Source organism: Elephas maximus, chromosome 18 (genome assembly GCF_024166365.1).
Source record: "Elephas maximus indicus isolate mEleMax1 chromosome 18, mEleMax1 primary haplotype, whole genome shotgun sequence".
In the NCBI taxonomy this organism is placed as follows: Eukaryota; Metazoa; Chordata; class Mammalia; order Proboscidea; family Elephantidae; genus Elephas; species Elephas maximus.
In genome coordinates, this window is record NC_064836.1 from 41,532,865 (window position 1) to 41,604,953 (window position 72,089).

At 35.1% G+C, this 72,089-nt stretch overlaps 1 pseudogene; it reads right to left on the minus strand.

The window, feature by feature from the left end:
- Positions 1-51,427: 51,427 nt before the first annotated feature.
- Positions 51,428-53,165, minus strand: LOC126061306 (tigger transposable element-derived protein 1-like; annotated as a pseudogene).
- Positions 53,166-72,089: the final 18,924 nt, after the last annotated feature.

The window sequence follows — 72,089 nt, forward strand, 5'->3', positions numbered from 1 at the left end:
GAAACTCTACGGGGCACTATGAATCAGAATTGACTTGAAGGCATACAGCAGCAACAATGTGGCAGAGTATGTGTGTTGTGTGTGTGTGTGTGTATGTGTGTGATTGCAACTTATTGCAATGTGCTTCTGAGGGAATATTTGTCCACTTGTGTAGGCTTTTAGTGGAATTAGCTCTCAAGTTGTTTTAGAAATTATGAGTGAAATAACTGCGCGGCTGTGTTTGTGGATGTGTGTATGTTTAAGAAGTCATGGAGTAATTATTATGCTTCTGAGAAATCAGCCTAGATCTTATTCCGTTAACCACATTGCCCAAGAGTTGCTGTTTGTCAGCTGCTGCTGAGTCAGCCGCAGGCTCATGGTGACCCCATGCATTTTCTAGTCTGTCTTAGCATGAGAGCTCTGCTGAAGCTTATTCAGAATCATTGCAACACACAAACCTCCACTGACTGAGGGATGGGTGGTGGACGGGCATGAAGTGCATTGGTCAACCTTTCACTAATGGGGAATTAGAAATTGGGATCTGAACCCAAAAATAAAGGACATCTTGTACATGTTGGTGAATAGAAGACTGTGGTGGCTTATTCTCATCATTTCCTTCTGTTATCTTCAGAAATAACATGGGTAATGTGCTCGATACTTCGTGGACTCGAATAAAGTAACAAATAGTACAGTTACTTGATTTCATATTGAACAATTAATTTTCATGTTTATAACTCCCGAGTGTAGCAATTACTCTTGTTAACTGAGACCTAAAAGGGTTACAGAGCTAACAGAACTACTCAAAAATTATTTAACAAATTAAAAATAAACCTAGAAATATGACACTGGAACCTATCAGCAATATATTCCAGCCATGTGTCAGACAACATCTTTGAGGGAATATTGTTACATAGCATAACTTGCCAAGTTTGTCCAAGATCTGAAGTCTAGAAGTGCTGCCCTGAATAAAAGGAAAGACTACAGTAGAATTATTCCACGCAGAATCTGCTATGTGACTTTTCCCACACTTGGAAGTATATTTTGGTGAGGAACTTAAGTATGTAGAATAACCTTAATCAATGCAGTAATGAAAGTTAAAAAAAAAAAAAAAAGGAAATAACTTCAAAGTGAATGTAATGGGAAATATAGCATATTTTGAGAAATGCTCAAGGAAGTAATCTATACTAAGACAACGAACGCTGAGAGGTCGAGTCCTTGGCTATCTCTGTCTTTCCAGAGCCTAACAGAACAGAAAAAAGAGAGAGACTGAGTGAGAGAAAGAGGTGTTCAAACGCAGAGCACTTTCAGGAAATGGAGAGAAGCACTTAACAGTCCTGCCCTTTGACATTTATGGCTAAAAACTCGCTAAATACTCTTTCGGGACCGATTTCCATCACCTCTCCAGACACTTCAGTTGTATTTGCCTTTCCGTGAGATTAGAGGGTTGGTCAGTACACTCTGGAGAATACACTGAGAAATGCTTCCCAGTGTCTTGACTCTCACAAAGTGTGTTATGTAACAGCTGCAGTGTAAGCAATCCACTGGGATTTTAAAAATGCAACTCTTTTCTCTTTATTACTGTCATGATTAGGTATCTCGGAAAATATTTTTCAAATGAAAACTCGTTGAAATCTTGAAACGTAATGAGGAAAGTATTAATGCCAACAAAAATGACATTTTGCTGTCTTAAAATGTGTGATTCCTTTTATTTCATCTGAAAGAGCTAGTACCTCAGTGATAAACATGATTTTGTTTTGCTACTCTGTTTTGTAGGTGGGTGGGAGGGATTTAAAAATTGGCTGTAACGTAGTCAAGATCAGTAATTCCCTTGGATATATGAGGATGTACAGAAAACCAAACAAATTGGGAATTGTTCAAATCCTATTGGTAGCCCAAAGTGGTCACAGAAGTTCTTTACTGATACATTTTGGAGGTAGTTAAAACAATAATTTTATTTCAGTATTGCATGCAATAAATACTGACCCAGAATTAATGGTCACTTGATGATTTGGGCTTAAAAACTTCTACGCAATTAGTTTTCCAACAAAAGTTTAGCTGTAGGTGTTTTGGTGTGTATTGGGAGAACGGTGTTGGACTGTGAAGATTATATTGTTAAATGTATAACTATTTAAGTTTGATCCTTCTATTCTAGAGACTGGATTTTTGAACATTTTAACACGAATTACATTAATGGAATTATGAAAATGCCTCTCCCATTATGGGAGATTTATCAGAGAGATACATGGTATGTCATTGTAATAAAGAAGCCCCCAAATCAGTGGATTAAAAAAGACATATGTTCACTGTTGTCTTGTTTGCCAGACCTGTGGTACATGATCCAGAACTGAGAGAGCAGCTTCCATTAACCCTAGCTCCAGCTCCACAGGCTGCTGTAGTTCTCCATGTAACCCAGGTAGCAGGAAGGAAAAAAGGGCCTTGACTTTTAAGAACATGTACCAAAATGATACACATCAGTACTATTACAATCTTGTTGATTAGAACTTGGTTACATGACCATAAGTAACAATAATGGCTAGGAAATTGGATGTCTATTTAAGAAGCCATATGCCCATTTGAAACTTGAGAATTATGTTATAGAGAGTTGCATTATTCCAATGACTGTGATCTTTTGGGAATACATCCCCAGGCCTTTCTTCCAAGGCTCCTATGAGTGGATTCAAATCACCAACCTTTCAGTCAGTGGCTGAGCACTTAAACATTTGTGTTACTCAGGGACTACTAAAGTAAAATAAGTACTTTTAAAAAAAAATTTGTTAATATTTTCATTCAGTGGGGAATAAGTGAGGTAAGGTAAAAAAAAAAAGGATGTTTCCAAACAAATTTGGAATCCCAGAACATTAAAAACTATCCAATCCTTATTCCTTGCTTTGTGAGATTGGTAAGACATCTGTAAATATTTAAATCTTCTTCATTTTTCAAGCTATTTTCATTTCAAGGTAGTATCAAGCATATATGTAGATGACTGTGTTGGACTAGGCACAGGGAGTGGTTCTCTGAAATCTATTTCTTTATAAAGTTGTTTGATTATTTTATAAATTCAGTAATGATAGCTCGATAGATAGATGAGAGAGAGATAGTAGATGATAGATAGATAGATAGATAGATAGATAGATAGATAGATAGATAGATAGATAGATAGATAGATAGATGATAGACAGACAGACAGATAGATGATAGATAGATAGATAGATAGATAGATAGATAGATAGATAGATAGATAGATAGATAGATAGATAGATAGATAGATAGATAGGTGATAGACAGATAGATCACCCCGCCCCCACCATTGCCATCATGTTGATTCCGACTCATAGCGACCCTATAGGAGAGAGTAAAACCACCAACAGGGTTTCCAAGGCTATAAACCTTTATGGAAGCAGATTGCCACATCTTTCTCTTGCGGAGTGGCTGGTGTGTTCGATCTGCTGACCTTTTTTTAGCATCCGAACACTTAACCACTGTACCACCAGGGCTCCTAGATCGATAGATAGGTAAGTAATAATGTTATCAACATTAAGAACTTTTCTCACAGAACAGTAATAAGTTTACACTGTAATGAACCTCTTCGACATTAATGAACTTAATTTAGCTTGACATTGGTGCACTCTAATGCTGTAAATTTGTGAAAAAAAAGTTTTTTTTGAGTAGTTGGTTTTTGAAGTAATGAACACTTTCCATGTTATAGCACCAATGACAGTGATCCCAATTCTTGTTTCATATTTGATAATATGAATAAGAACACACTCAGTTCTGGATAGTTGATTCAATAACACAAATTAGTTTAGGGGAAATGTGTTTATTCTTTTTTTTATTACTATTTTAAATATTTCATTTTTGCTGTTGTTGAGAATGTACACAGCAGAACATACACCAATTTGACAATTTCTACATGTACAATTCAGTGACGTTGATTACATTCTTCTAGTCATGCAACCATTCTCACCCTCCTTTTCAGAGTTGTTTTCCCCCATTAACATAAGCTTACTGCCCCCTAAGTTCCTGTCTAATTTTTTGAGTTGCTATTGTCAGTTTGATCCCATATACATAGTTCTTAAAAGAGCACAATACTCAAGGCAGACATTCTTAACTAGTTAAGCTTAACCATTGTTTGGTTTTAAGAAGATTTCAGGGGATAGTTTTATTTAAGGTTTATGGTTTAAAGATTATCTCCAGGTAATATTTTCAGGGGTTCTTCTAGCCTCCATGGTCTAGAATCCATGATGTTTGAAATTCTGTTCTACATTTTCCCCTTTTGGTCATGATTCTTCTATAGAATCTTTGATCAAAATGTTCAGTAATTATATCCAGGCATCATCCAGTTTTTCTGGTCTCATGGCAAAGGAGGCAGTTACTCATGGAAGTCATTAGCCTGCTTCCATTCCTGAATCTCTTACTTCCTCTATTGCTCCAGCAATTAGAGATCAAATGTTATACCTTCATGGCTGCTTGCAAGATTTTAAGACACTACACAACAAACTAGGAGGTAGAACAGAAGCACTAAATATGTTGTTAGGCTAATTAACAGGAATGCCTCATGAAACCATGACCCTAAACCTCCAAACCAAGGACCAAAGTCCCGTAAGGTATTTGGATATATATAAGTAGTTGTAGCAGCTATTTTTTTTTTCTTTTCTTATTGTTGTTTTAAATATATTTGTTATGGATTTAATTGTGTCCCCCGAAAATATGTGTCAACTTGGGTAGACCATGATTCCCAATATTGTGTGATTGTCCTCCACTTTCTGATCTGATTATCCTCTGTTTTGTGATGTGTTGTAAATCCTAGCCTCTATGCCTGTGGTTAATGGGTCCATTTGGTAGTAAGCTGTCCCTTATGTTAATGAGAAAGGAATAAGTCATGTTAGTGAGGATTAAGTTATGTTTGTTATGTTAACGTGGTAAGATTAGGGTGGGATGTATCTTAAGTCACCTCCCTTCACTTGGGATATATCCTAAGTCACCTCCCTTCCCTGCCCTACAAGAGATAAAAGCAGAGGGAAGCTGGCAGAGAGACAGGGACCTCCTACTACCAAGAAACTAAAGCCAGGAGCTGAGCACATTCTCTGGACCTATGGCCCCTGTGCTGAGAAATTCCTTGACCCAGGGAAGCTTGATGACAAGGACCTTCTCCCAGAGCCAACAGAGACAGAAAGCCTTCTCCTGGAGTTTGAATTCAGATATCTAGCCTCCGTAACTGTGAGAGAATAAATTATTTCTCTTTGTTAAAGCCATCCACTTGTGGTATTCCTGTTATAGCAGCACTAGATAACTAAGACAATACCTATCACACAACTTTTGCCCGTTAAACTTTTTACAGGCGTACAACATATTGTCAGCAATTACTTTAATCTATTGTGCAACCCTACCCTTAATCAATGAAATTTTCCAACACCATAAACTGAAACAGTATTTTGTAAGCAATAATCCCTCCTTCTCCACTTCCTCTCAACCTTGGTAACCATTAATAAACTTTGGTCTCTATACATTTACCAGTTCTTGTCTTTTTACATAAATGAGGTCATACAATATTTGTCCTTTTGTGACTGACTGATTTCACTAAGTATAATGTCGTCAAGCTCTCCATGTTGCAGCGTGTATCGAGACATCATTTATCTTTCTGGTTGAGTAGTATTCCATATGTGCCACATTCTGTTTCTCAATTCATCCAACGATGGGCATTTAAGTTGTTTCCACCTTCTGGTTATTGTAAAGAATGCTACAATAAAACATTGGTTTACATATGTCTGTCATGTTGCTGCTTCTAAGTTCCTTAGACATATTCTTTGCAGTGGGTTTGCTGGGTAGTATGGTAGTTCTATTTTTAGTTTTTTGAAGACCTGACACACTGTTTGCTACAACAGCTATATCATTTTGCATTCCCACCAGCAATGGATAAGGGTTCCGATTTCCCACACTCTCACCAATGTTTGTTATTTATTTATTTTTTAAAATTTATCTTAGCAATCATAGTGAGAATGAAATGATGTCTAATTGTGGTATCTCTCTGATGGCTAATCCCATTAAGCATCCTTTCATTTGTTTAGTAACTTTCTGAATGTCTATTAAAGCTTTTTGCCCATTTTATGATTAGGCTATTTGTCTTTTTGTTGTTAAGTTGTCAAAATTATTTATATATATTGGCTATTAGATTCTTATATGATATGTGGTTTCCAAAAATATTCTTCCAGTTGTGAGCTTACCTTTTGAATTTTTTTAGTAAAGTCTTTTGATGAATAAATGTTTTTAATTTTTTATTTGGTCTCAGTTATTTATATTCTTCTTTCCTGTTTGTGCTTCTATTATTATATTAGATAATCCATTGTTAAAATCTAGGTTCGACAGCTTTGCTTCTGTATTTTCTCCTAAGAGTTTTATAGTTTTAGTTTGCACATTTAGGACCTTAATCCATTCTGAATGTGTGCGTGTGTATTCCGTGAGGGATGGATCCGGTTTCATTTTTCTGCATGTGGAAATCCAATTTTCCCAACACCATTTATTGAAGAAACTCTTCTTTCCCCAAGCCTGCAAATAAACCCACACATCTGTAGTGAACTGATTTTGACAAGAGTACTAAGTGTATTATTTTTATTTTAATGATATTTTTGTATTCCCAGTAACTCAAGGCACCTGTTCAATATTTATACCAAAAACACTTTGGCAGAAACTTACCGTAAGACAAATTTAATCAAATGTCTAAAATTTGATGTAGGATATTCATTATTGCAGCTCACATGAACTTGAATTTGAAATGGGCAATCATCTGCCAACTTGTCTCATTTAAGTGAGGATTTATATCAAGAACATTCCAAGTAAATAGATGAGTAAAAATGATGTATTTCCTTAAATAATATTCCATTAATTTGGGAATAATATTGAAATGGTAATGAGAATGCAATAGCTCTTATAATACAACCACATGAATGTGTCAACCTGACCTAAACTTACCACATTTCATTATATGGTATGAGTAAAAGCAGCTATATCTTAGAGAAGTACAAAATGTATATGATAAACCACAATAGTAACCATCACTTAGAAAGAACACATGGCCTCTAGAGAACAAAAACAGAGTCAAATTTTGAAAAAAAAAATTTTTTTTAATGTAATAAATTTTGTGAATTTCTGAAATGATGGAACATGCATTATTTTGGAAGGTGTATTTTGGGGGCACAGTGGTTAAGAGCTTGGCTGCTAACCAAAAGGTCGGCAGTTTGAATCCACCAGCCTCATCTTGGAAACCCTACTGGGCAATTCTACTCTGTCCCATACGGTCACTAAGATTCGGAATCAACTTGACAGCAACGAGTTTTTAAACTAAGATATTGATGTGTAAGTAAGTGAAATCACAGCTAAATCAGTGTGAATTGTTAATGCTACAATAACTAAAATTAGCTCTTTTTCCTAATGAGCTAATTCATGTGTTGTTGTTAGCTGTCATCTAGTCAGTCCCCCCAGACTTGTCACAATCCATTCACAGTGGAATGAAATGCTGCCTGGTCCTGGGCCATCCCATGACAGGTTGCAGATCAGACCGTTGTGTTCCATACAGAGTTCTTAGTGACTGATTTATGAAAGCAGATCACCAGGCCTTTCTTCCCAGTCCATCTTAGTGTGGAAACTCTGATAAAACCTGTTCAGCTGTTGTTCATTAACAACACACAAGCCTCTACCGATGGCCTGGTAGTGGCTGGCCATGAGGTGCACTGGCTGGAAATTGAACCCAGATCTCTTACGTGTATGTGGAGAACTCTACCACTGAACCACCACAGCAGGGACTTTCGAAAACATTCTTATGTTAATTCACATATTACATTAAATTTGTTAAAGATATAAGCATATCTGAGGCAGAAGAAATATACATCAGCCAGTATCTGTATCTAGCATGAATTAACCCATTCATTTTACCATATAACAAGTTTGAAAATATCTCTTCTCAAAAGAGTGAAAAGATTTTATTTTCCTTGAAGCCATAAATAACATTTAAAATCTATATTTTTTTTTTTACTTTTTAGAGTATTTTTCCAGTAATATGTATTTTCCAACAACATAAGCAATATTAAAAATGTGTTTATCTTAAATATATTGTTCCATTAAATGACTTCTAATGCTCATACTTACTGAGAAATTGTAGGAGAAAAAACGATTTCCTGAAAGCTATCCCAGTGAAAGTAATGTTTACTAGTGAGCTAGTTTCAGAAACTGTGAATTATCTTGCTATAATGTTTTCAGTAGATTCATTACTAACTTTGCTAAAAGTTTGTATTGAACATATGATTGTCAGTCTAGACTCTAGTTTCTAGAGGAAACAAATATACTAAAGGATTCCATGGGTGGGCTTTTTTCCATACCGTTTTTTAGAATTAGTTACAGCATCAGGTATTCAAAAGCTAATCATATCAACTACAAATTGTATAAGTGGTTACAAATATGTTGCAGTATTTTTATTTGGCTTTTAATCTTGTTTTTATATACGAATTTAGAAATAAAAGATACCAGATTTGCTGTACTGGGAAGCAATATCATTTTGGGTTTTGCTATCCAGAAGTTTACTAAAAGAAAGACAGCAGACTAGTTCAGTATTTTTTGTCGTAAAACCCATGATCTTTCACTCATCCTGAACACACATTCCCCTAACTTACAATTTATAATAGAGTTCACAGATAAATATACAATATGATAAGTTTCAAGTGCTGACTTAAATAAATTTTACAAAGTTATTGGAAGTGGCCTAATAAACTGAACACAGGATGGAAAAACGCCATGCAATTAATATTGTATTTATTTTATAACTTTATTTTCATTAAGTTTTAATATCCAGTGATATTGTGAATAATTACTATTCATAGTTTAAAATTTTAAAGTTGTTTTCATTTCAATTCAACACTTTTAAATCCACTGTGAAATTGTGCTTTCTCTGAATCTATCCTCTTTTTCCAAAACTGCTGTCTTAGTTATCTAGTGATACCGTAACAGAAATTTCACAAGTGGGTGGCTTTAAAACACAGAAATTTATTTTATCACAGCTTAGAAAGCTAGAAGTCCAAATTCAGGGTGTGGTTTGAGGGGGAGGTGCTTCTTTGTCTCCTTCACCTTCTAGTTAAAAAAAAAAAAAAAAAAAAAACACGTGTTGCCATCAATTCCAACTCATAGTGACCCTATAGGACAGAGTAGAACTGCCCCACAGGGTTTCCAAGGCGCAGCGGGTAGATTTGAACTGCCAGCCTTTGCTTAGCAGCTGATCTCTTAACCACTGCACCACCAGGGCTCCCACCTTCCAGTGGCTGTTATAATCCCATGTATCTCTCAGCTGCTAACCAAAAAGTTGGCAGTTCAATTCCACCAGCACACCTTGGAAACCCCAGAGGGCAGTTCTACTCTGTCTTATAGGGTGGCTATGAGTCAGAATTGAATCTAGGACAACGGACTTTATTTCTGTATCTATTTTTATCTTTTTATAACTCAGAAGTCATTAGGTTTAGGACACGCCCCCACACTGATTCAGTCCTCATTAACATAACAAAGAAAATCTTATTTTTTAGCAGGATTACATCTATAAATCTAGTGGTTAGGATTTCAACACATTTTTGTGGGGAGGGACCACAATTCTATAAGTAACAACTGTTGTAACACTTTCGTTGATAAAATGTGTGTACATGTGAAGGGAGGGAGAACAGAAAAAAAGTGGATATTTTTAAAATGTTTCATAGAGAAAGAAATAAATAAAACAAACAGACCTTCATTCAATTTGGATTACTTTTTTTTTTTTTTTTTTGTAGTTTCATTTATTTTCCTAGAAACAGTTTTAACACTACTCAAGAAATCTTGGTAATTCAAGTCTGAGAAACAGAGATGTGCCAAATTAAAAAAAAAAAAAAAAAGCACACAATATTTTTGCTACTTACTCAAAATGCATTAGTTGAAAATTTAACTAAAATGAACTTATTTATTTATTTTTCAATGAGAAATTCCCTTAAGTGAAGGCTTTTTCTAATTCCAAAAAAGTAGTATACAAACTGCCAAGGTTTTATACTACTTATAAAAAAAAATAGGGACGATTATATTTGAGAAGCAACACTAGTAATTGATAACAATTCAGGAGACCTGGATTTGGTCTTGGTACAACCAATTATTTAGTTATGGAGATTTAGGCCAATTACCTATCCAGTTGCTACCCCAGTGTCTAATCGGCAAAATAAGAATAGTATTCATTTGTTTATTTCAATTCAATATAATTCCAAAATTAATTTTAAATGTTATGTATGTGCTAGGAAAGTGGGAATCTTCTTAAAAATAAGATATGGTCCCTACCATCCAGGTTATAATAATAAATGCTGCAATTATGGGATAGAAACTGATACGGGTTTCAACTGGTGTGTAAACAAAGCAATAAACATGTTGCCTTGGAGTCCATTCTGACGAATAACGATTCCATAGGACATGGTAGAAATGCCCCATAGGGTTTCCAAGGCTGTGATCTTTATGGAAGCTGACTGCCACATCTTTCTCCCAAGGAACAGCTGGTGGGTTTGAACTGCTGATCTTTTGGTTAGCAGCTGAGCACTTAAACCACTGCACCACTAGGGCTTCTTAACCAAAATAAGGGAATATAAATGATAGATTGGATTATCTCTGTTTAAGGGATACCATTGACCTGTTGCTGCCGAGTCAATTCCGACACATAGTGACCCTATAGGGCAGAGTAGAACCGCCCCATAGAGTTTCCAACGAGTGCCTGGTGGATTCAAACTGCCAACCTTTTGGTTAGCAGCCGCAGCTGTTAACCACTACACTACCAGAGTTTCCATTCAAGGACTAGGAGATGGCTATTTGTCAGAAATTGTATTTGAGCCTTAGAGAATGGATTGGTTTCAATAAACATGGAGAATATTTTGGTGAGAAGGTCTTGAAGTCCAAGAAAGCTGGTCTACTTGGGGAATGGCAAGTAAACAAATGCGAGTGAATTTTAGGGTCAGCTGTTTGGAATACGCAATTATAGTCTTTCATCAGATTGAAAAATGATGGTGATGATCAGATTTTTCAAAAGCACAAGTTGAAAGAGTTTTGCTTGTTCATTTGTTTGCTCGCTTGCTCGCAAAAAACCTATGGTTTTGAGATAAAGCAACACTATAATCCAATTTATAGTTTAGAAAGTTGGCAGTTCAGATAACAGGTTAAACTGACTGCAGAATGGTCAGACATAAGAGATTCTCAGCTAAAATATGGATAACCAAAATTGAAGGGCCTGAGGAATATTAAGTTTCTGTATTACATATGGTTAAAAAAAAAAAAAAGCAACTATTTAAACTGCAAGAGAAAAAGAACTTACTTCATTTTGTATTACTGAAGAAGTAAGCTACAGTGAGCATAAATTTACAAGTACTTCTTACTTGAAAAATAAATGAAAATAAAAAGACAGCCAAAAGCCAAACCCTTGTCATCAAGTCAATTCCAACTCATAGCGACTCTATAGGACAGAGTAGAACTGCTGCATAGGGTTTCCAAAGAAATGCTGGTGGATTCGAACTGCCGACATTTTGGTTAGCAGCCAAACTCTTATGAGTATATTATATCACCATGTTGAAAATTACAACCTTTTAAAATATCTATGTCTAACATTTTAGTTTAAAATGCGTTAATAGAGCATTTAGTACTTTTTTGTAATGCCACATAAAAGTAATCAAATAAGCTACAGGATTTCTAATTTGGAGGGCACATACTGTTGTCTGTCCCCCCGTTTCTGACAGAGTAGTGCCGTTTTCTAAAAGAAGAAATAATGCATAGACACACATTGATATTCAATTAAGTGCTAAATACATTAAATCAGACACCATTTTTAGGTAGATACCATGCTGACCAGGATGAAATATGGGAGAAAGTAAATTTCAAGATAGAAAAAATAGATCATAACTTGCATTTGAGTATGAATTTCCAACTCCAGAGAAAGAGCCATTTATTTTCAAAACACTTTAAAAATTGAATCTCAAAACTTTTATGTCCTCCGATCTCTCTTCTGTATACATGTCAAATATCGAATACAGTTTCCCTATTTTGGAAGCTCAGGTTACCAGAGAAAATGCATCACAGTCTGTATTTTGGAGTCCTGAACCCTGCAAATTCTGTGATAAACCGGACATAACAAGACCAAAACACCCATTAATCAAAAACCACAATATAGAATGTCCTCCATATGGATGCTTACAGATGAAATAAAACTCTAGATTTAAGGCTATGGGTCTTCACAAGTCATGAACTACTGTAATAGGTTAGTATAATATTCTTACTACATTGAACTAAGCTTAACTGTGCTGTTTTACATCCTGAGAGATTTTGCTCTTAATTTTAATTTTCCACGATTTTCAATTATGTAGTTTTATGAAGAATAACTTATGCTCTGATAATGTTTACATTTTTTCTTCCACCAAACACAGAAGTACACATATACATATATATGGTAATCATGTAATGATTTTTTTAGTTGTGGTGTTGCTTATATAAATGCTCAGATATTACAAGTACAATTGTTTTGAAGAATGCAAATCATACCAAAAAAAATATTTTCATCACCCCAGAAAATTCCGAAGTAAAATTTTCCCAGCCAGCCCCAACCCCTTCTGCACAGGAACAATTATTTTCTCACTTCTATCACCACAGAGAGTTGACATCACAGAATTTCAGTCATTTAAAATCAGATAGTATTTACATTTTTTGTTTCCAACTGATTCTGCTCAGCATAATATTTTTAACATTTATTGATATTGGTTAATATCAGCAGTTTGATTCTCTTTATTGTTGAATGGTGTCCCATGGTACGAATATAACACATTTAGTTGACTCATTCTCTTGTTGATATTGGGTTGGCTGTTTCTAGTTTGGGGCTAATATGAGTAAAACACATGGGAAGTCTTCTACAAGAATCTTTGTGGAGATATATTTTTATTACTCTCAAATAAATAACTAGTAATGGGATTGCTGGGCCATTGGGTGGAATTATATGTATCTTTTTAAAGAAACACCCAAAGAGTTTTCCAAAGCTGTTGTACCTAACAACACCGACAACATCTGAGGTTTTGGTTGCTGCATACCTTCACCAACATTTTGTCAAATTTATGTATGATAGCAGTTCTTATGGGTGTATAGTGGTATGCCATTAAGGTTATAATTGGATTCCTTAGTACTGGGTTTTAGCAGCTAATGGTGTTGGGTGCTTTTTCCTGTGCTTATTGGCAGTTTGTAAAATTTCTTTGAGCTTATTGGCTATTTGTTTTTATACTGTTCAAGAATTTGCCTCTTTTTTTATTGCATTGGAAACCCTGGTGGCCTAGTGGTTAAGTGCTATGGCTGCTAACCAAGAGGTTGGCAGTTCAAATCCACCAGGCACTCCTTGGAAACTCTATGGGGCAGTTCTACTCTGTCCTATAGGGTCGCTATGAGTCGGAATTGACTCGACGGCAGTGGGTTTGTTTTGTTTTTTTTAATTGCATTGTATTTTGTCAGCTATGTTGTTGTTGTTAGCTGTCATCAAGCTGGTTTCCATTCATAGCAACCCTATGTACAACAAAAGAAAACACTACCCAACCCTGCACCATCCTCACAATTTGTGTTATACGTGAGCTCATTGTGGCAGCCACTGTGTCAATCCATCTCGCTGAGGATCTTCCTCTTTTTCACTGACCCTCTTTTTACCAAGCACGATGCCTTTTTCTCCAAGGAGTAGTCCCTTCTGATAACATATCCAAAGTACATGAGACAAAGTCTCACCATCCTTCCTTCTAAGGAGCACTCTGGCTGTACTTCTTCCAAGGCAGATTTGTTAGTTCTTCTGGAAGTCCACGGTATGTCCAACATTCTTCGCCAACACCATGATTCAAAGGCGTCAATTCTTCTTCAGGCTTCCTCTCTCACTGTCCAGCTTTTGCATGCATATGAGCCAACTGAACATACCATGGTGTCTTAGTCATCTAGTGCTGCCATAACAGTAATACCACAAGCGGATGGCTTTAACAAAGAGAAATTTATTTTCTCATGGTCTGCTAGGTTACATACAAGTACAAATTCAGGGCATCTGCCAGGGGAAGGCTTTCTCTATCTGGTGACTCTGGAGGAAGGTCCTTGTACTCAATCTTCCAGTGGTCAAGGAGATTCTCAGGCACAGAGACCCTTTGTCCGAAGGACATGCTCTGATCCTGGTGCTGCTTTCTTGGTGGTATGAGGTCCCCAACTCTCTGCTTGCTTCCCTTTCCTTTTTATCTCTTGAGAGATAAAAGGTGGTGCAGGCCACATCCCAGGGAAACTCCCTTTACATTGGGTCAGGGATGTGACCTGGGTAAAAAAAAAAAAGGGGGGTGGTGTTAAAATCCTACCCTAATCCTTTTAACATAAAATTACAATCACAAAATGGAGGACAACCACACAATGCTGGAAATCATGGCCCAGCCAAACTGATACACACATTTTTGGGGGGACATAATTCAATCCATGAGACATGGCTTGGGTCTGGCATACCTTATCATCAAAGTGACATTTTTGCTTTTTAACACTTTAAAGAGGTCTTTTGCAGCAAATTTGCCCAATGCAATACTTCATTTGATTTCTTGACTGCTACTTGCATGGGAGTTGATTGTGGATCCAAGTAAAATGTAATCCTTGACAACTTCAACATTTTCTCCATTTATCACGATGTTGCTTATTGGTCCAGTTTTTTGGATTTTTGTTTTCTTTATGCTGAGGTGCAATCCATACTGAAGGCTGTTTGGCTTTGATCTTCATCAATAAGTGCTTCAAGTCCTCTTCACCTTCAGCAAGCAAGTTGTCAGATACAGGTGTTTTGAATACATTCTCCAAGAGTATGGCTTGTCTTTATTTTCTTAATGGTGTTTTCTGGTGAAGAGGTAGTTTTTAATTTGATAAAGTTCTATTTATCAATTTATCCCTTTTTCCCTTTTATGGTTTTTGCTGCTTGTGTTTTCTTTTAAAAATGTCTATCTCATATTCACTGTTTCTTGAACAGATTATTTTTCTTTCTCTATTTTATTCCTCTCGTACATGCCCAAAAATAATTTGACCAAGCATGGGTTGGTCTATTTCTGAATTCAATATTCTTTTCCATTTATCTATTTGTCCTCTTCCCAGTAGTATCATACTGTTTTCACACTACCCTATGTATAACTTTTTACATATGTATAACATTGCCCAGTCTTGTGCCAACATCACAATCATTGCCCATTTTTGCAGGCACTGTGTCAACTCATCTCATGAGGATTTTCCTCTTTTTCACTGACCTTTTACTTTACCAATTTTTAAATTAAACCCATTGCCATCAAGTTGATTCTGACTCATAGTGGCCCTATAGGATAGAGTTGAACTGCCTCATAGGATTTCCAAGGAGAGGCTGGTGGATTCAAACTGCTGACCTTTTGGTTAGCAACCAATGTCTTAACCGTTTTGCCACCAGGGCTCCAGGTTTTTAAATAAGGCATGTTTAATCTATTAATATCTTCTTTTTCAAAATGAGCTTTGGTTTTACTGGCTTTCCACCTTCCTAAACGAATTTCAAATCGTGTTATCCATTTTTAGAAAAAAAAGGCTTCTGGAATTTTGTTGGAGATTGTATTAAATCTATAGATCAATGAGGAGAATGATACCTGAAAATTATTGAGTCTTGCGATCCACAGATATCATATGTGTTTCAATTTATTTAGGATTTCTTTAATTTTCTTGGGAAAATTTTAGAGATTTCAGTGAGCAAATTTTGTAAGGAATTTTGTTAAACCTATTCTTAAGTATTTGATGGGTTTGATGCTATTGCAAATGTCAATTTTTTTATAACTGTTCACCGCTTCTATACAGAAATAGACCTGACTTTTCTATCTCAATTTCACATCATACCATATTGTCAACTCTACATGTAAATTCTATTGTTTCCTTACATATTTCTTTTAATTAAACTTTTAAAAATTTGCTATCTTTCTAGATTCACCTGCAGTTGTAAAAAATAAATGCAGAAATATCTTGTGTATCCTTTACCTAGCCTTGAAGGCACAATGGTTAAGAGCTTGTTTGCTAACTGGAAGGTCGGCTATTGGAACACACCAGTGGCTCCTTGGGAGAAAAGACCTGATAATCTGCTTCCCTAAAGACTGTAGCCTAGGAAACCCTATGGGGCAATTCTACTCTGTCCTATAGGGTCATGATGAATCAAAATCAACCTTACTGTACACAATAACAACAAAACAATTTACCCAGATTCCCTTTATATTAATATCTTGCAAAACACTAATACAATGTCAAAAAGAGGATACTGACATTGACTCAGCCAGCATACCAAACAATTCCACAAAGGGACTCTTGTGTTGTTCTTTTATATCTACCTCTTTACCCTCTTCCTCCACTGATGATGTTTGGCAACTATTAATCTGTTCTCCATTTTGTAACTTTGTCATTTCAACTGTTATGTAAATACAATACTACAATATGTAACAATTTGGAATTGAGTTTTCCCACTTAGCATAATCCCCTGGAGATTGATTTGAGTGGTGGTGTGTATGAAGAGTTCATTTTCATAAACCCGTTTCTTGAACCTTTTGCCAATTGAAGGCCACCTAGTTTTTTTTCTAGTTTTAGGCTATTAGGAATAAATCTGCTGTGAACATTTCTATACAATTTTTTGTGTGGACATACATTTTCATTCCTCTGGGCCAGATGCCCAAGAGTGCAATTACTGAATCATATGGTAATTGCACTCTATGTGTTATAAGAACCTGCCAAGATGTTTTCTCTTGTAGATTTTTACAATTTTCTATTTACCTAATTAAGATGGCTGCCAATAAAGATAATTTTGCTTCTCAGTTCCAATTAATATGATTTTTCTTTTGTTCTTGTCTTATTGCACTGCCTAGGATTTCCAGTAAATTATTGTGTGAGAAAAAATTTCTTGTCTTTTTTTTTTTCTAATTGAAATGTTTAATTGTGTTTTGGGTGAAAGTTTACACAGCAAATTAGGTTCCCATTTAACAATTTCTACACAGTTTGTTCAGTGACATTGGTTATATTTTTCACAATGTGTTAACTCTCTCATTATTCTGTTCTGGTTGTTTCTTTTGCAGTAATGCAGTTTCCCAAACATCCTTGTCTTACCCCCAGTATTAAAGGAAAAGTATTTAATGTTAAAGGATTATATCAACTGTAGTTTTTTTTTTTTTTCCTGTTGTTGTTTTGTTTTTCTTTTTTCGTATGTGCTTATTAAAAAGCAGAGGAAGTTTTTTTTTTTTTTCTTTTTCCCTATTCTTCGATTTCTTGGCGTTTTTAATAATAAATGGACAATGTATTTATTAAAAGCTGTTCCTGCGTCTTTTTAAATGACCATGTGATTTTACAGCCTTAATCCGTTAATGTGACAAATGACATCAGTTATCATATGGTAAACCAACCATGCATTATTGGAATATTTCTAACTTGATCATGAGTACCATGTTTTTAAATATTGTTGGCTTATATTTCCTAATGTGTTGAGGGTTTCTGCCTATATGTACATGAGTGATATTGTTTTGTAGCTTATTGCTTGTTAGTTTCTTTTTCCTGATACTTCCTGCAAGGCTAATAGATTTCTCGATTCTCCGGTTCCAGCCTTACTCTTAGGCAGGCCTTGTGTGCTAAGCCTCAGGTGTGGGGCTTTCTCAATATCCCTGCCCCTCCTCTGTGGCAGTCAGCATTTTCTTTTTTTTTTTTAATGCAGGACTTGAGGCCAGATGGGCTTCCTGCTTCTCCTACAGCAGCAAAGATATTCTTCTTCAAGTCAGTGTAGAGCCCTAACTGTGAGCAGATTTCCTGTCCTTCCCAGCAACAGATGGTTCTTGTGTAGTAACAGAATGGTGTCTGGTGTCCAGACAGGTTTCTTGTTTGCCTCCCGGTGTAAGTCCGGCACTACCTTATACTCATGCAGAGCACTGTGCACACGGTTTTTTCTAAGTTATGCAACATCTCCCTTGGAAGACCGTGAACGTCTGCATCACAGAGGGACATTTCTATCAGGTCTTAATGTTCCTTGTGAGCATTTGGCAGAAAACCGTAGAAATGAGTTTTTGAGTGGTAGCAGATTTTTCTTATTTGGGGGCCATCTAGGGACTTAAAATACCATGTTAGGCCACATTTAACCTTCAAGACTATTAACATTTTAGCTGCTTTCTAACCTGCTTCCATGGCGGGCACCTCTTCACACTGTGACTCTTTCTAAAGTATAACCCTTCATTTGTCCAGTCTCTCCTCAGAAGGAATTGTCATGCTTTGAAAGTCATTTTGCTAGATTATCTTGCAACCTTATTCATCTAATGGGCTTAAAAAAATGATTTTATAGACTACTTAGCATACTATTTTGTTAAAGGGGATACAACCTTCTCTTGCCATTTTTCATATTTTAATAGGCAGTAGAAGGCCCAGTATGCATGCCATCATTTTTATTATAAGCATTTCCAGAGTAAAATAACCAATTTTCTCATAGGAAATAACATCATAAATCATTAACACAGGATAGTAAAATATATTATTGTCTTAAAAATTAAACATATTTGTTTTTATTTTGTATTTTTAGCACACTTTAAAAGCAAGACTCCTTCATGGTTACTGAACACCAAGTTCAACATCACACTAAATGCAGTAGGGAAATGGTTTTATTGAGGAAAGGAAAACTCACAAGAATAGGATCAACAAGAGGATTCACTGGGCCTTCATTCACCCAACATCTCCCCCAAATTAGATCTGTGGCTCAGGTGCTCCAATGGGTGTGTGACATGAGTTTGTAATCCTGGAGAGAAGGAGTAGCCCCTCCAGTTCTCTTTCTTTTATAGACAAATGATGAGAAAGCAGCAATTCATTGGAAGAAGAGGCAGGCAGTTTAGCTCCAGATAAATCTGAATCAGTGTGCTGCCTGAGTTCACCAACCTCATGCAATAAATGTCTGTAAGTTAACCTTGACAACTGTTCTTCTCCCAATGTTATAATTACTCCCTCCTGAGCAATAATGCCTAGTAAGTAATAAGCATGGAATTCTATATGAAGTTAACTTCTAACAAACATCTGCACAAATGGTTGTGTAAATGTTGCAAGTTGAACTGATGTTACTGAAATATAGTACAGTAAACACATACACCAGCGCACATATCTAGAAGATAAGTAGATCAGAGACTTACGCAGACACTATAAAAACGTGAAAGATTTAGGAAACTATTAACATTTAATAAGATAATTATCTATATTATAAAGCTATAACTGGATGCTTCATGTAAAGAAACCCAGTAAATTGTATCGAGATAACCCTAGTGGTTATTTAAATGCTTCAATGTAACTGGGAGAATTTCTTGGTTTTTATGATGTACCTTGTGCTTTATTTCTCCATTAGGATGATTTTATACTGAACATGCCTGCTTGTAAAGTAATTTTAGCAAATGTTTAAAAGTATCTTCTGGGCCGAGTGTATTAAGTTTTATATAAGCTGTGTTTTCGATGTTCTGTTTTATTGCAACTATGTTCATGGACCCTATAGTGTTTATTTAAGCTGCAGGCTACTGCTATCATCTTTAGAACATCTACCCAACTGCTTTTATGTCTTTAAGACACTCTATAACAGCTAAAATAACATTGGCAATAAGCACATCAAGAAATAAAGATGCATTTCGGGAATGGACTTCCCTAAAATTCTGCCTGTATGCTGGTTAAACAGGCCCATAAGTGCTTTTGTAGCTTTTGCAGATAATCAAGAACAGGATTTCTGTTCAGATTTTTATTCTCAGAAGGAGGTTATTGTCACTTAGGAAAAAGAGTATGTTCTGACAAAACCATATGTGTGATGGTTTCACTATATCAATCTTTGTGGCACTGTTCAGACTTTTTTTTTATCCTTTGGAAGTACAAAAAAATGCTTGGTTCATTTGAACAATCTAATGTGGCTAAATATTTGGATTGGTTTTATGAATTTTTTTCTCCCAGAAGTAACATGAAATCAAAAGCAGTATGCATGCTCCATACTTTCCTTTCCCCCTACCGTGAACCTTCAAAGTGTGATAGTATTTATTCAACAGGCAAAATTAAAAATAACAAAAATGTTCTGATTTATGAAATAAATGTTTTTGGAAAATTAAGAGGAATGAACACAGTAGAATTACACTTAGTTAGTTTGGATATCCAGTTAAAATTTAGAAGACCATAGTAGGACAGTGTGATTTTTATACTTTTTAACCCCCTGCATTGTCAATGAATTTATTGTGCATCTTATTTACATTTATATTCATTAAATTATGTAATTGGAACACTGTTATTATTGCTAATTGCCCTTGACTATGTTCAAATTCATGAGACTTTAAAAGAACAAAATATTGTCTGGTCCTGTGCCATCTTCGTGACCATTGGTACATTGATATTGGAATAGACATAGGTGCTAAGAAGTGGAAATGCTTTACATTTCCATTATTTGCCGTTTAGATTTTATCTAAAGCAACAAAAATTTAGAAAAGCACTTTTAGATCTGAGAAATATTCCAGGTACAAAATACAAATTATTACTCTTTTGACTCGATGGTCAATGAAGTAAATGTGTAATTAGCTTGAGAAAAGAGGTGTCCATGAAGGGACTTGGTGTTATGTTGTTCACAATTATATAGCAGCGTTTAGATGAAAATATGCTTTAAAATACGTGGAGAGGAGGGGCCAAGATGGCGGACTAGGTGGACGCTACCGCGGATCCCTCTTGCAACAAAGACTCAGAAAAACAAGTGAATCAATCACATACATAACAATCTACGAACTCTGAACAACAAACACAGACTTAGAGACGGAGAATGAACAAATACGGGCAGACGGCGATCGTTTTCAGAACCAGGAGCCAGCGTACCAGGCAGGTGACCTTCGGAGCCCGATCTGGGGCAGAACCCGGGGGGGCAGACGGCACAGACAAGGGGCCCAGCCCTACCCCCCCGAACTCATCCCGGGAGGGAGCCTAGCCGGTTGGCGCCAGCAGCGTAGCAGCGCAGCCGGTGGGAGAAGCACCCGGGAGGCAGTGACTCATCTTGGAGTGGGGAGAGCAGGTGGCTCCATTAACATCCGAATACCCTGAGCCAGAGGGAGAATTCAGATAGGGATCTGACTGCATTTTTTTTAGCTGATTACCTGGAAAAACTAGTTTCCCAGTGATGGCTCGGAGACAGCAGTCCATATCAAACCACATAAAGAAACAGACCATGACAGCTTCTTCAACCCCCCAAACAAAAGAATCAAAATCTTTACCAAATGAAGATACAATCCTGGAATTATCAGATACAGAATATAAAAAACTAATTTACAGAATGCTTAAAGATATCACAAATGAAATTAGGATAAATGCAGAAAAAGCCAAGGAACACACCGATAAAACTGTTGAAGAACTCAAAAAGGTTATTCAAGAACATAGTGGAAAAATTAATAAGTTGCAAGAATCCATAGAGAGACAGCATGTAGAAATCCAAAAGATTAACAATAAAATTACAGAATTAGACAACGCAATAGAAAGTCAGAGGAACAGACTCGAGCAATTAGAATGTAGACTGGGACTTCTGCAGGACCAGGGAATCAACTACAACATAGCTGAAAAAAAATCAGGTAAAAGAATTAAAAAAAATGAAGAAACCCTAAGAATCATGTGGGACTCTATCAAGAAGGATAACTTGCGAGTGATTGGAGTCCCAGGACAGGGAGGGGGGACAGAAAACACAGAGAAAATAGTTGAAGAACTCCTGACACAAAACTTCCCTGACATCATGAAAGACGAAAGGATATCTATCCAAGATGCTCATCGAACCCCATTTAAGATTGATCCAAAAAGAAAAACACCAAGACATATTATCATCAAACTTGCCAAAACCAAAGACAAACAGAAAATTTTAAAAGCAGCCAGGGAGAAAAGAAAGGTTTCCTTCAAGGGAGAATCAATAAGAATAAGTTCAGACTACTCAGCAGAAACCATGCAAACAAGAAGGGAATGGGACGACGTATACAGAGCACTGAATGAGAAAAACTGCCAACCAAGGATCATATATCCAGCAAAACTTTCTCTGAAATATGAAGGAGAAATTAAGATATTTACAGATAAACACAAGTTTAGAGAATTTGCAAAAACTAAACCAAGACTGCAAGAAATGCTTAAGGAGATTGTTTGGCCTGATGACCAATAATATCAGGTACCAGCACAATACAAGGTCACAAAACAGACCGTCCTGATATCAACGCAACTCAAATAGGGAAAGCACAAAAACAAACAAAGTAAGATTAATTCTAAAAAATAAAAAAATAAACAAAATAATACACATAACAGGAAATCATGGAAATCAATAGATTAAACGATCACAATAATCAAAAAGAGGGCCTAAATATAGGAGGCACTGAACTGCCAGATGGAGAGTGATACAAGGCGATATAGAACAATACAAGTTAGGTTTTTACTTAGAAAAATAGGGGTAAACAATAAGGTAACCACAAAGAGGAATATCAATTCCATAATTCAAGAAAAACGTAACGACTCAACAAACATAAAGTTAAACATTATGAAAATGAGGATCTCACAATCTACTAAGAAAAACGTCTCAGCACAAAAAAGTATGTGGAAAAATGAAAAGGCCAACAACACACATGAAAAGGCATCAAAATGACAGCACTACAAACTTATTTATCTATAATTACGCTGAATGTAAATGGACTAAATGCACCAATAAAGAGACAGAGAGTCACGGACTGAATAAAGAAACACGATCCATCTATATGCTGCCTACAAGAGACACACCTTAGACTTAGAGACACAAACAAACTAAAACTCAAAGGATGGAAAAAAATATATCAAGCAAATAATAAGCAAAAAAGAAGAGGAGTAGCAATATTAATTTCTGACAAAATAGACTTTAGACTTAAATCTGCCACAAAGGATAAAGAAGGACACTATATAATGATAAAAGGGACAATTGATCAGGAAGATATAACCATATTAAATATTTACACACCCAATGACAGGGCTGCAAGATACATAAATCAAATTTTAACAGAATTGAAAAGCGAGATAGACACCTCCACATTTATAGTAGGGGACTTCAACACACCACTTTCGGAGAAGGACAGGACATCCAGTAAGAAGCTCAATAGAGACAAGGAAGATGTAATTACAACAATCAACCAACTTGACCTCATTGATTTATACAGAACTCTCCACCCAACTGCTGCAAAATATACTTTTTTTTCTAGTGCACATGGAACATTCTCTAGAATAGACCACATATTAGGTCACAAAACAAATCTTGGTAGAATCCAAAACATCGAAATATTACAAAGCATCTTCTCAGACCACAAGGCAATGAAGCTAGAAATCAATAACAGAAAAACTAGGGAAAAGAAATCAAATACTTGGAAAATGAACAATACCCTCCTGAAAAAAGACTGGGTTATAGAAGACATCAAGGAGGGAATAAGGAAATTCATAGAAAGCAACGAGAATGAAAATACTTCCTATCAAAACCTCTGGGACACAGCAAAAGCAGTGCTCAGAGGCCAATTTATATCGATAAATGCACACATACAAAAAGAAGAAAGAGCCAAAATCAGAGAACTGTCCCGACAACTTGAACAAATAGAAAGTGAGCAACAAAAGAATCCATCAGGCACCAGAAGAAAACAAATAATAAAAATTAGAGCTGAACTAAATGAATTAGAGAACAGAAAAACAATTGAAAGAATTAACAAAGCCAAAAGATGGTTCTTTGAAAAAATTAACAAAATTGATAAACCATTGGCTAGACTGACTAAAGAAAAACAGGAAAGGAAACAAATAACCCCAATAAGAAACGAGAAGGACCACATCACAACAGAGCCAAATGAAATGAAAAGAATCATTTCAGATTACTACGTAAAATTGTACTCTAACAAATTTGAAAACCTAGAAGAAATGGATAAATTCTTAGAAAAATACTACCTACCTAAACTAACACATTCAGAAGTAGAACAACTAAATAGACCCATAACAAAAAAAGAGATTGAAACGGTAATCAAAAAACTTCCAACAAAAAAAAGTCCTGGCCCAGACGGCTTCACTGCAGAGTTCTACCAAACCTTCAGAGAAGAGTTAACACCACTACTTCTGAAGGTATTTCAAAGCATAGAACATGACGGAATACTACCCAACTCATTCTATGAAGCTACTATCTCCCTGATACCAAAACCAGGTAAAGACATTACAAAAAAAGAAAATTATAGACCTATATCCCTCATGAACATAGATGCAAAAATCCTCAACAAAATTCTAGCCAATAGAATCCAACAACACATCAAAAAAATAATTCACCCTGATCAAGTGGGATTTATACCAGGTATGCAAGGCTGGTTTAATATCAGAAAAACCATTAATGTAATCCATCACATAAATAAAACAAAAGACAAAAACCACATGATCTTATCAATTGATGCAGAAAAGGCATTTGACAAAGTTCAACACCTATTTATGATAAAAACTCTTACCAAAATAGGAATTGAAGGAAAATTCCTCAACATAATAAAGGGCATCTTATGCAAAGCCAACAGCCAATATCACTCTAAATGGAGAGAACCTGAAAGCATTTCCCCTGAGAATGGGAACCAGACAAGGATGCCCTTTATCACCCTCTTATTCAACATCGTACTTGAAGTCCTAGCCAGGGCAATTAGGCTAGACAAAGAAATAAAGGGTATCCAGATTGGCAAGGAGGAAGTAAAGCTATCACTATTTGCAGATGACATGATCGTATACATGGAAAACCCTAAGGAATCCTCCAGAAAACTACTGAAACTAATCAAAAGGTTGGCAGAGTCTGAGGTTATAAGATAAAGATACAAAAATCACTTGGATTCCTCTACATCAACAAAAAGAACATCGAAGAGGAAATAACGAAATCAATACCATTCACAGTAGCCCCCAAGAAGATAAAATACTTAGGAATAAATCTTACCAAGGATGTAAAAGACCTATACAAAGAAAACTATAAAACTCTGCTACAAGAAATTCAAAAGGACATACTTAAGTGGAAGAACATACCCTGCTCATGGATAGGAAGACTTAACATAGTAAAAATGTCTATTCTACCAAAAGCCATTTATACATATAACGCACTTCCAATCCAAATACCAATGCCATATTTTAAGGGGATAGAGAAACAAATCACTAATTTCATATGGAAGGGAAAGAACCCCCGGATAAGCAAAGCATTACTGAAAAAGAAGAAGAAAGTGGGAGGCCTCACTCTACCTGATTTCAGAACCTATTATACAGCTACAGTAGTGAAAACAGCCGGGTACTGGTACAACAGGCACATAGACCAATGGAACAGAATTGAGAATCCAGATATAAATCCATCCATGTATGAGTAGCTGATATTTGACAAAGGACCAGTGTCAATCAATTGGGGAAAAGATAGTCTTTTTAACAAATGGTGCTGGCATAACTGGATATCCATTTGCAAAAGAATGAAACAGGACCCATACCTCACACCATGCACAAAAACTAACTCCAAGTGGATCAAAGACCTAAACATAAAGACTAAAACGATAAAGATCATGGAAGAAAAAATAGGGACAACCCTAGGAGCCCTAATACAGGGCATAAACAGAATACAAAACATTACCAAAAATGATGAAGAGAAACCCGATAACTGGGAGCTCCTAAAAATCAAACACCTATGCTCATCTAAAGACTTCACCAAAAGAGTAAAAAGACCACCTACAGACTGGGAAAGAATATTCAGCTATGACATCTCCGACCAGCGCCTGATCTCTAAAATCTACATGATTCTATCAAAACTTAACCACAAAAAGACAAACAACCCAATCAAGAATTGGGCAAAGGATATGAACACACATTTCACTAAAGAAGATATTCAGGCAGCCAACAGACACATGAGAAAATGCTCTCGATCATTAGCCATTAGAGAAATGCAAATTAAAACTACGATGAGATTCCATCTCACACCAACTAGACTGGCATTAATTCAAAAAACACAAAAGAGTAAATGTTGGAGAGCCTGCGGAGAGATTGGAACTCTCATACACTGCTGGTGGGATTGTAAAATGGTACAACCACTTTGGAAATCCATCTGGCGTTATCTTAAACAGTTAGAAATAGAACTACCATACAACCCAGAAATCCCACTCCTCGGAATATACCCTAGAGATACAAGAGCCTTCACACAAACAGATATATGCACACCCATGTTTGTTGCAGCTCTGTTTACAATAGCAAAAAGCTGGAAGCAACCAAGATGTCCGTCAACGGATGAATGGGTAAATAAATTGTGGTATATTCACACAATGGAATACTACGCATCGATAAAGAACAGTGACGAATCTGTGAAACATTTCATAACATGGAGGAACCTGGAAGGCATTATGCTGAGCGAAATGAGTCAGAGGCAAAAGGACAAATATTGTATAAGACCACTACTATAAGATCTTGAGAAATAGAAAAAACTGAGAAGAACACACACTTTTTGGTTACAAAGGGGGGAGGGAGGGAGGGAGGGGGAGGGTTTTTTATTGCGCAATCAGTAGATAAGAACTGCTTTGGGTGAAGGGAAAGACAACACTCAATACAAGGAAGGTCAGCCTAATTGGACTGGACTAAAAGCAGAGAGGTTTCCGGGATAAAATGAAAGCTTCAAAGGTCAGCGGAGCAGGGGCTGGGGTCTGGGGAACATGGTTCGAGGGGACTTCTAAGTCAATGGGCAAAATAATTCTATTATGAAAACATTCTGCATCCCACTTTGAAATGCGGTGTCTGGGGTCCTAAATGCCAATAAGCGGCCATCTAAGATACATCAGTTGGTCTCAACCCACCTGGAGCAAAGGCAAAGGAAGAACACCAAGGTCACACGACAACTAAGAACCCAAGAGACAGAAAGGGCCACATGAACCAGAGACCTACATTATCCTGAGACCAGAAGAACTAGTTGGTGCCCGGCCACAATCAATGTCTGCCCTGTCAGGGAGCACAACAGACAACTCCTGAGGGAGCAGGAGACCAATGGGATACAGATCCCAAATTCTCATAAAAAGACCACACTTAATGGTATGACTGCGACCAGAGGAATCCCGGAGACAATGCTCCCCAGACCTTCTGATGGCACAGGACAGGAACCATCCCCGAAGACAACTCATCAGGCATGAAAAAGACTGGTCAGCGGGGGGGAGAGAGATGCTGATGAAGAGTGAGCTAATTAAATCAGGTGGACACTGGAGAGTGTCTTGGCAACTCTTGACTGGAGGGGGGATGGGAAGATAGAGAGAGAGGGAAGACGGCAAAATTGGCACGAAATGAGAGACTGAAAGGGCTGACTCAGTAGGGGAAGAGCAAGTGGGAGAAGGGAGTAAGATGTATGTAAACTTACATGTGACAGACTGATTGGAATGGTAAATGTTCACTCGAAGCTTAATACAAATTAATTAAAAAAAATACGTGGAGATTTTAAAGGGGAATATTCTGGTATATCATCCTGTTACACTATAAATACAACTTTTCTTATTTTAAGAAGTCCAAGAATAGGGGCCTATACTGTATTAAATAAAATTAAAGGCATGAAAAAATATAAATCTTGAGTTATAGCTGATAATAAACCAAAAAACCAAACCCACTGCCATCAAGTCGATTCTGACTCATAGCGACCCTATAGAACAGAGTAGAACTGCCCCATAGAGTTTCCAAGGATCGCCTGGTGGATTCAAACTGCTGACCTCTTGGTTAGCAGCCATAGTACTTAACCACTACGCCACCAGAGTTTAATATTTCTAAAGTAAATTTTAGATAATTAGAATATAATTCTCAATGAAATATTTCAATATGATTGTGAAATAGCAAAAATGTATATTAAGTGAAATATTTAAGTTATATTAGCTTAAATTACTTGTACAATTAATTTTAGAAAAGCTATATGTTTAACACTTGTTCTTCTATCACTGTTACTTCTATTTAGTTCATATCCTTATCACTTTGCTCCAACATTTGCAAAAATCCAGTAAATAATAATCTCCATTCCCATCCCTCTTTGTGCTCACATCTATGTTTTAAACCACCAACAAAGTTATATTTCAGAGACAGGAATCAAAAGACACAAATTACTTGATCATGACTTTCTACCTCCACCCAGCCCCATTATTTCTTTTTGTTAGTTGCATCAAGTGAATTGATGTTGGCTCATGGCACCTCATGTAGAAGGGTTGAAATGAAGTCTTGCTAAGGTCTTGAGGTGACCATCCTTGCATCTTTGAGAGCAGCAAGAAAGCTTGTGTGGCTGAAGAGGAGTGAGCAGATGGGGGACTAGTAAGAGGACCTGTTGGAGAGGTAATAACAGCCAGTTGGCGTCAGACCTTTGGTTATTGTGAGGGCCTGACTTTTACTGCGGGATGTTTAAAGCAGAGGAGTAGTATAGTAAAATTTATATCTCACAGGGTGGCTGCTCTGTTTTGCCAATAAACCACAGTGGAACAGGTTAAGAGACAGGAAGAAAAAAAAAATTAGGAGGCAGTAGCAATAATCCAGGTAAGAGATGACGATTGTGGCTTGGGTCACAATGACAGTGGTTAAGTTGGGGCCAAGAGATGATCCTCTTATGATTCTAAATGAATATGCTGGAAAATTTAAACATGGATTCATATCTCTCTTGAAATCATACAAAATATGAAATTACTACATGTCTGAGATATACATGCCTATGAGAATATGCCAAAATCTGTCTTATTATCAATAACGGTGAGAATGTAGAGTGGGCAGGTTTGTATCAGATTAGTGTTCACCAGCATCATTTTACCAATTGCACGTTTCTGCTTGTAAAGTTTCTGCTGTCGAATACCACACCATTACCATCAGATGTCACCGGGTGATAAAAAAAAAAAAAGACCACTGCCTTCAGTAATTCCTATTAATGCTCTTTTTGATTTATTTTTAATATGTTGAGTCCCTTTTCCAGGAATATTAGATGCATTGATTGATTATAGTTAGGGATGGGAGAAGCAAAGCCCTCAAGAGAAACTTGATATGACTCCTACAAATTTACTCTCTAATTCATTTTAATCCTGACATTGCAGCGTATGTCAGAAATCCCATTTCTAACATCCCTTTTTCACCTTAATGGAATGTGTGTGTATGTGTGAGATACATAAAGTCCTACCATGAATTTTTGGTGTTTTGAATAAAGAAGTTTTCAGAGATAGTGATATTTTGAATTTCCTTCCGCTTGGCTCCCTGGAGGCTTTTATAACCCAGAGTGAAGTACCAGGGTAAGATTTGTAGTAGGTAAAATGTAGGTATGCATTTCTTTTGTAAAGGAAAAAGGGCAATTAAGCAATAAGAGATGGAAAAAAAAAACAAAAAAACACTAGTGGCGTATCTTCAGCAAGGTGTGTTCTCAGGCATATCAAATTAATGAAATAGAGAATATGGGCCTTAAGGATTTTTTCTTTTTTAATTCTTTTTCTTAGTGTTCTGTATGTCCACCTATCCCATGAAAATCATTGTGGAATCAAAAGAGTGCTCAAATCTTTTGCATACGCCTCCTCTGAGAAGTGTGAGAAACACATCTTTGCTCAGTAACACACACTCTGTCAAGGAGGCAGCAGAGAAAAGTGTATTTAAAAATTCAGCAGAAGGAAACTGTTAGGGGACTACAGTTTATTCATCTGCAAAAGAAAACCGAGATGCATTTCTGGATAAACAGATGGAGAAGTTAAGTAAACATATCTCCGGCTTTTCTATCATAAACTTTAATACCTATCAATTTCAGGAACAAATCTATAGGGAAAACATAGCCAAGGCTTTAAAAAAAAAAAAAAAAAAAGCAACAAAATGTTGAAAAATATTTCTTCAATTTAACTTAGGAAAACTTTGCTCATTCCTGAATCCTGCTGACTTTCTTGAGACAGAAACTTAGAAAAAGTTGGTACCTACAGGTAGTAATAAGTAAATACTATTTTAAGAAAAAATATTTCTTACTGGAATAATATTACTTTTACAAAAACACTAGCTTAGAAAAAATAGGCAACTCACACAGAAGAAAATATATTTTAGTTTACAGTATTTATATATTTCTCCATGGGTTTAATTTGAACACTGTTCAACTATCTGTGTGAACTGAAATAAAATGCATCATTAATAGTATTCATAATGTACCTGGCAATAACTTGTTACTTCTTTCTCTTACTAAAGCTTATCCATGGAATATGCTGTTAAAATGAATATCTAAAGTACATCTAATTGAACAGAATGAATGTGGTCTTAAGGATTATTTTTTACTGCATTAGTCCACTAATATTTTTAGTCAAATCCCATGTTTCAAACAAATGTCAAATCTTTGAGGTATTATCTTTATTTTATCTCTTCATTATTTAATCTGTGATTCAGTATCAGAGGAATTCTTTACAATGCTTTTCCTAATTTGCTTAATCTATAAGTATTTGCCTTATCATGGCTTTCCTTGGCTAGTTAAAAGACATTTTGAGAATGAGGTAGATAATTTTAATTCCTTAAGTCTTATGATTTAATTGTTTTTTGCTTGTTTGTTTTTTGCATTACCACTGTACAATGATAACCTTGGGGAAAAATTTTACTCAAATTATTCACTCGATGTTGTTACAGTCCTATATCACGTTGCGACCTGTGGTTTTTTTTTTATATCACATTGCAGTAGTAGCCTATTAAGTCCAACACATTATCAGATGGGGTTTCTGAGGCTGTAAATCTTTAAAAATGCAGACTACCACTTCTTTCTCCCACAGAGCAACTGGTGTGTTCGAACCACTGACCTTCTGTTAGCAGCTAACCTCTATAACCACTGCACCACTAGGGCTCCTTCTGGATGTCAGACCATTAAAGGTTACCTCTACTTGATTAATTATGGCTGGTGTCAGTTCTTTCAGTTGGGATAGAATAGAACCGAAGGGACAAGGGCTCCAGGCGTCAGAACAGGATGGTGCGCTACAGTACACAGGAGATACAACAGAGGACTGCACTTGTGTGGAAGCCATGCTAAATGGAAAAGACATGTGGCCTGGACACAATGAGCATGTAAAACATCTCTGCTGTGTGCTATTCTCATTCTATAAGTATTGATGGAATATGAATACTTTTCATAGGCATCTTTAAACATTAGCATTTGTACTCATTTATCTATAATCTTTTTTCTTACGATTAATGAGCAAATGAAAAAATTAATTTACCAGAGGATAATGGTTCTTCTAGGTAGACTGCTTGCTTACCTGGAAAGGCAAATTAACTACAAATATCTCCCCTGATTAAACCCCAAATTTCATGAGGAGAAAATCAAAGAAACAACAACAACAAAACACTATTATTACTTTTTAAACAAATCTATTGTGCTTCCTGGCACAATAGTGCACAAAGATGTAAGCTTGATGATTTTTTTTTTATTGTGCTTCCTGGCATAAATTAGAAATAATTAATTATAATTAATAATTAATTAATATTACATACATATAAAAGACATATTAAGTTTGCTTCTTTGGAAGAAGTTTGATAATTTTCTATTAGGTAGAAATATTTTCCTGTTATATACATCCTTTCTTTTTTTCTAAGAGTTTGCAAGATAATTAATTTTTGTAAATTTTTATAATGTCTTCATCAAGGTAATAGAACGACTGAATTAAGGATTTCTATAAAATCTCACATAATGACACTCTAAGGGAATACTAAAAAAAAAACAAACAAAAAACATTGCCTTGGAGTTGATTCCGATTCACAGCTAGCCTATAGAACAGAGTTTCCAAGGAGCAGCTGTTGGCTTTGAACTGCCGACATTTTGGTTAGCAGCTGAGATCTTAACCACTGCACCACCAGGGCTCTAAGAGAATATTAGTAGGGCCAAATTTTTGAGGACACAGAGGATACCCCGAGCACTCAATCGTTTAATGTAAAGGGAGCCACAGAAGCAAGAATGAGGACATCAAGTCCTGCCATTTTCTCTGCGTGATTCTGATAACCTTCTCAGTTATAGTAACAACTATTATATCCAGAATAAGTATTCTGTGGTAGGTATTTTATTGTGTTGTTATTTAGTCATTTTAATAACACTATAGGATAGGTATTATGATCCATAATTTTAAGAATGCACAACTTTAATTGTTTAATGTCACATAGGTCCTAAGTGGCACAACAAGGATTAGAACCCTAGGTTTCTGACTTCTAAATGAATAAATTATACTTTCTACTTCCTACTTGAAAAAGCAGATCTGTTTTCAACATACCTTCAAATGACTATGAGGCTAAGGTTAGGGCAATAGTGCAGAAAGATGTAAGATTGATGATTTTTTTCTTATTATGATGAAAATATTTTTGTACATTTATGATAGAAAAAATTTAAAGTTTTAATCATGAATTTATTTAATTTTGGTATATTACTGAATACTTTCTTCTTGAAATTTTATCAGAACAAAATTATTTTGAGGTGTCATTCAATTATGCTGCAGTGATAGAAAAAAATGAAGCTATCACAAAATTTTGGTTTCTTTCAGATTCATTTCGGAATACAGAATGAATAAAAAATCTAATCAACTAAAACAAAACAAAAAAAACACTGAGTTCCATAACATATCTTGTTTTAACAATATTTTAATTCCTTGGAACGATAAGCCATGCAATTCAAGGGGCCGTCAAGGAATTCTTTCCATGATATTTTCAAAACTTAAATTTAAGACTTTTGTAATATGTATGAGTTATCTGTTGCCACATAAGTCACACACAAAACAACCACAGAACCTTGGTGGCATGCAATAACGAGTGTATTTTGTTTCTGGATATTAGGTCAGCTGGGATAGTGGATGTATCTTTATCTTGGCTGGGCTCATTCAAGTGTTTGGGACTTTCTGGCTTTCACATAACTTAGACTAGATTTGTCTGGGATTCCACATCTCTCTAACCCTCCATCAGGCTAATCCTGTCATATTCTCACTGGCAAACACAGAAGTATAAGAATTTTGGAGTAGACGCTCTATCGCTCTGTCATCTCCACCTCATTCAATTGACCAAATCAAGAAAGAAAACCTGTTGCTATGGAGTGGATTCCAACTCATAGTGACTATAAAGGACAGAGTATAACTACCTTATAGGATTTCCAAGGGGCAGCTGGTGGATTCCAACTGCCAACCTTTTGGTTAGCAGCTGAGCTCTTAACCACTGAATCACCAGGGCTCACAAGAAAGAAAGGACATAGCAAAAAAACAAGGCAAAGGGCTTGGGTACAGGGAGAGGTGAACAACTGGAGTGTTCAGTGTAATCCATCACAGTGACCAAGGAACGAGGTGCCATTCTTGATTTTTTTTTGTTTGTTTGTTCTAGTAAGTCAAAGAAACATTCTTCAGGCCTAAGTATCTCCAAACTATACCTCAATCTGTTAGAAATAGGACATTTCTATCACTGTTAACATTTCCCAAACTGCAGGTGTATAAAAAACCCATAAAAATACATTTTCTTCCTGTCTTCAATTGCCCTTTTTATCTCTAGGTTTCAAACTGCATACTGAGGCACTAGATGAATAATAAATGCAGTTGTTAGGGATAATTTAGAAGGCTTAGTCAAGCACCTTGGTCACCAGAGAAAGGAAATAATTAAAATATTATTGTGGATCAAATCCTCCTTCCAATACTTTTTCTTTTATTTCATCTGACAATTAAGGATTAGATCGCAGGCTTTTATGAGTAGCACAGCTGTGAATTTAGAGCACTGTTCCCCTCAAAAAGCAACTGGAGAAATAACCATAACAATATTACATTCAACATCAAGTGCCTACGGCAGGAACTGAGCACTAGAATCAGAAAAGAGAGTAGGAAAGAACCAATGATGTGACAATAAACATCCTGGTTTTCAGCAGGAGGCAAAGGGTAAAATTATAGTAACAGTTATCTTTACTAATATTTTATTTTTATCTGTTTTAAATGCAAATAGTATAAATAATCTAATAATTCATAAAAAGAACAACCCCTGCCCAATAAATGGGTCATAACTTGATTACCAGTTCCAAAAGCCAATCAATTTAAAGCTTCTGATGTTTACCCTTTTTTTTTTCAATTTACCTTTATATTCCAAATGGCATGCTTATAATTTACTTCCTTAATTTTTAAAGTTGACATATTATCTACTTCTGGTGGCGTAGTGGTTAAGAGCTACAGCTGTTAACCAAAAGATCGGCAGTTTGAATCCACCAGGCTCTTCTTGGAAGCTAAATGGAGCAGTTCTACTCTGTCCTATAGGGTCACTAGGAGTTGGAATTGACTGGGTGGCAAGGGTTTTTTTTTAAAGTAAGAACAACCACTTACTTATATGCCTAAATATCCCACTTCCACAAACAATTTTCTCTCCCTACCTATTCTCCAATATAGTTCTATTGGGACTTCAGTTAAAACAATCATTGTTCAAGGTTTATATTATTATGACTACACTTTTATTGTTGGAAGAAAAAAAATTACAGCTATGCTATAATTATATTTGCTTTCCTATCCACTTTTCGTTATTTCCCTCGAGTAAAAACTTCCATGCTTTATTTTTTTAGTTTTCTACTTACCTTTCATGAATCCTTCTACAGATTCTGCAAGATAGCCCTTCAGTCTATAGATAACAGGGGATATATCAGTTTGCTTACCTTTTTTCTTCTTCCTTGAGCCCTCTTTCACTCGTCCTGCTTCAAGAAGACTGAGGGCTGGCCTCATACACAGCTCACTAACACCCATTCTGCATTCTGTGCCTGTTTCTTGTCTAGGTTACACCTCATTTTTGCTGAGCACAATTTCCAGAAGCTTCCTAAAAAAGAGAATGCATGAGAGGTAACTATTTTAAGATGTCCAAAATGGCATTACTCTACTCACAGTTACTAGATGTTTTAATGAAAACAAAAGCCTTACTTGGAAGTGATTTCCCTTAGAATTTTGAACACATTGTTTTATGATCTCGAATCTTCACTCTCCTATTGAAAGAAGCTCCGTTAGTATAAGCAACTCCCCACCACCTTTTTATTTTCCTTGTAAATGTGATTTCTCTTTACCCACCCTGTTTTGAAATTTCACGACGGTATCCCTAGTTTTATCTCTGAGAAAGTTTCATGAGTTATTTGATAATGTCCATCTCTTCATTTTTACCACAGTTCAAGATCAGAACTCTTATTACTAGGACATTGAACTTTGTGAAGTGAATCATTAAATTCTTAGTTGTTTTGTATTTTGTATCAAAATTTCCATCTTTTATACAAAATTCCATTAACTTAGTCTTCTAATAGTTCTATTGAATTTTTCTTAATTGCTTTCTGTTTTAATTCCCATTAGCTGCTTTTATTCTCTGAACATTTCTTTTTATATTTGTTTTCATGGATGAAATTTTTTCCCTAAGTTTTGAAAGGAATAAATTTATTCAAAGTCTTATCTCTGCATTTTTTTGTATGTTTGTTTTTTAGTTTTCTTTGGTTTCATTTTTCCCTACATATTTTTAACTGACTTTCAAATTTGGACTTGGACTGCTTTGAATAAAAAAGAGAATATGAAATTGGAACTGAGATCATATAGCTAACAGACTCATACTCTGAGAAAATGGGGGAACCCTTGTGTAGGGTTTCATCATTATATGGGCATAGTCATACACTACTTTGACTTTACAGTATTACGCTAAATCGCAGTGATCCAGGAAAGAGATGATGGTGGCTCAGATCAGGGCAGCAATCCCAGAGGTGGTAAGAAGTGTCTGTATTCTGGATGTATTTTAAAGAAAACAACAACAAAAAATAAACAAGAGGATTTTGTCATAAATTGGAAGTAGGGTTTGAGAAAAGAAACAAAAGTGTAAACAGACTTTTAGATTTTTGACTTGCAAAGTTAGACAGATGAAGTTGTCATAAATGAAACAAGGGTTTTGCCAATGAAATAAAGAAGGCTGTGTTTAAACCTGATTTTAATGTGGAAGATCAGAATTGCGTTTTGGATACTGAGATTGAGATGCGTATGAACCTTGTACGAGAAGCAGCCAGCTGCTGAAGTCCAGAGTTCAGGAAAGGTTTCTGAGATTTATACAGAATATAAATAATACTAAGAGCCATTAGCCTGAATAAGGTCACCAGAAAACTGATAGTCTCATCTTTATAAAGAGAGACGATTCCAAAACTCCGAGCGTTGGGGATCTTCAGGGTTAAATAAGGTTCAGAACAAAGGAAAAAAATCAACAAAAGAGACAGAGGAGAGCAACTGGGTGAGTATGAGAAAAAGCAAGACAATAGGCTACCCTGTAAGCTTTGTGAGGAGCCCGGAGTGATACAAATGGTTAACATACTCGTTTGCTAACTGAAAGGTTTTTGGTCTTAGTCCACTCAGAGTCGCTTCAGAAGAAAGGCCTGGTAATCTACAACTGAAAAATCAGTTATTGACAGCTCCGTGGAACACAGTTCGACCCAGACACACATGGGACCATTATGACTCAGAGTTCACTGTATGGCAACTGGTAAGCCTTGTGAAATGCTATCATGAAGAATTAACTATCTGTGTCAAGGTGAAGACTTTGAATTGTGGAGGTCATTTTTGATCTGAAAAGGATAATTTTAAGTGGCCAAACATCTACTTGGAGTAGGTTTAAGAGAAAATGTTGTAGAATAACAGGGATTCATATTTTTCAAAGTTTTTTAGTTTTTCTATACTTGTAGGTTCTTAGTTGTAGAAAATAATACAAAATGATCTTCCTGTATATTTTTCACTTAATATCACCTAATGGTAGCATCTTTCATAACTATAATGCAATAATAACTTCAAAATAAGATAATGAAAATTATTTTATAAGTCACAGCTAGGGGGGTTAGGAATGTTTTCAAGCTATCCAAAGCAGTTCTCAAAACACTGAATACGACTCATGATTTGTAGGTGTGTGTGTGTGTGTATAGATAACAAAAAATAACAGTTACCAGTGACCCAACTAAGGTTCATGTGGACTCCAATATTTTGCACTTTATAAGGAAATATTATTTGAAACAATAAAATTATATAAACTTTGGCTTATATACTGGGATTTATCTGCTAAAGAAGATTGAAAAATTGTGCATGTGCAGTGCATGTGATTGTTATTGTTGTTAGCTGATGAAGTTACTCTGACTCATACTTTGTCATTCAGGTTGAGCTCTAAGCTCTGTGCAGCCAGTTGTCTTTTCGGGAAGTCCGAGGTCTCGATGCTGCCCAGTGTGGGGCCCTTCTCCACAAGGAAGCTGAGGAGCCCCATGAGGATGGTCAAGACAGGCCACACCGGGTTCCATGTGTCAGAGTGGAAATTTGTGATGGAAAGACACAGGCTCGTGCTGCGTTTAAATCTTCCATTGGGGGTTATCATATAAATACTAGGAGGCTTAAAGGGAAACTCTCGGGGGAGGATTAGTTTTCCAAGACAGTAGTCGCCCCTTGTAAGGAGTCATCTCAGGGCCTCTTTCCTCCTCTTCCCAATGACATGGTATCTGATCTCCCTAGGTTCATGTTCTGGATTCTGCCATCCCACAAACTATGACCCATTTACAGTTTTAAAAAAGTGCATGTTTTCTCTAAACATCTTTAAAATTTTTCATAAACACCCTTCTCACCTGTTGACTTGCTCCCTTAACTTCATCTAGCTAGATTAAGAAACAACTAAGGTAGTTGCTCTGAACATTTTCTCAATATTTTCTTCAACACTCTGTTATTATAAAAATTACTAAGGTCATTGTGGTGCATTACTATAAAATGTTCTGTAGTCTTTTCCACTAGTCTGTAAGTCTATAAAATGTGAGTCTTTGTATCTCCAATACCAAGAGATGGTGAAATTTCTTTCTTTTTTTTTGTATGGACGACATGGTTTTCTTTGGTTTAAAGCTCACAGTTGTTATTGTATTGGCAATATTGGCAAGTAGATTGCAGTCATTTTTCAGGAATATATAAAATATCCATACTGTGTTTATGAACTTGGTGTGAAACCAAACCAAACCCATTGCTGTCAAGTTGATCCCATTTGGCTTAGACTCTATGCAGCATGGTATTCAAAGAAATACTGTCAATAAGTAATCCAAGATAATCTGATTCTCTACTCTATTGTTGTATCCCCATAATACATCTCTTTGGAAAAATATACCTCATAAATATCCTTCACTTTATGCATACTACATCTTTAATATTTTGTTTAATAATTAAGTATGATAACCATGACAGTCAATTTATTTATGCTTTTAATTTTATAAAATTCCCAGCATTATCAAAGCCATTGAAAGACATAAAAAATTACCTATACAATTTTATATCTTAAAAATCAAACATCTTGAAATGTGATTAATTTGTAATATAGGAAGATTTTGAGAGTTGATTGTCTGATCTACTAATAATTGTGCATATTAATAATTATATGTGTAGAGTAATAACCTAAAAAAATGACAAAATTTAATATAAATATAGTGTAAACATATTCAATACATAACTTAAATACATATAAATTTTATGTGAAAATGAGTTTCATGGTAGAAAGTCATCAACCATGTAATAATAGTGTGGCTTTATGAATGTCCACAAATAGAGAATATTTCTAGTGCTCTCCATTGCCTGGACACAAAGTAGGACTCCACTCCATTCTCCAACCCCAACACAAAATGATTATGTAGTAGGGAGGAAATATAAGAGTCTGCATTGTTTTAAGATATGTAGATTTGGGGTGTTTGCTACAGTGGTAAGGAGCACTGTTTGCACAATGGTTAAGGGCTTGGCTGTGAACCTAAAGGTCAGCAATCCCAACCTACCAGCTGTTCCATGATAGAAAGATGTGGCAGCCTGCTTCCATAAAGATTACAGCCTATGGGGCAGTTCTGCTCTGTCCGATAGGGTCACTACAAGTTGGAATTGACGTGACGCAGTAGGTTTGGTTTTGGTTCGTTACAGTGGTAGCTAGAGGAATAATGATCAATTCTTGATAAGTAGGATTAGTCAGAAAGATTAGTGGCTTTTAAAAATCGCATTCTTAGATGTTTCATGTTCCTTCCTGAAAGTGACACAAAACAAACGAACCAAAAACGATCATTAGATATCTACTAATTTAGCATTAGGAAACTGCTGTTATATTATTATGATTCTTGCTAGACAGTGAAATAGTATTAAGTTGCTGTGGAATGGCTAATTATTTAAGAATCTGTTTCTAAGTTAATCATTATCTGCAATTTATATATATTCAGGATTAAGAATTTTAGATTTAGACAACTTCCTTAATTTGGAGTCTGTTCTTTGCTCTCATACACAATTTTATTTGTATTCACTATTTCTTCCCTATTTATTTGCTATCTTAGATATTCATGACTTAATTGCTGGGGCTCTTAGCAGTTGTATTGTGGTAACTTTCATATCACAAAGCTCATTTTTATTAGATATTATCCAAACATTCTTATTATAAATTCCATTTTTTCTTAACTGAAAATGTTAAGAGGCCCCTTGATTATCAGAATTGACCAAGCCTGTCCATCTTCTCTGTTTTCTTCTTCACAATTAAGGAATGACTCAAAGGTCATCTTGGCAGTTTCTTGGCAAAAAGCAATATCTGTCAGTTTCCCTCCAAACTAGATAAAACATACTGAGAATTGCTCCGGTGAGCAGATTGTCAACCAGGCACATCTAGTTTGAGTTAGGTCACTTGATTTTATTAAATAACTAGGGGTTGTATTTTCCAGTACTGCAGTTTCAGAATTTTACAATAGTAGTTTTCAAATCTGGTTTTCTTTTGAAAATCCATTTTTTGCAGTGCAAATTTTGTTTTAATTATTAATTCAGTGAGTAAATTTAGCATAAAACTCATTGCAATCTATTAAGTATTATATTCATAGTGAAAAAAGAAAACTATGAACATAAATAATGAAATATACACTTTGTAAATATATTTACTTAAAGTTTCTATCATACCTAAAGACAAGTACTGTGGAGAATAAAAGAATTTTCAGCCTAATTATTCTTTCTTTTTTAAATTTTCTCACTATATATATACTGTTATTGATTTCTCTAAAATATTTTTATATTTGTATATAAAATTTTTTTTAAAAAGGTATTTTTGTATCTATATATTACCAAAACTAAAATGTTTATATCAGTTAGAAATTATCTTTGGAGAATTTTGTATAAATATAATTTAATTAATTATAAAGAATACAAACAACTCTTTTATTTAAATTTAAAATGCTAAGGCTAATCCAATTCATAAATGGCAAGTACTAGAAAAAATACATTAAGAAATTAAGCATTTTTAAGTGCTTTTTTTTTCGAGTACAAAAATTTAGTTCTACCACACCTTTTTGGACATGCCAATTGGACAAAAAAATTGCTATACCACCATCTTTGCATATATTTAAAGGAACAAGCAATTCTCTTTCAAGAACGCATGCCTGACACATGCCAACATTTGCATCTGTGTCTTCAACAAGCTGTCACGAAGTATTACCCTTTCGCCTTGGCGTCGATTCCGACTAATAGCAACTCTACAGGACAGAGTAGAACTGCTCAATAGGGTTTCCAAGGAGCACCTGGTGAATTCAAACTGCCAGTCTTTTGGTTAGCAGCCATAAGTGTAGGACATAAAAAAAGAAATCAAAGGTGCACAATTTTGAATTTCAAAAATAGTACCCTTAAAATAAGGTAATTCCATAAGTGCCCAAGTGCTATTTGGCAATACATGGTAGTTTAAATACCATTTCTACTGTTCATGAATCCATGTAAAAGGAAATTTTGTCTTACTTATGAAGTGAGATTTTTTTCAATCTCTGTACAGAAACTGAGGTTAAAAATCAAACAGATATATAACTGTCCTCGGACATCAAAATGGCTCCTGCAGGTTCAGTTTTATATACCTAAAAAGGAAGGTCAAGAAAGCATGAATTCTCTTTACCCAACATGCTAAAGTATGTGAGTAGCCAGATGTCAGTCGATGAAGCTGTCAATATAACATTCTTTAAAAGAATATAGAATTTATCTGAGGTAAAACGTAAAACACACCACCACATCTTATGGATGGCTTTGTGCAGGAATTTCTGTCACACTTTTTACATTTCCTCAATAATACTCCTGTGATATCTGACAAGTCTCTATTGAAAAATCTTTGGTTATTTCATATTTTATAATCAAGGTGTCAATTTAGAACTTTTTTATTTTACTATTATGTTATTTGTTGAGAAATGTTTGAATTAGTATATCATCATAATAATTTTCTAAAAGATTTTGTCATATAAATCTGCTACCCAAAATGTAGAATAAGGGAGGATAGCCTTGTGATGATGGTGTAGACATTATTGAACATTGTGTAAATGTCAAAATATTCATCTTCTTTTGGAGTAAGTTTAGAACAAGGGTTTAAAACTTTATATGGAAGATGAAACACATATTCTACTACAAAATTAAAACTTTTAACCTCCTTTGTTAGACAAAATCTAAATATCCATAGCATTAAGGAATAAAGGAACACAATCTGTAACCTAACGTTATTATAATCTTTTGAGATTGGATCTGCTGGTGTGTGTTTGTGTTTTATATGTATAGACATACAGGAATATAATGCATGGAATTTTTTCATATATTCCAATAGTGTGGGTTGAACACTTGGCTGATATTTTAAAAAATTCTTGTAGATTTCTAAAACCCACCAAACTATTTTCTTATTTATTGAGATAAATTCTCCAAGTGCATATATCGGTCTTGACTTTAAGCTAAACATATTTTAAGGTGAATTCATTACTTCAGGGCAAGACGTACATGATACATGTTATATTTCATTAATTTTTAACTTTTTGATTATTATGCCTACTTTGGTATTCAATTCTTAAGGTGTTTGTGTTTTTGTTTTTTTACACATAAATTTTTTGTCTTCTAAAAGATTATGTGAATTTATCGAGGTTACGACTGATACAAAGTTTTTATCTCCCACATAATACACATACATATATATATATAAGATATATAGATACATGATATTTAATTATATTACTGTTATTTTTATAATGTAGTCCTGACTTAAATGACAAGAGGCAATAATAGGAAACAAAAAGTAAACTCCAGAATGCTAAGGGGTTCTATGCTCAATTAATACTGTTATTTAACAAATGGCATAATCAGGCCACCTCAATGTGTAAGGTAAAATATTTAAATGTATGGATCAAAAATATGTCTATACCAACCACCTGACTCAGTGGTTTTCAAGGATTCACACTTCAGAATTATCTGGGGAGTTAGTTAAAACTAAAATTACTGGGCCTCTATTTCCAGAGTTTTTGATTCAGTAGAGGTGACAGTAGAACTGCCCCCTAGGGTTTCTATGGAGGAGTTACTGGATTTGAACTGCCCACCTTCTGGTTAACAGACCAGCTCTTAACCACTACACCACGAGGGTGCCAGCAGTGGGATTGGCCCTAGGAATTTGGATTCTAGCAATGTGGTGCAGTTTCAATGTTCTAAGATGTGAAGCCTATGTGGTGCCAATGCTGATGCCTTGGGGGCTACATCTTGAGAACCACTGGTCTACCCTTCATTTCTGTATATACGGTAACTCTCCTCTCTGGGCAACAGCAAAACAGTGTAACAATTTCATTAATCATGTTGTTGTCTGCCATTGAGTCCAATCCAACTCATAGTGACCCTATATGACAGAGTACAACTGCCCTATAGGGTTTCCTAGCTGTAATCTGTATGGGAGCAGATTGCCAGGTCTTTTCTCAGGTAGAAATGCTGGTTGGTGTCTAACCACCAATGTTTCTATTAGCAACCAAGCACTTAACCACTTTGCCACCAAAGCTTCTTGTTTATTAAAACTTAAATGCCATTTCAGTACCACAGAGATTTATATCAACGTAAACCAAAAACCAAATTTGTTGCCATTGTCAATTTCGACTCAAAGTGACTTTGTAGGACAGACATGGTAGAACTGCACCATAGGATTTCCAAGGCTACAAATCTTTATGAAAGCAAACTGCCACATGTTTCTCCATATATTAAATTAAAAGTTACCCTACTTTGCTATTTAGGAAGCCCTGTATTGAAGAACTGAAGCTCCTGAATGAAAGGAGTAAGGTAGTAGATTTTTCAGATAAAAAAAGAAAAAGCTAAGATTTAAAAAAAAAAAACAACCCAAACAGTGCTTGAATGAACAGTACGTATTAGTGTTTTCAAAGGATTTCTGCATTCGGTGGTACTGCATGAAAGTCATAACCTCAATAAATTCACACAATCTTCTAGATAAAAAAATTATGTATAAAAAAACAAAAACATCTATAAGTAATTCAAAATTATAACCTTACGCTACATGCTAATCTCTCTTTTATTAAAATGTCAATTGAGATATTGATGTGGTGGTGTTTATTTCATTTTCTATTGGACTTTTATTGGACCAGAGGCTGTTCTATGAAGTGAGAACATCATGGAGTCAGATAGTGAAGTACAATATCAATTCTACCAGTTCCCAATACTTTGTCTTTGGGAAAGTTGGTGTTTCTAATGTCTTGATGCTCGGAATGCGCTAGCAAAATGAACTAGTGAACTAGTAGCAACTAGAAACTGTTCAAAATGCAAACTCTTGGGATTGAAGCTCTCCAAGTGGCCCCAATGGATAGTGAAGTTTGAAAATCACTGTTTTAAACATCAGCATCTTCAAATCTAAAGTAGATTTAATAATATTATCCATTTCATAATTTTAAGGGGAATTTTCTTACATATTCCTGGCAAAGGAACACAGTATTAAAATTGCCCAATAAATGTTAGTTGTGATAAAATTGATCATTCGAAGAAATTGTCTTTGACAACTGCCACTATCCCCACCTTTTTGGTGAAAATTCTTTGAGATTTGATTCCCACTGTTATTCAGCAAAAGGTATAACTGCATACCGTGGCCTATGAGAGCAAAGTACTCTGTCTTCAAAGTTCCTATTCATGCACATTGAAAAGAATATATGAGGTCATTGAGACTCCCATATGTGTTTATCTTTTTGCCTACATGGGGTCTTTGCACATGTATCCTCTTCCTGAAATATTCTTCTTGCCATTTTTAACTTGATAACTATAACTCATTCTTCAAATTCCAACTCAGTTAACATTATTTATCAGAGGACAGATCTTCATTCTTCATCCCTTCTAGCTTCTGTGTCTCTCTTTTTCTTAGAATTACTCATATTTGTAATTTTTAAAATGTCATATTTTAAAAAATAAAATAAAATATGTTATTACTCTTGGAGATATATATATAATAATCTATAATAGGTCAGGGATCCTGCTTATTTTTCATCAGCATTATGTCTACAGATTTTAATCTCAATGACGTTTTCAATGAATGAATGAACAAATGAGTGAATGAATCTATTTTAAGTGCTTAACCTGGAAAACAATTATACAATATTCTGTCTAAAATTTAGGTTTTCTGTTAAAGTCCCACATTTTAATATTTATTTTTGACAGTTTCTCTCAACTTACAGTTTTTCAGAGCAAGCAATTAAGAGAGTAAAAAAAGTGCCTTTTGTTAACAGGTTCTTTTAAGATAATCAAAACATATAACATGTATAAGATTGCAGGCTGAGGGTCAGATCACTTGGATTAAATCCTGGCTATGAATTTAAAAGTGTATGACAAGTTATATAACCTCTGTGAATGTTAACCCTTTTATCTTCAATATGATAATAAAATATACGAGGCAGTTTTTTATAAGAATTGTGTGAGATAATATGTGCAAAGAGCTTGGCACAGGTCTTGAACATTTACCAATCATGGAATAAATATTAGTTTATACCATTATAATTTTTAAAATATCAAGATACTTTCATATTGTATATCTATATCTTATGCCACCACTCTAATGTTTTGAAATTGAAAACTGAGTCTCCCCAGCCCCTTCCAGGGCAGTTTTTTTTTTTTAAACCCTACCCTTTGTCTCACACACATACACACACACCCTAAAATTTCTTCCGAATGAGAAATAAATTTATTTTATGATTAATAAACAACTAAAAGATATTTTTCCTGGAAAATGACAACTGCTATGTACAAAATAGAGTAGCAAAACAGAAATCTTCTTCTCAGGGTGTGTATAAAGCAAATATTTTCTTCTCATATTGTAAGGAATAAGTAGGAGACAAACTTCCCCAACAGATCTACATGGAGCAAATAACTACTGAATTATCCTACAATGAATAAAGATGTCAATTCATCAAGCAAGTGTAGTCGATTTTATTAAACGCATTTGCATATTTCTTCCTCGAAAATCTACACTTCACCCATAGGAAATTTAGTTACAATATTTTGAGTAGTTATCCAACTGAAATAAAATATGTTCTACTGTATAAAGAATGATATCACATAATTAACATAGGAATAGTTTATTATATCAGTTCTGAGTTTTCCACAATATTCTGAAAGCACTTTTATTGTTTGCTAATATAAACAGAAGAAATGAACCAGTGTTTAAAGGCTACTATGCAAACTTTGGGTACTCTTATGTTATTAATCTTTTCATGCTCCAAGTGATCAGCTCATTATTTGTATCTGAAATCTATAACTGTCTTTGCCAGTGCCACACTCAAGACATTGTCTTTGCTATTGTTTATAAAGTTGCCTTTTCTTCAGACTATAAACTCTCAGAAATATTTTCCAAGCTACCTATTACAAGTACTGTGTGTCATGCTGAGAAAAAAGTACTATAATTCAATTTGATCTACGTGCTTTAAATATGCCCAATTTAAACAAATAAAAAATTATTTATTGCTGAATTAATGGTTTTAAAGTGTCTTAAGATCATATGGTTCAAATTTCAAAAACATGATTGTGTTCAGCATCATGATGAATTCTGAGCAGAAAGAAAATCTGCACATTCTATTGTATATGAAGCTGGGCTGATTAATACAAGTTTTATGAGTAATTTTGCTTTCTAACAGAAAATGTTCTATAGCCAACCATCAGATATTATATTCTGTATCTTAAATGTATTAAAGGCCTTATGGAAGTCATAAAATGCATGACATATTGCTATTTGTATACCTAGGAGATAAAATATTACAGTTTTTAAAGAGGAAACTCCAATTATATTAAGATTTTTGTTCCACCAGACTGGTCTCTGTCCCTTTCTCTTGCGTTTGCTTAAATTATTATTTCTGTGACCCCTGGCATTTTAAGATTGATTAACTTCTCTTACTTTAGGAGTCCTGGTGGCTCGGTGGTTAAAAAGATTGATTTCTAACCAAAAGGTCAGTGGTTTGAAACCATCAGCAGCTCTGTGGGATAAAGATGTGGCAGTCTGCTTCCATGGAGATTTACAGCCTTGGAAACCCTATAGGGGTTGTTATGAGTCAGAATCAACTTGACGGCAATGGGTTTGATTTTTGTTTTTGTAACCTGTCTTACTTATTATGCTGACAAAGTAATTTTCAGTATGACTTTTGAATGCCTATGTCAGGCAAAATTAGCTTCTAGAAACCTTTTATCAAATACTAAATTTTAACATATTTCTAAGTCATTCAGAGAAATTAAAACTTATGCATTCAGATTTCTACACATCGGCATAAGATAAGAAAATGATAAAGTAAAACAAACCTTCAAAGAGAGAAAACAGACAAATATAAAACCATTAAATGATTTATGTGGAAGAACATTAAAATTAAAAATATATAAAATAAAAAAACAAATTCACCTAAAAATCTTGATGCTTAATTAACATAATATTTAAGACAATGCATAATAATTCTATCATAATAAAATTTAAGTTATTGAGTTCTTGAAACACTTTATGAATTTCCTATCATCATCTCCTCCTCCTCTTCATCATATTTACTACTATTAAGTCAAGGAGAAAAAGTGTCAACCTGAAAAATCTTACAACCATTTAAGGAGCTAAAAAGGTCATTAATAAACTGAACTCCTGAAAGCCTTTGGATTGTTAAAGATAGGACAATTCTTACATTATTTAGGCTAGTAAAGAGCATAGTAAACTTTATGAATCTCACATAGACTTGATATCTAAACTGGAAATGTCACAACCACCACCAGCACCAACAACAACCCCCTGAAAAACAACAAATAAATGACAAAATACTACAGAACAATCAAACTTAAAAATACAGATATTTTTCTAATCCTTAGTGAAACATAGCCAACCAGAACAATATCCAAACTAATTCTAGAGTCACTTAGGAAAACAAAATTCTGCATGTGTTAATTATAATCCACCTGATACATAGTTTATCTTCAGGAAAAGGATCAAAATAAGTCTGGTCTTAGAATTCTCCAAGGCAATTTTCAAAACTAGAAGAAAAAGGAATAGCGTATACAGCATTCTAAGGAAAACAACTGCGTAAGTCTGTATTTCAAGTAAAACATGATAGGTAGATAGTCTCAAATTAGAAACAAAAACAAAATCCTCAGAAAAAAATAACATGCTTTAGACACCTATTCATTTTAAAAATCGACTTACTGGTTTTTTGTGGGTTTTTCTCATTACAAAATACACGTTCACTTGAAAAAGTCAAACACTGAAGAAATATGTAAGTTAAAATTTGGCATTTAGTTCACTGTTGATTTGAAAATCAGAAAGCCAATTCCATTTAATGGTTTTATTAAAATCTAAGTTAGCTTTTTTTACATTATATTTGTAAAGGTGGAATGCCGAAAAGCTTTTCAAGGCCTATTAAGGAAAGGAAACACTGGTGGCATAGTGGTTAAGAGCTATGGCTACTAACCTAAAAGGTTGGCAGTTCAAATCTACCAGGAACTCCCTGAAAACCGCCTGGGGCAGTTCTACTCTGTCCTATAGGGTCACTATGAGTCAAAACCGACTCAACGGCAACTGGTTTGGTTTTGGGTGTATTAAGGAAAAGAACAGTCCCCTTCCCCACATTTCTCCATACAACTGTCCTACAGGCCGCCACTTTCAATGATTGTGCTGTTTCTTTTGTACTTAGCTGCAATATTTATATAATGTTTGCATTTCTTCATTGTTTTTTGACTTCTTATTAATGAATGTGAGCATACACTATCTACATTACATACAACATAAATTACTCTCTCTTTTTACAATGAGCTAAGGAGTATACAATGATTGTTTTTCACTGTTTTAAATCTCTTTTGTTTGTTTTGTATGGAGTTAATCACTGTTGTTTAAATTTGCTCTCTTTTCTGTGTACATAAATTCTGTTGTGCTTACATAATTTATGATAAACATTCCACCACGCATGTAAAACAGTTTTAAAAAGTATGCAAACTCATCATGTTCTTAAATTTTCTTTATCTTCTTGGAGATCTCTTCCTCATGGCCCTCTGAACTTCCAGCATGGTTCTACAGGTAATGAAAATGATTTTGATACGTTATTTCCATTGGTAGTTTCCTGAGAAAATGCAAATTGAAGAGTGAAGAGTACTTTTTGAAAATTTTGCGTAGCTGGAAATCTTTATTTTTCACTTTGCTTATTGTTTGGCCAAGGATTTTACTCTGTGTTAAAAAAAAAAAGTTTTACCTTGGAATTTTGAATGCCATGTTAATTATCGAATAGTTTCCAGTGTGGCTCTTGAAGTTCAATGCCATTCTGATTCTCAGCCTTTTATGCAAACTTTTTTTTTTTTTTCTTCTTCATCTGTAAGCTTTTGGAAACTTCTCTTAGTCACAGAGCTCTGAAGTTTCCATGTAATGTACCAATGACGTACTTCTTCCTTATTGGTTGTGTTAATTATTGGGTGGGCCTTTGAAACCTGGAAACTGATACCTGTGAGTTCCCAAGTAATCTTAAATTAGTGATTTGCTAAAGCCTTCTCCTAAACACTGTTTAATAATTCATTTTAAGTAAAGTGAAACAGAGAGAGACTTTGGAAGTCTTTTTCCCTATTGTTAGTGAGGTTTTTTTGGCGAGTAAAATAATAATAGTTTTCTTCATGGTTAATGAATATAAATTCATTATTAATTTTAACCAATTATTTCATGGTCAATAGAGCTTACATAATAATTTAAAATTAATAGTTTTGTTATTACATTATCTGGCACAAACTATCTAGAAAAATTCCAATTTACTTCTAAATGTACAATCAGTTCTTCAATTTGTCTATGTCTAATAGAACAAACCCTTTGAGAGAGAAAACATACAATGTGGAAATTCTAATGTAAAAAAGGCATGTAAAATTTGTCTAAATCTAAAAATATCCCCCCGTGCTTTTAACAGCTATTACTAGATTTGCAAAATCTTTATGCTGTGAACTTTTTATACAATTGAGCATATAATATGTAAGTTGGGATTATTTGAACTATTTTGATTTGATTTATAATCACTAAACACGTGATACACTAATTCTTATCAAACTTTTAGTAACTTTAATGCAAACCTAATCTTCAAAAATCAGATTTTTGATAGAGGAGTTGTTCACTCTTGATTTCAAAATGTCAGCCTAAGGCAGTCAATAAAAACTGGCTTAACAGAAAAACTGCAAAACGAAACCTATTTTCTTCATAATTTAATGTACTTTTAAAGTTTTTTGGAAACCTTCAAATAAATCCCACATTGGAAAAACAGACTTACTTTCTAGTAAAGATGATAACAGTGGTTACAACTTGATACTAGTTGAAGAAACAGACAAAAGTGCTTTGATATTGTACAGTATGTTAATATTTAGTAAGTATTCTGAGTGGTATTGGCCTGATATTTCAGCTTCACTAATTTTTCAATTTCATTTTCAAAAGAGTACAAGAGGAAATGTGGTTTGAAGATCCAAGTCGAAATTCTAGCATTTATTTTTAAAAGCAATAAACACATTTTATTTCTTCTGTATTAAAAATGGTTTAGGTGAACCCATAGAACTTGGCCGTACTTGGTTAAATATACTCAACGTACCCAAAGCATAATTACTGTTAAGTAGCAACCCCCTTTTCATTCTGTCCATTGCATCACAGAAGCAATGGAAGCAAGAGTGGAATAGAAAACAGAACGCACTTGGAAAAATTATGTGAAACAATAATATAGTTAACAGCTATTACTTTTGATACACATAAGGAATTGGGAGTAAGAAGTTAAAGAAAAGGCTTCAACCTTGTAAAATAAATTTGCTTAATTGTTGGTATTGTTGCTGCTGATTATGCTACTGTTGTTAATTCAAATATTTGCCTGAGGGGAATATTCCAACCAAGTAATCAAAAGATAGCTACCGAAATGTGTCAAGTGTTCTGTGATAAAACAAAGAGAATTTTCTTAATTTGGTTGGTAAATATTTTATTACTTGGTTTTCCAACCTTTTTTAAGAAGGACAAGAAATGAGGAAATCTCAAATTAATTAGTATTTAATAAGAATAGCTTGTCCTCTATTACTTATTCAACAGCTTTCACTCATGGAATTTATTACACATTGCAAATATTACCTCATCAATCACTACACAATGAGGGCAGAAAACATGACAAGAGTTAAATAATTTCAAAGAGCTTCCAATATTAATATCGTGGTCTATTTACAGAAAGTAAATATAATCCTAGTTATGTGATCATACTGGGTTTCATAGAGGATGGAAACATCAATCTAGGTCCCAGGGGAAAACTGACAAAACGTTACTTCAGTGGTTGAATATAATTAGAGCAGTGGTTTTAAAATGTGGCTTATGCTGAAGAGATCAAATGTAGAAAAAGTAATCAAAGGTCCTGTACCTCAATGCTCCAAGAATGAGATAAGCTAAGGCTTCAGTTATTAATAAGCCATATTACTAAAGAAAATGATGGTTCTGATCTGGTGTCAAAGCTTCTAAGTTGTATGAACTATTTAGGCCAGTAGGAACTACATAGAAGTTTTCTTTTAGCATACAAAACTGTACTGTGCTATTCAGAGCGAGTTTACTGAGACTACCAAAGAGTAGCTTTAGTGCTTGGAAAATCTGTAATACTTTTTATCTTCTGTTTTAATTCTAAAATCAGTATTGCCAGCAAAGTGTGTGTCTTAGATGTTAGTTCTCAAAACACACACACACACACACACATACACACATCAAGACTTTGATGGGGAGAAGCTTTACTCAGGAACGACAAAAGGACTATAGGTATACCTCAGAGGTATCGCGGGTTCGGTTTCAGACCACTGCAATAAAGCAAATATCACAATAAAGTAGGTTACACAGATTTTTTGTTTTCCCAGTGATTATAAAAGTTATGTTTACACCACACTGTAGTCTATTAAGTGTGCAATATGATTATGTCTGAAAAAACACTGTTCCGTCTCATTGCCATTGAATAGATGCTGACTCATAATGACCTATAGTACAGAGTAGAACTGCCCCATAGGGTTTCCAAGGAGCAGCTGGTGGATTTGAACTGCTGACCTTTTGGTTAACAACCTGAACTCTTAACTACTGCACCATCAGGGCCCCTTAATTAAAAAATACTTAATCACTAAGTAAATACTAACCATCATCTGAGCTTTTTGCTGGTGGAGAGGTCTTGCGTTGATGTTGATGGCTGCTGGCTGATCAGGGCGTTGGTTGCTAAAGATTGGGGTGCCTGTGGCAATTTCTTAAAATGAGACAAAACTGAAGTTTGCCGCATCAGTTGACTCTTTCTATCACAAAAAATTTTTCTGTAGTATGCAGTGTTGTTTGATAGCATTTTACCCACAGTAGAGCTTCTTTCAAAATTGGAGTCAATTCTCTCAAATGCTTCTACTGCTTTATCAACTGTGTTTATGTAGTATTCTAAATCCCTTGTTGTCATTTCAACAATGTTCACACCATCTTCACCACGAGTGGATGCCATCTCAAGAAACCACTTCCTCTGCTCATTCGTAAGAGGCAACTCCTCATGCATTAAAGTTTTATTATGAGATTGCAGCAATTCAGTCACATCTCAGGCTCCACTTCTAATTCTAGTTCTCTTGCTGTTTCTACTGCATCTGCAGCCACTTCCTCCACTGACGTCTTGAAACTCTCAAAGTAATCCATGAGGGCTGGAATCAACTTCTTCCAAATTCCTGTTACTGTTCAAATTTTGACTGCCTCCCATGAATAACGAATGCTCTTAACTGGATCTAGAATGGTGAATCCTTTCCAGAAGATTTGCAATTTACTTTGCCAAGATCCACCAGAGGAATCACTACCTATGGCAGTTATATAGCCTTAGAATATTTATTTCTTAAATAATAAGACTTGAAAGTTGAAATTACTCCTTTATCTATGGGCTGCGGAATGGACGTTGCGTTAGCGGGCGTGAAAATAGCAATCTCTGTCAGAGCTCTTGGGTGACCAGGTGCATTGTCAATGAGCAGTAATACTTTGAAAGGAATCTTTTTTTTTCCTGACCAGTAGGCCTCAACAGTGGGCTTAAAATATTCAGTAAACCATTTTGTTAATAGATGTGCTATCTTCCAGACTTTGCTGTTCCCATTATAGAGTACAGGCAGAGTAGATTTAGCATAATTCTTAAGGGCCGTAGGATGTTTGGAATGGTAAATAAGCAGTGGTTTCAACTTAAAGTCACCAGCTGCCTTTGCCCCTAACGAAAGAGTCAGCCTGTCCTTTGAAGCTTTGAAGCCAGGAATCACTTCTCCTTTCTAGCTATGAAAGTCCTAGACGGCATCTTCTGATACAAAGCTGTTTTCTCTACATTGAAAATCTGCTGTTTAGTGCGCCACCCTCATCAATTATCTACCTAGATCTTCTGGATAACTTCCTCCAGCTTCTACATCAACACTTGCTCCTTCACCTTGCACTTTTGTGTTATAGAGACACCTTCTTTCCTTAAACCTCATGAACCTACCTCTGCTAGCTTCAAACTTTGTTTCTGCAGCTCCCTCACCTCTCTCAGCCTTCATAGAATTGAAGAGAGAGAGGGCTTTGCTCTGTATTAGGCTTTGGCTTAAGGAAATGCAGCTGATTTGATCTTCTAGGCAGACCACTAAAACTTTCTCCATACTAGCAATAAGTCTGTTTCACTTTCTTATCATTTGTGTGTTTGCTGGAGCAGCACTTTTAATTTCATTCAAGAACTTTTCCTTTGCATTCACAACTTGGCCAACTCTTTGGCACAAGAGGCATAACCTTCAGCCTATCTCAGCTTTTGATAGACCTTCCTCACTAAACTTGATCATTTCTAGCTTTCAATTTAAAGTGAGAGATGTGTGACTCTGCCTTTCACTTGAACACTTAGAGGCCATTGTAAGGTTATTAATTGACCTAATTTCAATATTGACATGTCTTAGGGAATAGAGGCCCAAAGAGGGGGAGAGAAATGGGGAAAAGGCTTGTGAGTGGAGCAGTCAGAACACACAAAATTTATTAATTTAGCTTGCCATCTTATATGCGTGCAGTTCGTGGCACCCCGAAACAGTTACAAAAGTAACAACAAAGATCACTGACCAAAGATCACCATAACAGAAAAAATAATGATGAAAAAGTTTGAAATATTGTAAGAATTACAATATGTGAGCACACGCTGTTGGAAAAATGGCAATAGACTTGCTTGACACAGGGTTGCCACAAACCTTCAATTTGTAAAAAACCACAGTATCTGTGAAGTGCAATAAAGCAAAGCACAATTAAACAAGGTATGCCTATACTGTAGTCATGGGGGACAGAGGATGCTACAATAAAGAGAACACTCTGACAATTAGATCTGCAAGGTCTCAAAGAGGAGAAAACAGTTTCTCTTTTATAGAGGCTGGGAGTAAACAAGGATAGGAAAAAAACAAAACAGGTGTGGGGAAACCGGATGAGTGGGTGACATCAACAGATAGTAAATTAGAATTTTTAATTAAGCTGAGGTCAACCTATTCTCCAAAAAGGGCCCTTAAAGGGGTAGTGTGTTGACCCAGGTAGAGGGTGGGTCAAACATCAGGGACTTAGGGGAAGGAGAGACAGTTACCCAAAGTTCGGCTCACAAGCACTTTATTTCTAGATTCACCCGTTGGGACAAGAAATTCAGGTACTCGTTTATGAGGCAAGGAATGGGAATTTTTAGGGTCTGTGCTTGGCTTGTTGCAGGTAAACAAGGGGTCATCCATGAATCTTATCTAAGTCATATGGAAGGGTGGTTGTTTGTGGCAAGTCTTTTTCCTGAATAAAAAGGGTAGAATGATTTCTATAACTGTTCCAGGATCACAGGTTTCAGGTAAAATTCAATATTAACGTTGTTAACATACTCATTATTTTACAGTCAGATTTTCTAATCTCCTATACAATTGACTGAATGAGTCACTCATTGAGTCAGTCGATAAAAGTCTGCAGAGTTACTGATGGTTTCATGAAGTCACTTATGGGTGTATGTCAATCTTCTCATAAGAAATAATTGAGAAACTGACATAGATAACTGTTTAAAAGTTACATTATAACAAAATTAGATTAGACTGTGAATCATCAGAAGAATATTATATACCAAGTTAGAGTCCTTAAAATATAATCTGAGAGTCAGGGCACTTGAGGTCCAGTGTCATAAATACTGTCAGCCAAAAAAATTATCTTGAATGTCTCAAAATGTTTTGTCTACTGCTGGTCATATTTCAACTATGAAAAATACATTCAGATAAAAAAAAAAAGATTGCTCAAAAACCCGTGACTGTTCGGAATAGCATGAAATTGTGAAGTACATGTATGGAGGAAAATAAAGACCATTTTATCTAAACAATTCATAAATTTTTTTTAACTAATGACTAATGATATTATTAGATGCTATTTCTATCTGATTATTTTAATATAAATTTTAAGTTCTTACTTTCAAAGAGTTTTCACATCAGTGTTTTTATTTAATACTTATAAAAACTCTTAGACTCATATAAGGCAGATTTTATTGGTTAAAATTTTCAGTTGAGTAATCTAATGCCTGAAGAGTTTAAGTGACTTTTGTTTAAAATCATTGTTGTCCTTAAGTGCCGTCTAGTTAGTTCCAACTCATGGCAAGCCCATGTACAACAGAGCAGAACACTGCCTGGTCCTGCACTGTCCTCAAAATCCTTGCTATGTTTGAGCCCATTGTTGCAGCCACTGAGTCAGTCCATCTCATTGAGGGTCTTCCTCTTTTTCACTCTCCCTCTACCTTACCAAGCATGACGTCCTTCTCCAGGGACTAGTCCCTCAGATAACATGTCCAAAGTATGTGAGAGGAAGTCTTCTCATCCTCACTTCCAAGGAGCACTCTGGCTGTACTTCTTTCAAGACAGACTTGTTCATTATTCTAGCAGTTCATGGTATATTCTTCACCAACACCATAATTCAAAGCATCAATTCTTCAGTCTTCCTTATTCGTTGTTCAGCTTTTGCATGCATATAAGGCGATTGAAAACACAACGGCTTGAGTCAGGCGTGCCTTAATCCTCAAAGTGATATCTTTGCTTCTAAACACTTTAAAGAGGTCTTTTGCAGCAGATTTGCCCAGTGCAATACAGCGTTTGATTTCTTTTTACTTCATGGGCATTGACTGTGGATCCAAGTAAAATGAAATCCTTGACAGCTTTGATATTTTCTCCATTTATTATGATGTTGCTTATTGGTTCAGTTGTGAGGGTTTTTGTTTTCTTTATGTTGAGTCGTCATCCATACTGAAGGCTAGTCTTTGATCTTCATTGGTAAGTGCTCCGAGTCCTCTTTGCTTTCAGCAAGCAAGGTTGTGTCATCTGCATACTGCAGGTTGTTAATCAGTCTTTCTTCAATCCTGATGCCACATTCTTCTTCACATAGTCCAGCTTCTCAGATTATTTGCTTAGCGTACAGATTAAATAAGTATGGTGAAAGGAAACAACCATGAAGCACATTTTTCCCGATTTTGAACCATACAGTATCCCCTTGTTCTCTTGGAATGACTGCCTCTTGGTCTATGTACAAGTTCACCTTAAACACAATTAGATGTTCTGGAATTCCCATTCTTTGAAGTGTTATCCGTAATTTGTTATAATCCACACAGTCAAATGCCTTTGCATAGTCAATAGAACACAGGTAAATATCGTTCTGGTATTCTCTGCTTTCAGCTAAGATCCACCTGACATCAGGCATGGTATCTGCCATTCCATGTCCTCTTTTGAATCTGGCTTGAATTTCTGGAAGTTCCCAGTTGAAGTACTGCTGCAACCATTTTTGAAGTATCTTCAGCAATATTTTACTCGCGTGTGATATTAATGATATTATTCTATAATTTCCACATTTCATTGTATCACCTTTCTTTGGAGTGGGCACAAATATGTATCTCTTCTAGTCAGTTGGTCAGGAAGTTGTCTGCCAAATTTCTTGGCATAGACGAGTGAGCACATTGAAATACTTCCATTGTTTAAAGTCATAACGACCCGTGTATTTCTATTGTTGGATATTTTATACTTCTTTTTAGAGGAAAAAAAAAAATATATAAATTGAAATGTGAACACTAAATACTTATTCAACTCTTTTTTGCAATAAAGCTACTTGATGTGCACACGGACTCTTTCTGTCTCCCAGGCACTATAAGAAAAAAAAAAAAAAGTAAAGTTCTTAAAGGTACTATTTGATGGCTAAGTTTTTCTGTGTGTAAGTCACTTAGAGCAGCATTAGATGAAAAACAAAATTTTGGGAAAATATGCTATTTTGATTACCATAAGTAACCTAGTTGAAAAGAATGCCGATCTTTGCATTGGTGTGTGAATACAGATGACCTGCCATTATTATTTTGACTCCTTAGGGGTATTTTAACTTATTCATCAAATATTTATAGATCAGCCACTAGAAGCCAGGCCACTGACAGAATTAGGAGACTATTTATTAATTTAGATGAACACATATTTATTGCACTTCTACTGAATTCACTGATATCTTGCCAGCTGCAGAGAATATAGCTATTAAGCAGACAGACAAGAACCCTAAACTCAAGGAACTGAAACTGAATTACAGACTTTGAAGCAGTCTTTGAGAGTGTCAAATGCCATCTATTTACAATAGTAGCAGTAGGAATAATAACAATAATAACCAAAAATTTTAAATGACTTCTCTAAGTTTAAGAAGTAAATAGTCTAACGGAAAGGTCTAAAATCCTGACCATTTATTTTGGCATACGGGGTAATGACTGCATGTGATCCAGGGTTTTGCCATTGCTTTTAAACAGTAGTTCTCATAGCAAGGTAGAGGAGAGCTGATGAATTCAGGTCCTGACAGTTTTTACTTTAAGAGATAGCTTATAATTGTTAAGGGATTTATTCTTATAACAGTGGTGGATATCAGATAATTGAAATCATGTGGATATTAGAAGAAGTAATTGGAAAATGAAGTCTGTGAACATATTCATAGGAGTCTGGGAGTCCAGTTCTTCAGTTCAGAACTCAACTTATATCTCACTGATAATTTGTCAGATTGTCATACTGTGGTGGGTTGCAAGTTGCTATGATGCTGAAAGCTGTGCGACCAATATTTCAAATACTAGCATGGCCACCCAAGGTAACCAGGTTTCAGCAAAGCTTCCAGACTAAGGCAGACTAGGAAAGAGGCCTGGAAATCTGCTTAAAAAAATTAGCCAACAACAAAAACTCTACGGGTCACAGTAGAATATTTTCTGATACAGCGCTGGACGATAAGTTCCCAGTTGGAAGACACTATATAGTAGTCACAACAATAGACTCAAGCATACTAATGATTATTTGAATGGCACAGAACCAGGCAATGTTTCCTTCTGTTGTACATAAGGTCACCATGAGTCAGAGTCAATTTGAGGGCAGCTTTTTTTTTTAACAACATAATTATATCCGAGTTCTACAAAGTTTATACAGAGTTGTGTTTTCCTAAGTCAATGAATAGAAATTATACTGAAATGTTTAATTGCTCTACTGTCCTAGCTTTATATTATATTCTCTTTGTCATCTTACAAGAATTGCCTGGCTTGGGTGTTAATGTCGTTAAGAGACAAGGTGGAATGAGAGTCCCATTGTTATTTTTGTTGTTGTTGTTAGATGCCCTTGAGTCAGCTCTGACTCGTTGCGACCTTATCGATAACAGAACAAAATGTTGCCTGATCCTGAGCCAAGTCTCATTGCTAGAAGATGTTTAATCAATAGTGCTTTAACTTTATCATCTTTTTTTTTTTTTTTTGAATGACTTTGAAAAACAGTTAAAGGAAGCAATGGCATTGCTGTGCGACTTTGCAACCAAAATAGCTGAGGAATTTAGGTTTTAAAATCAAAGCTATGAGCTAGTTTTAAATTTTGACAGTTATGTTTAATAAAGAGAGAACTATCCAAAGGAAAGAATATTGGTCAATTTGAAGTGGATTTAGAACAGCACTGTCCTGTAGAACTTTTGTAATGATACAAAATTTCTGTGTCTATGATACAGCTCATGTCTGTGCTATCCAATATGGTAGCCAACACTAATCTAGTACTACTACTGCTGGCTACCGTATGAGACAGCACAGTTTTAGAACATGAATTTCATTGCATAGAATGTTAATTAAAATTCTTAGGTGATTATCTAGAAGGTTTTTGATGATGTCCAAGATTGTAACATATCGTGATGTTATCTTTTGACAGCAAACTATGCTGTCCCTAATTTTTTTTAGTGTTGAAATAGTAAGTGTATAATTTTACATTATAAAACTCCATTTTCTTCACATGTATAGGAATTAATATTGTTTTCTTCATCCTTCTTAAGGTTATGTCCAGCCAAGATATTTTCCTTCAGTAGTAAAAATAGCAGGAAATTAAAATATGCTTTTTTAAATAGACCATTTGAAAAATAAGCACATGGTTACCAAAATACATTCTCTTGAGTCTTAAATTTATGATAAATATAAATGTAAAATATAACATAAATTAGCTCTGCATTTCTGATGTGAGGATAACATTATTCTTCTCAAATTGTTCTGCTAGAATGCAGTTTTATATCGAGTGATATTCATTTTATATTTTATTCCTACACAATGTTAAAATGATATAACTAACTACAAGTAACCATTTATTAGTGATCACTCATCGAGAAACTGAAAGCATTTCTTCTATAGCATACCCTTTTGAAATATATTCTGATGAACTATTTTGTAGGGGAGTTAATTCCCACGTTCATAAATTAGCACTTTGCATGAGCTACTGACTTCCTATCATAAACATTTATTTTGAACAGACTGAACTACTGAAAGCAGCTGCTTACAGTGATCAATTTCACCCATCTCCCCACTTCTATTGGCACAACTTAAAGATTTCATAATTTTCCTTTCACAGTAGAATAGCAACATTGCTCTTTCTCTAATGCCTTTTTGTAAAGGCAGATATGTATTAGAAAACACTGAGACTGGTTCATCTGTTCTTATCTCTTTTATATCCATTGCCTGCTTACCCTTGATAACATAAATATAATTATCATACACCTTAGTCAGTAATAGAAACAGATTAGCTTTTTATACCAACAATCTTTTCAGCTTTACAATAGCTTTTGCAAAGCCAGAATTGACTATCTGTTTTTATGACCATGTTTAATGTGTTTTGGTTCAAGTTTTCCATATTATCTTTCTTATGACTTTGCTACATGATATATCCTGAGTCAGGACTAGAATTTTACTAAATTTTCTGCACATGATATTGTATTCCAGTGCTTTTACATTCTAGGAGTGCGTTCCTAAAACCCACAGCGGGTAAAGAATTCTATTTTTCCATTAAAACAATAGCAGAAATGCATGTACAAAAAAGGGCAGGTAATATCACGGAGAAGCTGGTTAAAAATAGGTATTTAATAGGTCTCAAATATGGCAAATCTTGGAACTGAACATTACTTCACTTGTAATTATCCAACCATTTCCAGAAGCTTTGTTTCCAGCTGGGGGAATGAATACATCAATTTTTAGAGAGCTGTGCTATGACTTAGGAAAAATTCAGAGATACCAGGATAATATTACCTTATAATTAAAATGTTAAACAAGCGAATAAATGTTTTGGAATAGAGACTATTAATTCAGTAAGCTGTCCTACTTATTATCGATGCTTTGTCATATAGCTAATCATTTAAGATTAAAATATTATATTTAAAACAATCAGACATTTGGAAAAGAACTTTTCAAATCAAATCAAAATAATGTTTTGCAAAAGATAAAGACAAACATAAATGGGATAAAGAAAAAACTCAGAAAACTGTAGGTTATTAAACCAATAGATGTAAGACTTGATCATTTGAAGAAAGAAAAACTATAAAAAAAATATAATGAAATAAGAAAAGTATTGCATGTACTGTGGTGGTTGTTGTGTGTAGTAGTCAATTCTGACTCCTAGCAACCCTAGATGACAGAGTAGGACTGCCCCATAGGGTTTCCTAAGCTGTAATATTTAAGGGAGCTGATTGCCAGGTCTTTTCTCATGCAGAGTTGCTGGTGGGTTCCAACTGCCAAGATTTTGATTAGCCACTAAGCACTTAACCATTGTACCACATGGGTTTCCAGTATTACATGTAGGGAAGATAATATAAAAAAAAGATTTTTTTTTTTTTGTAATTTGTGAAGGTGTCCTTATACTTGCTTTGTTTACACCCATAATACAATACCCTAGAAAATACTGCTTGTTCTATCCTCCTATTATTCTCTATATTCAACTCCCTCTCATTGACTCAGTTCTGCTACCCTTTCCCAAGCTGACAGATGTCTCTGCTTCTTCTAGTAGTTTCCAAACTGAATTCTCAATTCCACACTTCTTCCATAATTACCATTCCACCCAGGAGTTAGAATGATTCTTTTAAAAAATACAAGTCATGTATCTCTGATTTTTCAAAACTCTTGATTTTACTCAGTAGGAAATCAGAAATTCTTCTTGTGGCTCATCTATTTCTAAATAATTTTTCTTTGGCTACTGGTTTGACTTTAACTCTTATCATCCCCTGCCCCTTATTCACTCAACCACAGACCAGATTTACACAGAAATCAGTATGACTTATTATGCTTCTCATGGAGGGCTCTGCTCCAGGGTCTTCAAGGCTTTCTAGGTAACCTGTTAAACTGCATCGTTTCCAAAGACATCCTTCTCTTATACTGTTGCTATTGCCATCAAGTCCATTACAACTCTTGGCAACCACATATATGCAGAGGAGAACTACTCCATAAGGTTTTCAAGACTGTGATCTTTCAAGGGCAGATCACCAGGCCTGTCTTTTGAGGTACTTCAAGGTGTGTTCAAATCACCATATATTGGTCACTGCCTTAGTATTTTCTTAATTAGGACTCTTCATCATGTCACTTCTTTGTTAATTTTCTGCCTCTCCCATTGGAAAATATCTCCATGAAAACTGTGCACTTGCTTTCTTTTTCTTTTTATAATCAATATACATCCAGAACCTAGAACCATAAATTAGGCATGATAGGCATAGACTTAGCATATATTGAATAAATAACCAATGAATGTGTGGAAAATATTCTTTTCAATAGATAAAAAGATTTTCAATCAGAATATAAAGATGACTATAAGAAGCTGAAAACAGTTTTTAAGACTGTTTCCCTGGAAGACTAGGACACAAATGAATACCCCATATTTAATACAGCCTGATACTCATATGTCTAATACCAAATTCTGAACTCTTCAGCAGCTTCTGTTTATGTACATTGAGGAAATGCACCTCGAAGTGCACCATATAGCCAGAGAAAAGGAAAGACAGAAGTATACTTTTTTTTCAAGACTGTGAAAGGATGTCAGGAAAGCTTTGTGAGTGTGTTATATAAAACAGTGAAAATATTGTAAGTAATGCCTGTGCAAACATCAGTCAGTCAGTCATTAATTCAAAACATGTTTATTGGGCACTGATATCTTGAGACTGAGCAGGGGCTGGGGAAATTATGCTAAAGCAAACCCTAACAGAATCGCTTGCCTTTCTTTAGTTTAAGGTGTAGTCGTGGGGACAGTTTCTAGTTACATAATCATTTGCATAAAATTGAGTATTTAAATAGCAACAGGTACTGCAAATAATGAGCCGATAATGGATATAATTTGATTTTGTCAGGAAAATCAGAACACATCCTTTGAAAAAAAATGCAAAATTTGAACTCAGATGTGAAGAGTGAGTAGCATTAACTAGGTAAAGTAGGGAAAATAGCGAAAAAAGCCATGAGGAAAGGTGGAAATATTGTGTGCCTGAGAAATTAAGGAGGCGCATGTGGCTGGAATGCAGAGCGCAATGGAAGTAAGGAGAATGTCAGACAATACAGGAATTTTCTGGCCAAATTTAGAAGTTCCATCTTTATGCTAAGAAAAGTACTAACACATTGAAGAAATTTATGCAAGGCGAACAGTTTCACATTTCAGAAAGAAAAGGCTGACCACAACATGAAAAACACATCAGACAGGAACCATATTGGATGTCAGTTGTCTGGTAAGATTATAAGGCAGTTGCCCAGGCAACAGACATAATGGTAACTTATATTAAGGTGTGCAGGTGGAAAAGTGAAAGGGTCAGAAATAGTAAATAAAGTTGATATCACTTGGTGCTCAGAGGAAAGGAGACAAGTGAAGGCACAATGGCAAAGACTCTGCTATGATTCAGGAATGGGAAACTGTATGCAAAGTAGTGCCAATTTATGAATGGTGAGGAACACCATTATTTCACAGTTGGGCATGTTGAGTTTGCTTGGGATAACTCTAAGACATTTAAGAAAATATTTCAAAGAGGTAGTTGAATATAATGGTCTTGTGAACAGAAAAGTGATTAAAAAAATGCATTTGTGCATCATGCTAAAGAACTTCAAGGAGCTCAAGAAGCCCAGGGGAGAAACGATGAGAATAATCTATTGAGGGCCTCCACTCTCATTTTTTGATGGATACAGCAGAGACCCTCTGCCTTTTATTGGGAACTCCAGAATTTTCCCCACTTTTCCCCTGCAAGGTTTCTCTCCCAGCTTATGATCCAGGCACAATAAATATAGTCATGCCATTATAAAGCAAAACAAAACAAAAGAAATACATGTGTGAGTCATTTGCATAATTAAACAGTGCAGATGTGTGTGTGTGTGTAAGATTGCCTAGAAAAGGGTGTAATTTTAGGAGAGATGATTGCTTGCAATGAGTCTTGAGGATTTCCAACTTTTAATATATAGGTAGTATAGCAAGCAAAAGATTCAGAATAGAAAAACCAAGAGAAAACTGGGTCATAGAAGCTAAAGACTAAAGTGTTACCAAAAGGACAGAGTGTTGGACAAGGACAAAGTCTGCTGAAAATTCAAGTAACATGGGAGCTAAAAAATTTTGTAGAATCATTGACATAAAGGTGAAATTAGAGTAGATTTAGAGACTTGATACTGGAGTTAGCAGGGAATGAGTAAAGATTACAGTCACTATATTAAAATCTTTTGTTTAATTTAGATACCAAGAGCAAGAAATTGATATATCTGGAGAAGTCCACATGTTTTTAATTCAGAATTTTGTGTCTTTAAAAATAAGTGAAAACATGCAGTTGCAATAGAGAGGTTGAACATACTTGAGATTTACGGAAAAGGGGTCCAGGGATTTGCATAAGAAATATATATATATATATATATATATATATATATATATATTTGCTATGATGCTGGGAAGTTGTTGTTAGTCGATAGCTACAATAAAGTCAATTCTGACTCATGGACTCCATGTGTGCAGAGTAGAAATACTTCACAGTATTTGCAAGGCTACGACCTTTCAGAAGCAGATTGGTGGACCATATTTCTGAGAAGAGAATACCAGAAAGATGTTTACCTGTGTTTTATTGACTGTGCTAAGGCATTCGACTGTGTGGATCAAAACAAGTTATGGATAATATTGGGGAGAATGAGAAACCTGGAACACCTAATGGTGCTCATGAGGAGTCTGTACATCGAGCAAGAGGCAGTCGTTCAAACAGATCAAGGCGATACTGCATGGTTTAAATTCAGGAAAGGTGTGCGTCAGGGTTGTATCCTTTCACCACACCTATTCAACCTGCATGCTGAGGAAATAATCCAAGGAGCTGGGCTATATGAAGAAGAATGGGGCATCAGGATTGGAGGAAGACTCATTAATACCTGCGTTATGCAGATGACACAACCTTGCCTGCTGAAAGCGAAGAGGACTTGAAGCACTTACTGATGATCAAAGACCACAGCCTTTAGTATGGATTGCAGCTCAACATAAAGAAAACCAAAATCCTCACAACTGGACCAATAAGCAACATCATGATAAATGGAGAAAAGATTGAAGTTGTCAAGGTTTTTATGTTACTTGGATCCACAATCAAAACCCGTGGAAGGAGCAGTCAAGAATTCAAAAGACATATTGCATTGGGGAAATATATTACAAAAGTCTTCTTTAAAGTGTTTAAAGGCAAAGATGTCACCTGAGGACTAAGGTGTGCCAGACCCAAGCCATGGTGTTTTCAATTGCCTCATATGCATGCGAAAGCTGAACAATGAATAAGGGAGACCAAAGAAGAATTGACAAGTTTGAATTGTGGTGTTGGCGAAGAATATTGAATGTATCATGGACTGCCAAAAGAACAAATAAGTCTATCTTGGAAGAATTACTGCCAGAATGTTCCTTGGAAGCAAGGGTGGAGAGACTATGTCTCACATACTTTGGAAATGTTATCAGGAGGGATCAGTCCCTGAAGAAGGACATCATGCTTGGTAAAGTAGAGGGTCAAGGAAAAAGAGGAAGACCCTCAATGAGATGGATTGACACAGTGGCTGCAACAATGGGCTCAAACATGGTAACAATTGTGAGGATGGAGCAGGAATGGGTAGTGTTTTGTTCTGTTGTACATAGAGTTGCTATGAGTGAAAACCAACTTGACAGCACCTAACATCAACAACAACATTTCTGAGGAGCCTGTGGATAGATTTGAACTACTAACATTTTGGGTAATAACCCAGTTCTTAACCATTTGCACCATCCAGGATATACTACCTGTATTTCAACTACAAGTGGGATTACCCATTGTGAGCAGGTTTCAGAGGAGTTGCCAGATTAAGACAGACTATGAAAGGCTTGGAGATCTACTTTTGAGACTTAGCTAATGAAAACTTTAAGTATCACAACAGAACACACCGTCTGACTCACTTGCTTTGAACATGTCATGCTAGAGGAGGACATCATGTTTGGTGAAGTAGGGAGACAATGAGGGGGTGGAGACCATCAGTGAGACGGACTGGCATAGTAGTCACATGTATGGACTTGAGCATGCCGGCAATTGTGAGGATGATGTAGGACTAGGTAAGGTTTTGTTCTGTTGTACATAAGGTTGTCATGAGTCAGAGTGGACTTGACAGCAGTGAAAAACGACTATACATATATATATATATGTACATTTAATGTATATTTAAAGAAACCAAATTATCACTTTGTACATGGCTTCAGAGTATTCAGAATGACTGATGTCTTTGGGGGAAGGCCATGTTGAGTTATGGTACATAGCATGAAAGAGCATTCAGAGAGATTGAGGATGGGGCACTTTATTTTATACGGAGAGATACTTCCAAAAGTCACTGTAAAATAGCTTGGGATGTATTGAGAGAGAAAAAATACTAAGACAAGAGGAAGGAAACAGAAAACTTTGGTACTTGTGGTTGGAAGCCACACAGGCTAAAATTTAGGGTCTAAATGCATTGTGTAATGAAGTTTACACATATTTTGGTGAAGTTAGTCTAGGTTGATGTTTTAGGCAAAGGACTCACTATTTCATGTAACAGTATAATGGAGTGGGCTCTAATTCCAGTGACTTGAGCAACAACATTAGGATAATGACAGTATCAAAAATTTTGAATTCCATCCCCAATGCCAAAGGAAGCCCTGATCTTTTGTAAACAATATTTTGGCAAAGAAGAACCACATTATATAGCGGCTTCTAGAGAAATTGTCAGATTCGTGGTCTGTAAAAACAGAGAAACAGGCTTATTTCTGTGGAGTTAGTCAAGGTTGACGTCTTAGACGACAGGACTCACTACTTTGGCTAACATTAAAATGGCTTCTGATGGCTCTAGGGCCATTCTCTGTGTAAATACCAGCCCTGAGCAGATTGTGACCCATTCAAAAAAGAATAAGTGGGTAAGCAAACAAAGAAACAGCAGAATAGCTAACAAAAATCTGCAAAATACAGAGCTGTTGGCAAGAAATTGATGACTCACTGGAGGAGCACATTTTAAAAATGACTTACTACAGAAATCACTGGACACTCTAGAAACCACTGCTTGGTAGACTCAAAAATGTAAGAAAACCTCAACTATATGAAGAGATTAAAAAAAAAAAAAAACGGTATGGGACAATAAGAAGTGTATAGTGACAGTAGGGAAAATATAGAACTAAAAATTTTGAATTCCATCCACAATGCCAAAGCAAGCCCTGGTCTTCTGCGAATGATATCTTGGCAAAGAAAAAACATATTGTATATGTACTTCTTGAAAATTATCGAAGTCATAGTCTGTGAAAACAGAGAAACTCACTTATTCGACTGAAATGAGAAGAAATTTGTGGCAAATATTATAATCTGAAATTTACAGTATTTGCTCAGCTGCTTATAATCCAAGGAGAGTGATCCATTCTCTTTGTCATTATTTATGTATTTCAAATGTAGAAAAGAATGTGAAAGGTTTTCCGGTTTTTTATGACATTTGATTAAGATTAGTGGGCTATTGAGCAAATTATATGTTTGCCCTTGTTTCTCAGATATTAAAACTTTAATAGAATTAAACAGGTTAGAGTTTCCACTGATTTGCCGTGAGTATAGGTAATAACTTTTGCTGAAGATAATTCAAAAATGGTTGTAACAGTATATAGACAGGGGACTGCCAGAAATTGGAATGAGGGATATCATTGCTGATGTCAGATGGATCTTGGCTGAAATCAGAGAATACCAGAAAGAAATTTTTGACTGTGTGGATCATAACAAATTATGGATGACATTGTGGAGAATGGGAATTCTAGAACACTTAATTTGGTCACGTAGGACCCGTACACAGACCAAGAGGCAGTTACTCAAACAGAACAAGGAAATACTATGTTGTTTAAAATCAGGAAGTTGTGTGTCAGTGATGTATCCTTTCACTATAATCATTCATTCTGTATGTGGTCATATAATCTAAGACTCTGGACCATATGAAGAACACAGCATCAGGATTGGAGGGAGACTCATTGACAACCTACAATATGCAGATGACACAACCTTGCTTGATGAAAATGAAGAGGACTTAAAACACTTACTGATGAAGATCAAAGAGTTCAGTCTTCAGTATGGATTACACCTTAACATAAAGAAAACAAAAATCCTCACCACTGGACCAGTAAGCAACATCATGATAAATGGAGAAAAGATCGAAGTCAAGGATTTCATTTTACTTGAGCCTACAATCAACTCCCATGGAAGCAGTAGCCCTAAAAAATCAAAGGATGCTTTGCATTGGGAAAATCTGCTGCAAAAGACCTCTTTTAAGTGTGAAAAAGCAAAGATATCACTTTGAGGACTAAGGTGAGCCTGACTCAGTCCACGGTATTTTCAGTCATTTTATGTGAATGTGAAAGCTGGACAACGAATAAGGAAGACCGAAGAATTCATGCATTTGAATTATGGTGTGGGCAAAGAATATTGAATATACCATTGACTTCCAGAAGAGTAAACAAATTTGTCTTGGAAGAAGTACGGCTAGAATGCTCCCTAGAAGAGAGGATAGGGAGACTTTGCATCAACAACTTTGGACGTGTTATTAGGAAGGAGGAGTCCCTGGAGAAGGACATCATGCAGTCACATCCCTAGGGGGGTTTGGGAGGTGCAGACCATACCAGGTGACACTGTCAGAAGGGGCGACACCAAAATGACTGTCTATAATTTTTTTTGTACAGCGTTTCAACAGAAATTTTTTTTATATAAAAATATCCCTGTAGTTAGTTATAATAACGAAAAAGTTTTCTGTAAGCCCAGCTTACATGTATCAATATACCTACAAGGCCAAAACTGTAGGTTAATTTACTTTGTGAACCTTCTACTGCTCTCCGGTCACAGCTGTCATTATTACCCAATTACAACGATGCTTCCAATCACGCGGATCATCCGGATGTGACACAAACAAGTGCTATTGTTTGCGTTGCTGCTGGTGTTTTTATAATCATTGACTTTGTCAAATTTTCTGATATTTTAGCTACAATATTGTGGTAATAACCATGAGGGGTGACACCATGAGTTACTACACTGGGTGATACTAACCCTAATAACTATGCTCACACCAAACTTGGTAAAGCAGAGAGTCACTGTGTCAAAATGGATTGACACAGTGGGTGCAATAATGGGCTCAAACATAACAAGAATTATGAGGATGATGCAGGACCTGGCAGTTTTCTTTCTGTTGTAGATGGGGTCTCTGTGAGTTGGCGCTAACTCAATGGCACCTAACAACAATTAAAATAGATAACAAATAATATTTAGAAATATCAAAGAAAATACTTTGGAAAGAGGCATAAATTAAGTTTTAAGGATAAATTTTTGTATGGTAATTATTCTTTAAGTCTGTCTTTGGATAATATAAACACTTCTTGGAAAATTTTCATTATTTATTCATTTATTTACTTTTAAAATTTCCCATTCTGTTTAAAATGTTTATAACATAAAAAGAGTTTACAACACAAAAGGAGAGTTTAGAGTTTGTGACTTGAGTGGAAATTTTTTTCCTTGAACTACAAGTATTATGTTGTATACATGATTACATATTCTCATGTGTTCTATGAGTAATTCAGATTCAGAACAGAAAGATATTTTTTCCTCCTTAGAGTTTTGAATTTTGAAAATTAATTTTTAATACATAAAAATATGCTATTAATGTGTCTTTGATTTACTTACTAACATCTCTTTAAAGTGCCAACTTTCTCCTTTCCCTGACATTCATACATAATTCTATTTTTTACATTTTTATTAACAGATTAAATATTTTCCTCAAAATTAACATCAAACTTGGACAAATAAGTATACTGAGCTAACATAGATAATTTTTATATTTTCTTAGTTAAGTACTTTGTCACTTTGAGGATGTGTTATCAGGAGGGACCAGTCCCTGGAGAAGGACATCATGCTTTGTAAAGTAGAAGGTCAGTGAAAAAGAGGAAGACCCTTGACAACATGCGTTGACATAGTGGCTGCAACAATGGGCTCAGACATAACAATGATTGTGAGCATGGCACAGGACCGGGCAGCACTTCATTCCGTTGTACATAGGATCCCTATGAGTCGGGAAACAACTCAAAGGCACCTAACAAAAATAATGATAGTGCTAAAATAAATTCATAGATTATTTTGTTCATCATTCTCATTTGGAATCCACAAGAAAACAAAGCCGTATCCTGTCCTTATTTAATCAGTTCCTGAGATTCATTTTATAGCTGGAAACTGTTTCATTAATAAAAGGAAATGAGAACAAATTATTCTGTTGAATATTTCCTTGAGTTGGGAATTCATCAAATTGTAGGTTAATTGGACACTGGAATCAATTTTAATTTCAACAACTCAACAACTGTTAATTCTGTGTATGTGTCAGGCACCTTGTTTTCCACTTCATCTTTACGTTTTTATAATAACTAAGTCGATTTAAAGTACATTTGGAATAGTAGAATGGTCAGAGTACCGTATCCTGTAAATTTAAATTTAATGTGTTACTGATTTTACTTTATGTAACCAGAACATGTTAAGACCTTAATTCTCTTATAGTCAACTTATTACGAATTAAATTTTTTTTTTCCTAAGGTAGTTTTAACATTTTGCCTTAATATTATGTAGTATTAGTTATAAAAATTTTTCAAGGTCGTTTCATTCTATGTATACAAAATCTATCCCCCCTAATTAACATATAAAAGCACTTTATTACTGCAAGTAGTTATCAACATGTTTAAAGGAAAATATCTGGAAAAATAAGACAAATATAATTATATTACAATGTATATTAATATTAATTATTAATAAATTACTATAAGATAAATACTAACTTTTCCTTTTATTGACAAATGAAATCAGAGTGGTATACTATTTACATCTTATTTCTAAGTCATGAATATGTCAAACCTGGAATATGATTTATTATCTAAATACACAGAAAATGACTACACATATATTAAACTAATATACTTAACACTGTTTTGTATTTATACTTCTAACTATTGGATCAGTGTTTTCTTTGAAAAAGCACAAATTAATTTTTGATCTTTGTTTAGGTTTCTGTTATCTTAATAAAATTAAAAATTATATAATATAAATATAGTGAATAGTTGTTGCAGTAAAGTCAATTTTTTATATTAATGATTCTTACCAAAAACCAAACCGGTTGCCATTGAGTCAATTTTGATTCATAATTACTCTTATGAAATATAAAAACAACCTAGCTTTTTATATCCTATTTTTAAAAATGTGTATATGAATGTTTATTCTGTCACATGAATTCGGTTTAAAAGAGACCAGTGAAAGGCAGACTTAAATAAACTAAGTTAAAAAAAAATTTCTTAATTAATTAGAAGGTAAAGTATCAAATATGAATCAACTTTTATTATTATTTCTCTAGAGTTAGACAAAACAGTATAATCTGTTCTCAAAGTGTTGATAATCATCACGTTTGAAAATTCATTGCCCTCAAAATTGGACTTTGAAAGAAATAATGGCATCGACTAATAAAGGTTATGTGCCTGCCATTACTAAGTTGTGATTGGTAAGTATCTTTCATCGGATTAACAAAAAGATTTCCCTTATTCATTTATACTGAAACTTTGGAACACATGCACACACACACAGATTTTAGAACTATGTAACATATTAAATCTAAAATGTGTGTTTATGGGTCTGTGGAACAATGATTTAGATCATATAATATATAAAATAAAATACCTATACAAATCCCAGTAAACAAATTAGTTATCTACTTAAAATCATATTTTCTATGTATCTATGCCTATATCTGTAACTCTATAACAATTTATCTATCCACATATGTTGATAAATAGTTATAAATTTACTTAGAAATTCTAGTAAAAACATTCTTGATTAACCATAAAACTGGGAAATTAAATTTGCTTGATTATTCCGTGTTCAAGTCATTAATTAATGCAACAAACACCAATAAATGTGCCTATGTGCTCCTTTTTTAGTATTGAGAATAAAAAGATGATTAGGTAAAAGATGAAATATGCCAGGAAATAATGTAATCACTTTCTTCCCCCAGAAAATATCCCAGAGCAATAGAATAAAACTTAAACCTTTAACCAAGGACTCTGTTTTGACTCATAGCAACCCTACAGGACAGAGCTGAACTGCCCCGTAGGGTTTGCAAGGAGTCTCCTGGTGAACTTGAACTGCTGACCCTTTGGTTAGCAGCCGTAGCTCTTAATCACTGTGTCACCAGCGCATCTGTTATATAAAGTTGAACAGATCCCAATCTTACAGGGTTTTCAAGTTGAACTGTCCCATATTAACTCAGTCCCATCCCTTAAGATCATTCTTGCCCCTATGTGGAATGATTAGTAAAACTAGAAGCCATGCTTGGTAGTAATAATGCCCAAGCTATGTTGTTATTAGACTCTGTGTCACCTGTCAAATATGCTTTCTTAAAACTGGGCAAACTTTGTCCAGATTGAAATTTACTTACTGGGTTCCATGAGTTTTACTGTCAATCTGAATCTAAGACACCCTTTAGTAGTCGCTATACCCTTTGTCTTATTATATCTATTTTACTGCTTAGGAAAATAAATTTCAGAAACAGTAAATAACTAAGTTTTCACATTCTTAAAATGTAACCAAAAAAATTACACCCAAGAACTTTTGACTTCAAACATAAATATTTCCAACTGAGGATACAGGGAGTTGTATGGATTATGGGGGTTGGTATCTAATTTCTATAAGGGAAAACAAAATAAAATGAATAAAAAGTGTTACTATTAATACAATTAGAGTGGTCCAAGTGAGGAATTGTTTTTCTTGTTTCAGGTTGAAATGTGCTTCCAGTGAAAACTTGTTGACCATATATCAGAGATATTATAGAATGCATGCCATCGTTAAATGGAAGAGGGGGCTAGGTACAATTTAAAGTTTTCAAAAAAGAAAGAAAAAGATTCAGATGGAGTTGTGTGTCATTAATTTTTTTATCCATAGAGGGGAAACTATGTATCATGTGAAATTCTAGGAATTAAAATGTATTTATACATTTTGGT